The sequence below is a fragment of the Oncorhynchus mykiss genome, chromosome 20 (genome assembly GCF_013265735.2).
Source record: "Oncorhynchus mykiss isolate Arlee chromosome 20, USDA_OmykA_1.1, whole genome shotgun sequence".
Lineage (NCBI taxonomy): Eukaryota > Metazoa > Chordata > Actinopteri > Salmoniformes > Salmonidae > Oncorhynchus > Oncorhynchus mykiss.
The window spans coordinates 13,522,849-13,594,937 of NC_048584.1; the positions used below are offsets into that span (position 1 = coordinate 13,522,849).

Consider the following 72,089-nt stretch of genomic DNA (forward strand, 5'->3'; position numbering starts at 1 on the left):
ATGGAATTAAAGGAAGTTACAATGGTTATGCTCATCTTTTGATGACGAAAAACAATGCTGTGAAGTTAATGTGCCATTCTAGTTCCTGTCCCTCTAAGGTTTCTTGCAGAATCTCCTGACTCTTCAGTACAACATCAAATCACAGCTGTACTGTATTGAAACTAGCCAAAACATTGACACAATTGTGTTCTAATAGTTGGCCTGCACTGTGTGAAGATGGTGATGTGCTTTGAAGTGAAAAAGGATAATTCAAAACAGTTAAAGTTGTCATGATGATATCCAGAGATGTTTTATGATGAGCACATTTTGAAGTATGAGATCCAGTAATATATATACTGAACAAAAATGTAAATGCAACAGGCAACAATTTCAAAGAGTTTACTGAGTGGAACTTCATATAAGGAATGTGGAATATGGGGGGGGGGGGGTCTGGAGAAAGAATGTCCATAGGGGGAGCGGCAAGTCAGGTAAGTGAGAGTTATGGGTGGGTTAGTAATTATTTAGAAGATGCCATATGGCTGCTTTAATGATTCAAGCAGCATGTTGTAAATTAATGGATATTTAATTTGTACAAAACAAAAGGCTCTCAGGACAGCTGAACCAGTCCTGCATTTATCAATGGGATCTACGAGGAGGAGAGAGCATACCTGCATGGACGATGCTGGGTAATCAAGGGACGCTGCATCTGTAGTGATATTAATATAGAAGACAAATCTCGTCTGAGCCATGTTTTGAATAGATAGTATTAAGCTCAACCAAATCTTCTAATACAACACATTTGACTTGTGTCTGGTGACTTGTGGGGAGTCTTTTCTTAAACAGGTAACTTTTAGGGAGTCTTTTTCTAAACTGGTAATTGTAGGGAGTTTTTTCCTAAACTATTAACTTGTGAGGAGGCTTTCTAAACTGGTGACTTTTGGGAAGTTTTTTTTCCTAAACTAGTAACTTGTAGGGAGTCTTTTTCTAAAATGGTGTGTTGTGAGGAGTCTTTTTCCAAAGTAGTGTGTTGCGGGGAGTCTTTCTCTCAGTTGTTGACTTGTACGCTACAAGAAAGGAATATTTGTCTCTCCCCTCTGAGGCCTGCACAGAAACAAGATAAATTGGAGGAAAGTCACATTTGTAGATGTATCTATCTCTTTGTGTCCCCCAAAAATATAATAACTGTAACTGATAGTGACTTCTCTCCTTTCTATTGAAAGCTTGTGAAGTGAGAAGCTGTATCTAACTCACATTGTGTCTGTGGAAAAGAGATTAGGACGGCCTCATTTGTCAACTTTATCTCATATCTTTAGTCCCCAGGGGAGTTAGAGCACCGGGAGTTCTTTGAACAAAAAAAACATTAGCCATACATTTCAAAAATGTGGATTTCACTGACATCAAGCACAGATCAAAAGTATAATACACAATGTTAAGGCATTTGTGCTATTGGATAGACCATATTGGTAAAAGTTCCAGTTTAAATATACTCTGATATCTTTGCTAATCACACAATGAGATATGGTGCAGGCCAGGCAGCAGGCTGTTAGCCAGCCTGCCAGCTTAGGGGAGTCTACCACTTGCACAGTCAACTCATCTTTCCCCATTGAGACCGTGTCTGTGCCTCAATTTAGATCGGGGAAAACTAAACATGGCGGTGTTCACCTTAGCAATCTCACTGGAATAAAGATCTCCTCCATTCCTGTCATTATTGAAAGAGATTGTGATAATATCTCACATCTCAAAATAGGACTACTTAATGTTAGATCCCTCAGTTCATAGTCATAGTCAATGAAATAATCACTGATGACAACCTTGATGTGATTGGCCTGAGTGAAACATGGCTCAAGCCTGATTAATTTACTGTGTTAAATGAGGCCTCTCCACCTGGTTACACTAGTGAACATATCCCCTGCGCATCCCGCAAAGGCAGAGGTGTTGCTAACATTTACAACAGCAAAAAAAAAGAAAAAGACTGTGTTTTTGTCTTTTGAGCTTCTAGTCATGAAATCTATGTAGCCTACACAATCAATTTTTATAGTTACTGTTTACAGGCCTCCTCGGCTGTATACAGCATTCCTCAATGCTTTCCCTGAACTGATCTTGTAGTCATGGCAGATATTATAATTTTTGGTGACTTCAATATTCACATGGAAAAGTCCACAGACCCACTCCAAAAGGCTTCCGGAGCCATCATCGACTCAGTGGGTTTTGCCCAGCATGTCTCCAGACCTACGCATAGGGACAGTCATTCACTGGCTATAATTTTATATTTTTTTAATTAAATATTTTGGATCTACATGTTTTTTCCTCTTAATCCTGGACTATCAGACCACCATTTTATTACGTTTACAATCGCAACAAATAATCTGCTCAGAACCCAACCAAGGATTATCATAAGCCGCTATAAATTCTCGGACAACCCAAAGATTCCTAGATGCCCTTCCAGACTCCCTCCACCTACAGAAGGACGTTGGAGTACAAAAATCTGTTAACCACCTCATCTAGGATTACATTTAACCTTGTGTAATACCCTAGATGCAGTCTTAAAAAAACACCTTTAAAAACAAAAAACATTTATCACAAAAAATTTGCTCCCTGGTATACGGATAATACAGAGCCCGTGATTAAGAAAATTGGAAAGGAAATGGCGCTCCACCAAACTGGAAGTCTTCCGACTAGCTTGGAAAGACAGTACCGTGCAGTATCGAAGAGCCCTCACTGCTGCTCGATCATCCTATTTTTCCAACTTAATTGAGGAAAATAAGAACAATCCAAAATGTATTTTTGATACTGTCGCAAAGCTAACTTAAAAGCAGCATTCCCTAAGAGAGGGTGACTTTCACTTCAGCAGTAATAAATTCATAAACTTCTTTGAGGAAAAGATCATGATCATTAGAAAGCAAATTACGGACTTAAATCTGCGTATTCCTCCAAAGCTCAGTTGTCCTGAATCTGCACAACTTTGCCAGGACCTAGGATCAAGCGAGACACTCAAGTGTTTTAGTACTATATCTCTTGACACAATGATGAAAATAATCATGGCCTCTCAACCTTCAAGCTGCATACTGGACTCTATTCCAACTAAACTACTGAAAGAGCTGCTTCCTGTGCTTGGCCCTCCTATGTTGAACATAATAAATGGCTCTCTATCCACCGGATGTGTACCAAACTCACTAAAAGTGGCAGTAATAAAGCCTCTCTTGAAAAAGCCAAACCTTGACCCAGAAAATATAAAACACTATCGGCCTATATCGATTCTCCCATTCCTCTCAAAAATAATTTCTACACAAACAGCTGGAGGCAGGGCTTTCACCTGTAGTGCTCCATTTTTATGGAATGGTCTGCCTTTAGGCAAGAGAAACCCTGACCCTATTACGGAGTCACAGGCGTACTATTGCTCTTCCATGCCATCACGTCGTGCCAGGCTTTTTTCGCTATTCTCAACTTGAGTGGGTTGAGTCACAGACGTGATCTTCCTGTCCGGTCTTGCGCCTCCTCGGGCTCGTGCGGTGGAGGAGATCTTCGTGGGCTATACTCAGCCTTGTCTCAGGGTAGTAAGTTGGTGGTCTGTTGATATTCCTCTAGTGGTGTGTGGGCTGTTCTTTGACAAAGTTGGTGGGGTTATATCCTGCCTGGTATCGTCAGACAGGCCCACACTGGTTCCTCTCTAGGTTTCTTCCTAGGTTCCTGCCTTTCCAGGGAGTTTGTCCTCGCAACCGTGGTTCGACATCTGCATTGCTTGCTGTTTGGGGTTTTAGGTTGTGTTTCTACTGATGTAAAAAGGGCTTGAAATGCATTTGATTTGATTTGATTTATTCCACCTTACTGCCTGGATTAAATCTATTGATTTAAATATAGAGTGAGCAAAATAAACTCTATCTTATTGATGTCCCCTAGATAGAATAACATATTGGGGTCGTTCCATTTGACTTCAGCCACTTTTGGACTGCATCCCTTTTGATTTGAACAAAACTTTCCATTCATATTTGGTCAGTGGTCACATATTTCATAAGTAGTCAGAAATGTACTTTTTGGTCCTGAATGCCAAAACATTCTAATGAAATAAAATCAATTTTCATTGTTCACATACACAAACTGTATATGAAAATGTAAAAACAACAACAGTTTAAGCGTTTTTAGATAATTGCAGTTAAAGGTTAAAAAATGAACCTTTTTTATTTAAACAATGTTTTCAAGGAATTATTACATTTTTTGACTACATTGTTTGTAAGCTTTTAAATTAAATCAAACTCAACCGTTAATCTTTTCAAGTGATGAAGACATGGATGTCTCATGGCATGGTGTGGTAGGCAAAATAGGTCAACTTTGATAATCTCTCTCTCCGACGGGGCTTCAGTGGAGAAGGTGAAAAGCTTCAAGTTCCTCTGCGTACACATCAGTGACAATCTGAAAAGGTTTACCCAAACAGACAGTGTGGTGAAGAAGGCGCAACAGGAGGCTGAAGAAATTCGGGAGGCTGAAGAAATTCAGCTTGGCCCCTAAGACCCTCACAAACTATTATAGATGCACCAGTGAGAGCATCCTGTTGGGCTGTATCATCGCTTGGTACAGCAACTGCACCATCCGTAACCGCAGGGCTCTCCAGAGGGTGGTGAGGTATGCCCAGTGCATCACCGGTGGCACACTTGCCTGCTCTCCAGAAGATCTACTGCACCTGGTGTCATAGAAAGGCTAAGACGATCATCAAGGACCTCAGCCACCCGAGCCACGGCCTTTTCACCTTGCTACCATCCAGAAGGGAAGGTCAGTATAAGGGCATCAAAGCTGGGACAGAGAGACTGAAAACCAACTTCTATCTCAAGGCAATTAGACTGTTAAATAGTCACCACAAGTCACCAATCTGCCCAGTACCCTGCCTTGAACTTCAGTTGCTGTCACTAGCCGGCTACCACCTGGTTACTCTACCATGCACCTTAGAGCCTGCTGCCCCATCTCCCTTGGTGTTTTTCCTATTTTGTTGCATTACAACCTGTAATTTAACGGGATTTTTATTTGGATTTCATGTAATTGACATACACAAAATAGTTCAAATTAGTGAAGTGGAAGTAATAACTTGCTTACATTTTTTTTTAAAGTAAAACTGAAAAGTGGTGCATGCATATGTATTCACCTCCTTTGCTATGAAACCCCGAAATAAGATCTGGTACAATCAATTACCTTCAGAAGTCACATAATTAGCTAAATAAATCAACCTGTGCGCAATCTACAGTCACAGGATCTGTCACATGATCTCAGTATATATACACCTGTTCTGAAAGGCTCCAGAGTCTGCAACACCACTAAGCAAGGGGCGCCACCAAGCAAGTAGCACCATGAAGACCAAGGAGCTCTTCAAACAGGTTAGGGACAAAGTTGTGGAGAAGTACAGATCAGGGCTGAGTGATAAAAAAATATCTGAAACTTTGAACATCCCACTGAGCACCATTAAATCCATTATTAAAAAAATGGATAGAATATGGCACCACAACAAACCTGCCAAGAGAGGGCCGCCCACCAAAACTCATTAATCAGAGAGGCAACAAAGAGACCAAAGATAACCCTGAAGGAGCTGCAAAGCTCCACAGCGGAGATTGGAGTATCTGTCCATAGAACCACTTTAAGCCGTACACTCCACAGAGCTGGCTGGGCTTTATGGAAGAGTGGACAGAAAAAAAGCAATTTCTTAAAGAAAAGACCCCCCAAACATATGGAAGAAGGTCCTCTGGTCAGATGAGACTAAATTGAGCTTTTTTGCCATCAAGGAAAACTCTATGTCTGGCGCAAACACAACACCTCCCATCAGCCCGAGAACAACATCCCCATCCAACATACTCTATTAGAAATAACAGATACCAAGGTTTCTAATGAACCTAGTGTTGCTAAACAACTCTACAAATTGCAAGGATAGTCTTTGTTTTTCGAAACATATTTGAGTTTGTGTATAAAATAATACTAGAAAGGCAGAGAGCATCATAATGAATCAAAATTCATTTAAATGTTTAATTACTCTGCAATTTGTAAAGTCATGTCCCCCTCATCCTTGATTTTCCCTAAATAAGTCTACACAACACACTGTCGTTAGAATTGTAATATCAAACAGAACTAGAGTTATAACCAGTTTTAGGAGTGCATGTCATTTTTTGATGGTTTTCTCATGTTGCCCCTGACTTCTCCCGAGAGTTGGGCCTGCTCCGCTCCTTCTGCTGATAGTTGATAATCACTCTGATAATTACCTCGAAACTGAACCTAAACTATACCGATTTCACACATATAACAACAGATGAATATATGATGTATGATGGGGAGAAAGGGGGAGAATGGGTGAGTTGATGAGTAAGGGGAAGCGAACGATGCATAATTATGAAAGAACAGGGCGGCCATTCTATTGTATTCATCTATTTTAATTATCACCTCAAAACAGTGCACCCTACATCAATCCACTGAATCAAAGCAGTTGTATTCGTCTACTGTAGGCCTAGTTGGAGTAGGGTTCACAGTGAGAGCGTGCCTAATTTACAATGGCACGACCAGAATGGATGCACCTGCTGCGTTAGCGTTCCTAAAAGATCTGAATGAAAATGACTCAGACGGCGGGGAAGAAATGGATCATGACATCTCTGATCATTACTCTGATGCCGAACGGCTTTCCATTTCTTGGAAAGGATCTATATCGGGCAGCAGGTGAGCCAGTGTCCGATAATGTTTCAGATCCGATGGCATGGATGTGCTCCCTGAAAGGATGAACTTGCAGCTGGCCTGTTGCCACAACATGCTTGAGTTGGCTGCTATCAATGCACACGCAGGAGAGACTTCATCATGAGTCTGGCACACGGGCTACGTGAGAGCCATAAGGGCCAAGGGAGCAGCAAAGATTCCATGTGAACCAAATTGCGCCTCGCTTCCGGGTAGGAGAGATGCAAATGGTACAGAACCCACAACACCTGTTTCAGCTGCAAGCAAATTGTTTGCGGGAAGTGTTGCAATCAAGTGAAAATGACAAAGATTTGTGGCGACTGTTAGGACAAGGGATAACAGCTAAATGAGATCCATCTGATGTGTGAAGAGCCACACCACACTTGAAGCATTAGCGAGGCCATGAATAAGGTGTCCAATAACTGACAATAGTATACCATTTTTGATCCTGGTCATATTGACACATATTCATTATAATGCCATTATTGCTTGTGTGCGTGCTGGTTCTCACTATTCACTAGCATCCTTGCTTTGACATATAGCATACAGTAACATAAACTAACTTATTTTGTTCTTTCAAATATTTACTTTCATGTTCTAATGTTACCTGAGACTTTCATAAACACAACCAAATGACATTGGCACGAAGTGGGGTCCAACAAGGCCAGGCTTTTCTAGTTAAATATATTTATTAGACTGGCAGTATTGGTGCCCCTCGAGGCACGGCTATTCTACTGTTGAGTATGCATACATCATTTTGACCGTCATGGCACTATCAGGATGAAATGCTCAGAAAGTTTTTGTCTTTTATGATATTTATCTCAAAGTAGTGAGATAGTGTAAAATACACATATTTAGGAAAACTCAGGGACAAGTGAAATCAAAGTTTTTATTGAAATTAATTTATTGAAATTACAACATTTTAAAACGGTCCAATTGTCCATCTTGGAGGTTATTGAGTTAAAACAACTGATATTCCCATTCAAGTCAACATTCTCTGATCTGTGGACCACCAACCATCTTTATTTCAATTTCAGTACATTTATCAGCCAAAACATGACACCCACCCTGTGTTCATGAGCATGCTGTGTCTCAGCTGATGGCGAGCACAACACAAACACGTCAGATGATGTAAAATAGGGTCTTGACTACAACATATGCAAAAACATAGTTGGAGTTGAAGAGTTTTTAAATAATTGAAGTTAAAAATGACAATTTTTATTAAATAACTATTTTTTTTAAAGAAATTATAAAACAGTTTGACAACGCTTTTTCTACACTTTTAAATTATTTCAAACTCAACCATTTACCTTTTCCAATGATGAAGATATGGATGTCTCGTGGTAGGGTGGGGTATGCAAAACAGATCGACTTTGGGCACCTCTATCTCCTGAACGTTTTGGCATTTAGGTCTAAAACGTCACTTTATGACAACTTCTAACATGGGCAAATATGTATGGAAAGTTTATTTCAAATCAACAGGGGGAGGTAAAAAAAAATTGAATCAAATGGAGCGACCCCTTGAAGACTGTGACTGACTGAGAGAAGGTGGATGGCAGCTAAGCTTTACTGCCCCCTAGGGGGCCTGCTGTGGTCCAGAGCTCTTCTGTCATGAATTGTCATGTTGTGTCTTGTTTCTGTCCTTTCCCTTCACCCTGTCTCCCTCTGCTGGTCGTTATTAGGTTACCTTTTCTCCCCCTCTTTCCCCCAGCTGTTCCTTGTCTCCTCCTAACTACCTCGTCACCCCTTTTCCCACCTGTTCCCTTTTTCCCTCTGATTAGTCCTCTATATCTCTCTCTGTTTTTGTTCCTGTCTTTGTCGGATTCTTGTTTGTGTTTTTCATGCCTGAACCAGACTATCGTCATGTTTGCTGCAACCTTGTCCTGTCCTGTCGGAATCTGCCGGTCCATCTGAGCCTACCTATGTTTTGTTATTAAAGAAGTTCTGTTTACGTTAATTCGCTTTTGGGTCCTCATTCACGCACCGTAACAGAAGAATCCGACCAAGAATGGACCCAGCGACTTCGGATCCTCTCCACTCAGCCGTCGAGATCCAGGGAGCGATGCTAGGCAGACACGAGCAGGAATTGTCTGCTGCTCGACATGCCGTTGAGACCCTGGCCACCCAAGTCTCCAACCTCACAGAACAGGTTCACCATCTCCGCCTCGATCCACCGGCCACTTCCAGGGCTTTCGAATCTCCGGAGCCCAGAATCAATAACCCGCCGTGTTACTCTGGGGAGCCCACTGAATGCCGCTCGTTCCTCACCCAGTGTGATATTGTGTTTTCTCTCCAGCCCAACACTTACTCCAGGAGCACTGCTCGTGTCGCCTACGTCATATCTCTCCTTACTGGACGGGCTCGTGAGTGGGGCATGGCAATCTGGGAGGCAAGGGCTGAGTGTACTAACCAGTATCAGGACTTTAAGGAGGAGATGATACGGGTTTTTGATCGATCTGTTTTTGGGGAGGAGGCTTCCAGGGCCCTGTCTTCCCTATGTCAAGGTAATCGATCCATAACAGACTACTCTATTGAGTTTCGCACTCTTGCTGCCTCCAGTGGCTGGAACGAGCCGGCTTTGCTCGCTCGTTTTCTGGAGGGTCTCCGCGCAGAGGTAAAGGATGAGATTCTCTCCCGGGAGGTTCCTTCCAGCGTGGATTCCTTGATTGAACTCGCTATTCGCATTGAGCGACGGGTTGATCTTCGTCACCGAGCTCGTGGAAAGGAGCTCGCGTTCTCCGTTGCCCCCCTCTCCGCATCACTACCATCTTCCTCTGCCGGCTCGGGTGCTGAGCCTATGCAGCTGGGAGGTATCCGCATCTCGACTAAGGAGAGGGAACGGAGAATCACCAACCGCCTCTGTCTCTATTGCGGTTCTGCTGGTCATTTTGTCACTTCATGTCCAGTAAAAGCCAGAGCTCATCAGTAAGCGGAGGGCTACTGGTGAGCGCTACTACTCCTGTCTCTCCTTCAAGATCCTGCACTACCTTGTCGGTCCATCTACGCTGGACCGGTTCGTCAGCTTCCTGCAGTGCCTTAATAGACTCTGGGGCGGAGGGCTGTTTTATGGACGAGACCTGGGCTCGGGAACATGACATTCCTCTCAGACAGTTAAGGGAGTCCACGGCCTTGTTCGCCCTGGATGGTAGTCCTCTCCCCAGGATTCAGCGTGAGACGCTACCTTTAACCCTCACTGTTTCTGGTAATCATAGCGAAACCATTTCTTTTTTAATTTTTCGTTCACCTTTTACACCTGTTGTTTTGGGCCATCCCTGGCTAGTGTGTCATAATCCTTCCATTAATTGGTCTAGTAATTCTATCCTCTCCTGGAACGTCTCTTGTCATGTGAAATGTTTAATGTCTGCTATCCCTCCTGTTTCCTCTGTCTCTTCTTCACAGGAGGAGCCTGGTGATTTGACAGGGGTGCCGGAGGAATATCACGATCTGCGCACGGTGTTCAGTCGGTCCAGGGCCACCTCTCTTCCCCCACACCGGTCGTATGATTGTAGTATTGATCTCCTTCCGGGAACCACTCCCCCCCGGGGTAGACTATACTCTCTGTCGGCTCCCGAACGTAAGGCTCTCGAAGATTATTTGTCTGTAGCTCTTGCCGCCGGTACCATAGTCCCCTCCTCCTCTCCCGCCGGAGCGGGGTTTTTTTTTGTTAAGAAGAAGGACGGGTCCCTGCGCCCCTGCATAGATTATCGAGGGCTGAATGACATAACAGTGAAGAATCGTTATCCGCTTCCTCTTATGTCTTCAGCCTTCGAGATCCTGCAGGGAGCCAGGTTTTTCACTAAGTTGGACCTTCGTAACGCTTACCATCTCGTGCGCATCAGGGAGGGGGACGAGTGGAAGACGGCGTTTAACACTCCGTTAGGGCACTTTGAATACCGGGTTCTTCCTTTCGGCCTCGCTAACGCTCCAGCTGTCTTTCAGGCATTAGTCAATGATGTCCTGAGAGACATGCTGAACATCTTTGTTTTCGTTTACCTTGACGATATCCTGATTTTTTCACCGTCACTCCAGATTCATGTTCAGCACGTTCGACGTGTCCTCCAGCGCCTTTTAGAGAATTGTCTTTTTGTGAAGGCTGAGAAGTGCTCTTTTCATGCCTCCTCCGTCACATTTCTCGGTTCTGTTATTTCCGCTGAAGGCATTAAGATGGATCCCGCTAAGGTCCAAGCTGTCATTGATTGGCCCGTCCCTAAGTCACGCGTCGAGCTGCAGCGCTTTCTCGGCTTCGCGAACTTCTATCGTCGTTTCATCCGTAATTTCGGTCAGGTGGCAGCTCCTCTCACAGCCCTTACTTCTGTCAAGACGTGCTTTAAGTGGTCCGTTTCCGCCCAGGGAGCTTTTGATCTCCTCAAGAATCGTTTTACATCCGCACCTATCCTTGTTACACCTGACGTCACTAGACAGTTCGTTGTCGAGGTTGACGCGTCAGAGGTGGGCGTGGGAGCCATTCTTTCTCAGCGCTCCCTCTCTGACGACAAGGTCCACCCTTGCGCGTATTTTTCTCATCGCCTGTCGCCGTCGGAACGTAACTATGATGTGGGAAACCGCGAACTGCTCGCCATCCGCTTAGCCCTAGGTGAATGGCGACAGTGGTTGGAGGGGGCGACCGTTCCTTTTGTCGTTTGGACTGACCATAGGAACCTTGAGTACATCCGTTCTGCCAAACGACTTAATGCGCGTCAGGCGCGCTGGGCGCTGTTTTTCGCTCGTTTCGAGTTCGTGATTTCTTATCGTCCGGGCTCTAAGAACACCAAGCCTGATGCTTTATCTCGTCTCTTCAGTTCTTCAGTAGCCTCCACTGACCCCGAGGGGATTCTCCCTGAGGGGCGTGTTGTCGGGTTGACTGTCTGGGGAATTGAGAGGCAGGTAAAGCAAGCACTCACTCAAACTCCGTCGCCGCGCGCTTGTCCTAGGAACCTTCTTTTCGTTCCCGTTCCTACTCGTCTGGCCGTTCTTCAGTGGGCTCACTCTGCCAAGTTAGCCGGCCATCCTGGCGTTCGGGGTACGCTTGCTTCCATTCGCCAGCGTTTTTGGTGGCCCACCCGGGAGCATGACACGCGTCGCTTCGTGGCTGCTTGTTCGGTCTGCGCGCAGACTAAGTCCGGTAACTCCCCTCCTGCCGGCCGTCTCAGGCCGCTTCCCATTCCCTCTCGACCGTGGTCTCACATCGCCTTAGATTTTGTCACCGGACTGCCTTCGTCAGCGGGGAAGACTGTTATTCTTACGGTTGTCGACAGGTTCTCTAAGGCGGCTCATTTTATTCCCCTTGCTAAGCTTCCTTCTGCTAAAGAGACGGCACAAATCATCATCGAGAATGTTTTCAGAATTCATGGCCTTCCGTCAGACGTCGTTTCGGACAGAGGTCCGCAATTCACGTCTCAATTTTGGAGGGAGTTTTGCCGTTTGATTGGGGCTTCCGTCAGTCTCTCTTCCGGCTTTCACCCCCAGTCTAACGGTCAAGCAGAACGGGCCAATCAGACTATTGGTCGCATCTTACGCAGTCTTTCTTTTCGCAACCCTGCGTCTTGGTCAGAACAGCTCCCCTGGGCAGAATACGCCCACAACTCGCTTCCTTCGTCTGCGACCGGGCTATCTCCTTTTCAGAGTAGCCTCGGGTACCAGCCTCCGCTGTTCTCATCTCAGTTCGCCGAGTCCAGCGTCCCCTCCGCTCAGGCTTTTGTCCAACGTTGCGAGCGCACCTGGAAGAGGGTCAGGTCTGCACTTTGCCGTTATAGGGCGCAGACTGTGAGAGCTGCTAATAAGCGTAGAACTAAGAGTCCTAGATATTGTCGCGGTCAGAGAGTTTGGCTCTCCACTCAGAACCTTCCCCTTAAGACCGCTTCTCGCAAGTTGACCCCGCGGTTCATTGGTCCGTTCCGTATTTCTCGGATCATTAATCCTGTCGCAGTGCGACTTCTTCTTCCGCGATATCTTCGTCGCGTCCACCCGGTCTTCCATGTCTCCTGTGTCAAGCCCGTTCTTCGCGCCCCCGCTCGTCTTCCCCCCCCCCCCCATCCTTGTCGAGGGCGCACCCATCTACAGGGTCCGTAGGATTTTGGACATGCGTCCTCGGGGCCGTGGTCATCAGTACCTAGTAGATTGGGAGGGGTACGGTCCTGAGGAGAGGAGTTGGGTTCCCTCTCGGGACGTGCTGGACCGTGCGCTGATCGATGATTTCCTCCGTTGCCGCCAGGTTTCCTCCTCGAGTGCGCCAGGAGGCGCTCGGTGAGTGGGGGGGTACTGTCATGAATTGTCATGTTGTGTCTTGTTTCTGTCCTTTCCCTTCACCCTGTCTCCCTCTGCTGGTCGTTATTAGGTTACCTTTTCTCCCCCTCTTTCCCCCAGCTGTTCCTTGTCTCCTCCTAACTACCTCGTCACCCCTTTTCCCACCTGTTCCCTTTTTCCCTCTGATTAGTCCTCTATATCTCTCTCTGTTTTTGTTCCTGTCTTTGTCGGATTCTTGTTTGTGTTTTTCATGCCTGAACCAGACTATCGTCATGTTTGCTGCAACCTTGTCCTGTCCTGTCGGAATCTGCCGGTCCATCTGAGCCTACCTATGTTTTGTTATTAAAGAAGTTCTGTTTACGTTAATTCGCTTTTGGGTCCTCATTCACGCACCGTAACATCTTCATACAATCAGCAAGAAGAAAGTCCTATACAACAATATCATATGTAGAAGGATAGTGTTAATACACAGGTGTAAGAGTATCTGTAGTGTTACTGAAGATTCATTAGACATAGATTTTCACCATAATAACAGGTGACTAACCCTTGTGTGGAAATGTGAATCCATCCATCCTCTCACCAATGTTTAAATCTGACGACACAGATGGTTATTACTCTTTTATGTTCTAAAAAAGAAAACATGAAAAAAATCACGTGAAAAGAACACATTAAAAAAACAGAAATTATTCAGACCCCTTCCCCTTTTCCACAATTAAGGAAAAAAAGTTAGTCTTATTCTAAAATGGATTAAATATATTTTAACTGTTCTTTAGAATTTTTAGCAAATTTATTACAAATAAAAAAAAACAGAAATAACTTATTTTCATAACTATTCAGACCCTTTGCTATGAGACTCAAAATTGAGTTCAGGTGCATCCTGTTTCCATTGATCATCCTTAAGATATTTCCACAACTTCATTGGAGTCCACGTGTGGTAAATTCAATTGATTGGACAATATTTGGAAAGACACAAACCTGTCTGTATAAGGTCTCACAGTTGATAGTGCATGTCAGAGCAAAAACCAAGTCATGAGGTCAGAGGAATTGTCCGTTTAGCTCTGAGACAGGATTGTGTCGAGGCACAGATCTGGGGAAGGGTACAGAAAAATGTATTCAGCATTGATGGTCCCCAAGAACACACTGGCCTCCATCATTCTTAAATGGAAAAAGTTTGTAACCACCGATACTTTTTCTAGAGCTGGCCGCCCAGGCAAACTGAGCAAAGTTACTTTTTGGAGCCTTGGTCAGGGTGGTGACCAAGAACCCGATGGCCATCCGCAGCTCTCCACCAATCAGGCTTTTTTTTGTCAGAGAGACCAGACGGAAGCCACTCCTCAGTAAAAGGCACATTACATACTTTCCGAATGCACTGTATATATTGAACAAAAATTTCAACGCAACATTTAAATTGTTGGCCCCATTTTTCATGAGCTGAAATTAAAGATCCCAAAAATTGTCCATCAGAACAGAAAACGTATTTCTCTCAAATGTTGTGCACAAATTTGTTTACATCCCTGTTAATTAGCATTTTTCCTTTGCCAAGATAATTAATCCACCTGACAGGTGTGGCATATCAAGAAGCTGATTCAACAGAATGATCATTACACAGGTGCAACTTGTGCTCGTAACAATAAAAGGCCACTCTAAAATGTGCAGTTTTGTCACACAACACAATGCCAGAGATGTCTTAGGTTCCGAGGGAGCGTGCAATTGGCATGCTGACTGCAGGAATATCCACCAAAGTTGTTGCCAGATAATTTATTATTAATTTCTCTACTATAAGCCACCTCCAACATCGTTTTAGAGAATTTGGCAGTAAGTCCAGCTGGCCTCACAACCACAGACTACGTGTATGGTGTCATGTGGGCGAGCAGTTTGCTGATGTGAGTGCAGAGTGCCCCATGGTGGTGGTGGGTTATGGTATGGGCAGGCATAACTACAGACAACGAACACAATGGCATTTTATCGATGGCAATTTTAATAAACAGAGATACCGTGACGAGATCCTGAGGCCCATTGTCGTGCCATTCATCCGCCGCCATAACCTCGTGTTTCAGCATTATAATGCACGTCCCCATATCACAAGGATCTGTACACAATTCCTTGAAGCTGAACGTGTCCCAGTTCTTCCATGGCCTCCATACTCACCAGACATGTCACCCATTGAGCATGTTTGGAATGCTCTGAATCATCGTGTACGACAGCATGTTCCAGTTCCCACCATTTCGTACAGCCATTGAAGAAGATTGGGATAACGTTCCACAGGCTACAATCAGAAGCCTGATAAACTCTATGCAAAGGAGATGTGTTGTGCTGCATGAGGCAAATGCAACAGTCAATTGGGTTGAGGTCGGGTGATTGTGGAGGCCAGGTCATCTGATGCAACACTCTATCACTGGTCTAATGTCCATTGCTCATGTTTATTGACCCAAGCAAGTCTTCGTATTAGTGTCCTTTAGTAGGGGTTTCTTTGTAGCAATCATCCATGAAGCCCTGATTCATACAGTCTCCTCAGAACAGCTGATGTTGAGATGTGTCTGTTACTTGAACTCTGTGAAGCACTTATTTGGGCTGCAATTTCTGAGGCTGGCAACTCTAATAAACTTATCCTCTGGGTCTTCCTTTCCTGTGGCGGTTCTCATGAGAGCAAGTTTCATCATAGCACTTGATGGTTTTTGCAACTGCACTTGAAGAAACGTTCACATTTCTTGAAATGTTCCTTACTGACTGACCTTCATGTCTTAAAGTAATGATGGACTGTCATTTCTCTTTGCTTTTTTGAGCTGTTCTTGCCATAACATGGACCTGGTCTTTTACCAAATAAGGCTATCTTCTGTATACAACCCCAACCTTGTCACAACACGACTGGTTGGCGCAAATGCATTAAGGAAAGAAATTCCACAAATGAACTTTTAACAAGGCACACCTGTTAACTGAAATGCATTCCAGGTGACTAACTCATGAAGCTGGTTGAGAGAATGCCAAGAGTGTGCAAAGAAGTCATCAGGCAAAGGGTGGCTACTTAGAAGAATCTAAAATATTCAATATATTTTGATTTGTTTAACACTTTTTGATTACTACATGATTCCATATGTGTTATTTCAAAGTGTTGATGTCTTCACTATTATTCTACAATGTAGGAAATAGTCAAAATAAAGAAAGACCCTGGAATGAGTAGGTGTGTCCAAACGTTTGACTGGTACTGTATATATACACACATACTGTGTGTATGTGAAATACATATACTGCACATACAGTACCAGTCAAAAGTTTGGACACCCCTACACATGAAATGCTTTTATTTTTATTTTTATAAATCTACATTTTAGAATAATAATGAAGACATCAAAACTATGAAATCACACATATGGAATGAATTTTCATGAGTCAGACTCTTGGTTTTCGGACGTGATGTTTCTCGTGAATTTTGTATATGCTAAAAATGTTTTTTGTTTTTTTACATGTTACCTTTTCACATGTTAGTTTTTCACATGTTACTTTTCACATGTACATTTTTCATGTACCTCGTCACCTTACCACTATACCTATCTACCCCTACCACTCCAGTATCTTTGCATATTGTAAATATGGCCTGGGCACTGACCTTGGAACTGACACTACACATAGCTTACTTACTATCTTGCGTTCTTATTTCTATTTCGCATGTGTTTTTTTTCTACTTTATTTAACAGTACTACTGATATTGATTACTGCATTGTTGGGAAAGAAAGCACTTGCAAAAAGGGCATTTCACTGTACTTGTGCACATGACAATGGAACTACTGTTTAATTTGCTGCTGCGATACTATAGCAAGAGCTATGGTTCAGAACATAAAACAGTTCAACTGAAGGTTTGGTGCCTGAATCCAGGGAGAAGAGTGAAAAAGGGTAGTGGAATGGTCCAAGTCTATCCAAATGAAGAGGGAATCGGAGAGCGTCATCACAATGATATCGTCATGTATCAGTATGCTGAGGTGAGTACGGAGTCAGGCGCAGGACACAGAACTGAGTCAAATAACGTACTTGACTCGGAAAATAATCAACCATAAATTCCACGCAGGGAAAACACACCATAACACAGAAGACTGATAACACTAGACAAGGAACAATCACGCACAAAACATCATGGGAACCAGAGGGTTAAATAGGGAAATAATTATAACGGGATGGGAACCAGGTGTGTACAATCAAGACAAAAGAAATGGAAAAAGAAATGTAGATCGGTGGCAGCTAGAAAGCCGGTGATGAAGACCGCCGAACGCCTCCCGAACAAGGAGAGGCACCAACTTCGGCGGAAGTCGTGACAGATATGATTGCCCAAGCAAAGAGGGCAAGTGCTGGTGTCAGCGACGTCCCACCTGGGCAAGCCTGACGGGCCGAACGAGGAATGGGCGCTGGACAAACCGGCTGAGGCGTGAGATCCCGGCGAGCCGGCTGAGGCATGACAGCCTGACGATCCCGCTGAGGCATGATGTGGGATGGGAGCATGCCGAGCCAACCTAGGCAAGGAACCCTAGAGCGCCAGAGAGAGAGCAGGCTTGACACTTTTTCCATTGATCGTCCTTGAGATGTTTCTTCCAATTGATTGGACATGATTTGGAAAGGCACACAGACCTGTCTATATAAGGTCCCACAGTTGACAGTGCATGTCAGAGCAAAAGCCAAGCCATGAGGTCAAAGAGCTCCGATACATGATTGTGTCGAGGCACAGATCTGGGGATGGGTACCAAAAAATCTCCAGCATTGAAGGTCCCCAAGAACTGTTAGTAACTGTCAACAGTTTTCCTCTTGTTATGTCTCTCATTGACAATCACTCAACATTTTATAGACTGCTAGGTAAGTTAGTCTAGCCAGCTATCTAAACCTCCAGGGATCTCCCATTGATTTAGTTAGTCCCTGTAACACAGATGTCATATGAACATGGCATAAGTCATGGATTGTGTGTAGAATTGCAGGAAATTAGCTTTAAAGGTGACACAAGGTTGATGCTTATGTCAAATCAAATTTTACTTGCCATATGCGCCGAATGCAACCTTGAAATGCTTACTTACGAGCCCTTAACCAAAAATGCAGTTTTAAGAAAAATAAGAGCTAAGAAAATATTGACTAAATAAACTAAAGTAAAACAATAAAAGAGTAACAATAAAATAAGAATAACGAGGCTATGTACAGGGGGTACCGGTACTGAGTCGATGTGCAGGGGGTACATCGCAGTCAATGGGAAAAGATGAGTGTCAACCAAATTATGCTTACACTACCAGTCAAAAAAATGTGAACACCTACTCATTCAAGGGTTTTTCTTTACTTGAACTATTTTATACATTGTAGAATAATAGTGAAGACATCAAAAGTATGAAATAACACATAGTAACTAAAAAAAGTGTTAAATCAAAATATATTTTGTATTTGAGATTCTTCAAATAGACCACCTTGACAGCTTTGCACACTCTTGGCATTCAGCTTAACCTGGAATGCTTTTCTAATAATCTTGAAGGAGTTCCCACATATGCTGAGCACTTGTTGGCTGCTTTTCCTTCACTCTGCGGTCCAACTCATCGCAAACCATCTCAATTTGGTTGAGGTCGGGGGATTGTGGAGGCCAGGTCATCTGATGCAGAGCTCCATCCCTCTCCTTCTTGGTAGAATAGCCCTCACACAGTCTGGAGGTGTGTTGGGTCATTGCCCTGTTGAAAAATAAATGATAGTCCCACAAAGCTCAAACCAGATGGGATGGCGTCAGAGTAGCTGTTCTAAAACGTACAGTAGTGACGGTAGTGTATGCCAATATACTGCATTCAATGGGAAAAGAAGTGTCACAGGTTGATGCTTATGACAATACAGTACATTTCCAGTGAATGTGAAAAGATTAAAAGATGAGACTCACTGACAGATAAACAGACGGTCAGTCATGTCTCTCTCCCTCTCTTCTCTAATTCCCTTCTCCCGCCTTCTCTTTGCCTCCCTTTGTCACTTTCTCTCTATCTCCCCTTTATTTCACCCCTCCACCCTCTCCCTTCCTACCTTTTCGTTCTCGCTCTCTTTTCTCCCTCCATCTCTCTCTCTCCATTCGCTCTCCTTCCTTCCCCTCCCTCCCCTCTCTTCACTCTCTCTCCCTCCTCTTTCCCACCTCTGTTTGTTGACTCTCACTTTCTAAAATAATGTTACTACAGTTGCTGGCTAACTGGCTAGCTTGCTTATGGAAGGAGAATTGCATTTAGTGTTGCACTAGCTGATTGGTTAGCTTCTCTTTCGTTTCCTGTAAGTCAGTGACTGGCTCAAATATCAAGTTTTTTTGTACATGATCAAACTTCATAAATACTATAAGCTCCTTAGCTAGATGTAAAATCATGTGACTAAGACCTCCTCGAAATGTAACTTCAAAATAATTAATGACAGATTCCTTGATTTACAGTCAAAAGTTTGTACACATCTACTCATTCAAGGGGTTTTCTTTATTTTTTATTATTTTCTACATTGTAGAACATTAATGAAGACATCAAAAATATATAATAACACATATGGAATCATGTTGTAACCAAAAAAGAACAAGGTCATAATATATTTTAGATGAGATTCTTCAAAGTAGCCACTCTTTGCGTTGATGACAGCTTTGCACACTCTTACTGACTTGTTAAATCCCCTTCAATCAGTGCAGATTAAGGGGAGGAGACAGGTTAAAGAAAGATTTTAAAGCCTTGAGACAATTGAGACATGGATTGTGTATATGTCCCATTCAGTTGGGGAATGGGCAAGACACAAGATTTAAGTGCCTTTGAATGGGGTATGGTAGTAGGTGCCAGGAGCACCAGTTTGTGTCAAGAACTGCAACACTGCTGGGGTTTTCATGCTCAACAGTTTCCCATGTGGGGCGGCAGGGTAGCCTAGTGGTTAGAGCGTTGGACTAGTAACCGGAAGGTTGCAAGTTCAAACCCCCGAGCTGACAAGGTACAAATCTGTCGTTCTGCCGCTGAACAGGCAGTTAACCCACTGTCCCTAGGCCATCATTGAAAATAAGAATTTGTTCTTAACTGACTTGCCTGGTTAAATAAAGGTAAAATAAAAAAAAGTATCAAGAATAGTCCACCAGCCATCTCTCTCCATTGAGCCAGCATCCCTGTAGAACTCTTTCAACACCGTTCATGCCCCAATGAATTGAAGCTATTCTATTAACAATAAACGTTATATTCAGCGGTTGGTGAAGCAACACTTCAGGTAGAAAAATGTATAGACGTATAACAAAATAATTCAACAATATAAACCACTACTATACAAACTAAAAACACAAAAGTAACACTTAGACCAGCCTTAATGGCTAAACATAGCAACTTTGTATCAAGGCCGGGCACCTGTTTAGAGAGCCACATTGAGTAGAACAAAATAAAAGCTTTTTCTATGCTTTGCTGGAAAATACTTGTGGTAAGTGACAACTTTGTGAGGGCAAAGTATCATGCAGAATGAAAGAACAGAGGAGGAACACTTCTAACCTACTAATTGGATTGATACAAATAGCCTATGGCCCCTGACAACGGAAACCACCCAAATCCGTTAATATACCAAGTGAGGAATTATATCAACTTCTAGTTGAAGTGACATCAATGCTACCAACATGTATGCCAAAAATGTCCCGAGGCTTCACTTCAAGTGCCTGATAGAAGGACCGTGCAGCAGTAGGCAAATTGCTCCTCATCGTCATGAGGTCCTGGTTCTTTCTGGATTGGCGAAGGATTCTCGTTGTCTCTGGGGAAGGCCTTGGAGAACGATGGCGCTGGGGGTCTTGCTCCATTCTTTGGTTTAGTGACCAACCATGACCTCCATCAATCGTATTGACTGTGGCTCTGTCTGGTGTAGAGGTTCCATTGTTAAGCAGCTGAAATCACAAAGCATAACAGATATCCCTCTAGTGGTGTGGGGGCTGTGCTTTGGCAAAGTGGGTGGGGTTATATCCTGCCCGTTTGGCCCTGTCCGGGGGTATCATCAGATGGGGTCACAGTGTCTCCTGACCCCTCCTGTCTCAGCCTCCAGTATTTATGCTGCAGTAGTTTGTGTGTCGGGGGGCTAAGGTCAGTCTGTTATATCTGCAGTATTTCTCCTGTCTTATCCGGTGTCCTGTGTGAATTTCTTTCTCTCTCTCGGAAGACCTGAGCCCTTGGACCATGCCTCAGGACTACCTGGCATGATGACTCATTGCTGTCCCTAGTCCACCTGGCCGTGCTGCTGCTCCAGTTTCAACTGTTCTGCCTGCGGCTATGGAACCCTGACCTGTTCACCGGACGAGCTACCTGTCCCAGACCTGCTGTTTCAACTCTCTAGAGACAGCAGGAGCGGTAGAGATACTCCTAATGATCGGCTATGAAAAGCTAACTGACATTTACTCCTGAGGTGCTGACTTGTTGCACCCTCGAGAACTACTGTGATTATTATTATTTGACCATGCTGGCCATTTATGAACATTTGAACATCTTGGCCATGTTCTGTTATAATCGCCACCCGGCACAGCCAGAAGAGGACTGGCCACCCCTCATAGCCTGGTTCCTCTCTAGGTTTCTTCCTAGGTTTTGGCCTTCTAGTGAGTTGTTCCTAGCCACCGTGCTTCTACACCTGCATTGCTTGCTATTTGGGGTTTTAGGCTGGGTTTCTGTACAGCACTTTGTGATATCAGCTGATGTATGAAGGGCTATATAAATGAATTTGATAATAGAAAAGTTCAATCAACATGCACTAATAAGGTGCACAGTCCACAGTGTAAAATATTTTCTCTGTAAATGGCTAATTTATTCATAGATATAGACATGTTTTAACAGCTTGGAAATGATAGGCTTACCTGTGATTTTACACCATTATCATTAATGTAATTAACAGTCCAGCTGGTCTTTTCAGCGCGGAGTCTGGGAGTTGTCTGAAGTCCTTTCACTGCATATTCATGACCCCATTAAAATACTACTTGATTAAAAGTGTAAAAGTATTTGGTTTTAAAAACTTCTTTGTGATAGGGGTCCATTTTTGGAAGTTCGGATGACTGAGATGCTCAAAGTAAACTGCCTGTTACTCAGGCCTAGAAGCTAGGATATGCATATAATTGGTAGTATGGGATAGGAAACACTCTGAAGTTTCTAAAACTGTTAAAATAATGTCTGCGAGTATAACAGAACTGATATCGCAGACAAAAACCCGAGGAGAATCCATCCAGATTTTTTTTGTGTGTTGAGGTCACCACCCATTGAAATGGCTGTCTATGGGAAAGTCAAAGGAATACCTCCCAGATTGCAGTTCCTAGGGCTTCCACTAGATGTCAACAGTCTTTAGAAAGAGTTCCAGTTCCAATTTTTAAATTAGCTAGAATTTGTCGTATTTCTAGGTGGCTCTCATTTTGACTGTGGTATTGTGTTGCGCACATGGATGAGTGCGCGCACTTCGTTATTTATCTCCGGAAATGAACATACTATTCTCCGTCTTAAATTGTAACATTTATTTATATATTAGGGTACCTGAGAATTGATTATAAATGTTGTTTGACTTGTTTGGACAAAGTTTATTAGTAACTTTTGGGATTCCTTTGTATGCATTTGAACGAGAGAAACAGGTAAATTCCTGAATCAAGCGCACCAACTAAACTTACTTTTTTTGGGATATAAAGAATGACTTTATCGAACAAAACAACCATTTGTTATGTAGCTGGGACCCTTGGGATTGCAAACAGAGAAAGATCTTCAAAGGTAAGTGATTTATTTTCTCGCTATTTCTGACTTTCGTGACGCCTCTGCTTGTTTGGAAAATGTTTTTAACCTTTCTAGCGCAGGGGGAACCCCTTGACAACATTCAGTTGAAAAGGCAGTGAGCGAAATTCAAAAATATTTTTTAGAAATATGTAACTTTCACACATTAACAAGTCCAATACAGCAAAGGAAAGATAAACATCTTGTTAATCTACCCATCGTGTCCGTTTCAAAAATGCTTTACAGCTAAAGCACAACATATGATTATGTTAGATCACCGCCAAGTCGAAAACACACACAGCCATATTTCCTGCCAAAGACAGGAATCACTAAAAGCAGAAATATAGATAAAATGAATCACTAACCTTTGATGATCTTCATCAGATGACACTCATAGAACATCATGTTACGATAATGTGCATATTTATATCCAAAAATCTCAGTTTACATTGGCGCCTTACGTGCAGTAATGTTTTCATTCCAAAACATCCGGTGATTTTGCAGAAATACTCATAAAAGATACTAGTATTATTATTACTAGTATTATTTATGGAAAGATAAGACTTCTCCTTAATGCAACCGCTGTGTCAGATTTTTAAAAAACTTTACGGAAAAAGCATAATCTGAGAACGGCGCTCAGAGCCCAAATCAGCCAGAGGAATATCCGACATTTTGGAATCAGCAAAGTTAGAAACAACACCATAAAAATTAACTTACCTTTGATGATCTTCATCAGAAGGCACTCCCAGGAATCCCAGTTCGACAATTAATGACTGATTTGTTCCATAAAGTTCATGTCCAAATAGCCACTTGTTGTTAGCGTGTTCAGCCCAGTAATCCATCTTCATGAGGCGCAGGCACTTCATCCAGACAAAAACTCGAAAAGTTCCGTTACAGTCCTTTAGAAACATGTCAAACGATGTATGGAATCAATCGTTAGGATGTTTTTAACATAAAACATCAATAACGTTCCAACTGAAGAATTCCTTTGTCTTCAGAAAAAGCATTGGAACGCGAGGTAACTCTGTTGGGAGCGCGCGTCATGAGACCAAGGCTCTCTGCCAGACTAAAGAGGTCTCATGAGCCCCTCCTTTATAGTAGAATCCTCATTCAAGTTTCAAAAGACGGTTGACATCTCGTGGAAGCCGTAGGAAGTGCAACCTCATCCATATCTCAATGTGTATTTGGTAGGCCCATCTTTGAAAAACTACAAACCTCAGATGTCAGATGGATTTTTCTCAGGTTTTTTGCCTGTCATATGAGTTCTGTTATACTCACAGACATCATTCAAACAGTTTTAGAAACTTCAAAGTGTTTTCTTTCCAATACTAATAATAATATGCATATATTAGCATCTGAGACAGAGTAGGAGGCAGTTCACTCTGGGTACGCTATTCATCCAAATGTGAAAATGCTGCCCCCTATCCCAAAAAAGTTTGTTTTTGCATGCGGGGCGCTGTCCTCAGATAATCGTATGGCATGCTTTCGCCGTAAAGCCTTTTTGACATCTGACAAAGCGGCTGGATTAAAAAGAAGTTAAGCTTTTAAAGAATGTAAGACACTTGTATTTTCATGAATGTATAATATTATCTACTTAAGTATCAAAAGTAAAGTATGAATCATTTAAAATTCGTTACATAAAGCAAACCAGACTAGACCATTTTCTTAATTTTTTTAGCTAGCACACTCCAACACACATTTACAAACTAAGCATGTGTGTTTAGTGAGTCCGCCAGATCAGAGGCAGAAGGGATGACCGAAGATGTTCTCTTGATAAGTGCGTGAATTGGACCACTTTCCTGTCCTGCTAAGCATTCAAATTGTAACGAGTACTTTCGTGGTCAGGGAAAATGTATGGAGTAAAAAGTACATGATTTTCTATAGGAATGTAAATCGTAATGTACAGATACCCCCCAAAAACGACAAGTATTACTTTAAAGTATTTTTACTTAAGTACTTTACCCCACTGCATGACCTTGAATGGATTCTGTTGCCTAGACTCCAGGGTCATCTGTCTCACATCAGCGGTATGCAGAGTTGACACCTTGTATCTCTTCTCAATAGCGGAAAAAGACAGATCATATGGAAGGAAGGACACCATGAACCTCTGTTCAACCTGAGTGAAGTAGCCCATGGATACCAGCATAGACATCAAATTCAACATGCACCAGTTGTTATTCTGACCACAACACCGGTCACTGAATATGATGAGCTTGACTTCTTTTGGCTTTGTTAGAGTGGAAAAATGTGTTTGGACCCACTTCAATACACAACTTGCCACGTCAATGGACCCTCTGTGTGCAATGCCCTCACGCCACACACACATTGTAGCAGAATCTTCAGATTCAGATCTGCAGATTTAGGTCTGGGCTGAGGTATTCCTGATCCACGCCCCCCTTCATCCAGGAATACCGGTTTGCTTGCCGTGGAAAGGACAAGATTTGTTGTTCAATGTCTTTTCTCACAGTGGGATGTGTGCGAAGTGTCCTGGAAAACACAAAAACATAATTTTAAACAAGATGTGAAATGATACTATGACCCATACATCTGTTCTCCCCAATATTTATTTGACTAGGTGGGCTGTGGCCCTCTCCGTCATCCATTTTAGAGTTTTTTCATCACCTGTAACTGCCATTTCCTGCAATCCAGAGTCTTCAATAATAACTGATTTGATCATTTTCATATTACTTCATATTAGTATTTTTTAAATATTATATTCATATTATTCAATAAGTACACATTACAAAAACACTACGCCTGCAATGTATTAACATACTGTTAAAGTGTCAACCATGTGACACTTGTCTTTCCCATTTAAAGCAATGTATTGACATAAGCGTCAATTGGTTGACACATCTTTTCCCATCAACTGTGATGTATTGGCAAACAAACTGAAAGAGTGCATACTGCCAACTAGTGTGTTGTTTGAACAGGTATACAGCCAATGTTGCAGATTTACTTACACCTACAGTTATGGCATTTAGCTCACGTGTTTAATTCATTGGCTGTTCCCTCCTGATGATCTGTATGGAATCCTTCACCCATAGGAAGGGCCCACCCAGTTGACTACTTTAAAATGTCCATGCCAAAATGGGTTTTATCCAAATTAGAGTCCTCTAATTCTATAGTGGTAAATTCCGACTTTCCACTTGGTTAATGCTGAAGTTAATGTGTTGAACCATCCTATTTATATTGAAAAAAATCCACCTTGCCTCGATTAAGGTTCAAAGTGTTATGGCCCACCTAAGCTGGGTCTGTGCTCCACCTTGGACACTTCATTCAAAATGTTCTGGACTCGCCACTGACCAACAAACAAGTAATTAATTACCCTCACTTCATCAAGTTTTAGTGCTAACTTTTGATCTGAGTATACAGTGGGCACCACAATGAATCAGCCATGCCCACAGTTAGAGGTGGTGTATACTACTCTATAGTGATGATTGGACCATTCACAGAAAGGGTTATTGGAGTCTCCCAGGGTTATTGTTCAATTTCTCCCTCGACTCCCCTTGATAGAGCTTCGATCAGGCCAAGTGCACAGTTGAGGTGAACAGTTCATACAGTTTCTAGCATTACTGCTAGTGTAAGGTAAACATTTCAATACAAGGGCGGCAGCACTAGCGGTTCTGGGGACGGGGGGGACGGACGGACAACAATTTTGGGCCCCCTTGGGGCCCTCCTAAATGTGGAGCATGACAGTTTTTACATAACTCATTTTTGCTATCATTCTTTTTTTACATCCGTTATTAGACAGAAAATGCTAATAAATTGAATGATTATGAACATTGTCTTTTGCCTTTTGAAAACGATAACGTCTAATGTAACTGGCCCCTCTAACAGTACAACTGGCCCCAGCTTGGGCCCCCAGTTGAAATGGTCTAGAACCGCCACTGGGTGGCAGGTAGCCTAGTGGTTGGGCCAGTAAACAAAAAGGTTGCTGGATCAAATCCCCGAGCTGACAAGGTAAAAAAAATCTGTCGTTCAGCCCCTCAACAAGCCATTGTTTCCCGGTAGGCTGTCATTGTAACCGACTTGCCGAGTTAAATAAAGGTAAGAAAAAAAAGGGTAAATTATCCAATTACATAAATCAACCTAATTTTTATTTTATTCCTGCTTTTGGTGTCACACCCTCAGTTTTTATCAAAGCGCCCAGAACTCTATCATCATATTTGACATGGATTTTAATACGCATAGATACATTGAAACACATTCAATTGATTTTCAACTTTTTATGGTTCCTCAGTGAGCCAGCCAGTGTGCTGAATCCATTTTCCACACAGGTGGAAAAACATCTGTTCTAGCTTTAGTATGGATGCTGTGTTGGTTCTGTTACTATGGACACGGCCAACTTTTCCACAGCTTCCTCAATTATGCTCCCAAAGAATAGAGTTTTCAGGTGGGCGGAAATAACATTTCCATGGCCAGCCTATACACTCCCGGGCCGTAAATAATTTGTCCCCCTCACCTTGTACATCAAATGTCCTTTGGATCTGTGCCAAAGAAATGCCTCTGTCTGATCATTGTATACACCAGCTGCTTTGTAAACAGAGAGTGAAGAGACTTGTTTCGGTTTGCTGAATCTTGTGTGACATGAAAACTAATTGATAACAGAAGGAAAAGGGTGTCTGTTTTATTCAGGATCACATCAGTGAAGACCTGTGGCTTTTTGATTCCACTCTCCTCGCTACGGCTGCTAACAACGAGACGTGTTCAAGGAAACCGTTCAGGGATTTCACCATGAGGCCAATGGTGACTTTAAAACAGAGTTTAATGGCTGTGATAGGAAAAAACTGAGGCTGGATCAACAACATTGTAGTTACTCCACAATACTAACTGTGTCCGAGACATTATTACAAGCGGGAGGCATAAAATGAACAGACCAGAGGCAGTGGTTGTGATTCCTTTTCTTGTGATTATTTACTAAACGGGTCTTCTTTCGCACGACAAAACAACTCCAGTACAGGGTAACATCCAATTCTCAAATACCAACCAAACAATTGAACTGAGCTGTTGAACAAAAGGCCGTAGCCAAAATGGGAAAGCAAAACAAACGGCTACTCCTGTCTTTAGATTATCGGTGACACACAATAGTTACAAGAGGAACGCTTCTCTCTACCTATAGCCTACCTTGGTTAACAGAGAGCCAAGGTGCCCCAGTAAAATAAGCTTTCTATGAGGTAGGAAAATCAGACGGCCTGACATGTCCCCGTCTCTACTCCCAATTCTCCACCAGCTGCTCTCCTGGCACACCTATATAGAGGAAGTCACAAAGCAATTAGTGGGCCCAGGTGTGTACTAATTGACTTTATACAGAGTACCTATCCCCTGAGGAGGATGCTGTCGTGTCGTCTTCCTCTGGCTGGTCACTGAACTCTCGCATAACCTAATTGACAGAGTGAAAAGAAGGAAGTGTGTACAGAATAAAAATATAAAAAAATAGTTTGCAACAAGACACTAAATTAATACTGCAAAAAAACTGCGTCCTGAATACAACGTGTAATGTTTGGAGCAAATCCGATACAACACATTACTGAGTACAACTCTCCATATTTGCATGCATAGTGTTGGCTGCATCATGTCATGGGTATGCTTGTAATCGTTAAGGACTGGGGAGTTTCTCAGGATAAAAAGAAACAGACTGGAGCCAAGAACAGGCAAAATCCTAGGGGAAAACCTGGTTGTCAGATTTCCACCAGACACTGGGAGGTGATTTTTTCTTTCAGCAAAACAACCAAAAACATAAGGCCAAATATGCACTGGAGTTACCAAGAAGACACTGGCTGTTCCTGAGTGGCCGAGTTATAGTTTTGACTTAATTCTGCTTGAAAATCTAGGGCAAGACCTGAAAATAGTTGTCTAGCAAGGATCAACAACCAATTTGACAGATCTTGAAGAATTTTGAAAAGAATTACAGGAAAATGTTGCACAATCCAGGTGTGGAAAGACTAACAGCTGTAATTGCTGCAAAGGTGATACGAACAATTTATTTTTTTATTTTTTTTTATTTTACCTTTATTTAACCAGGTAGGCAAGTTGAGAACAAGTTCTCATTTACAATTGCGACCTGGCCAAGATAAAGCAAAGCAGTTCGACAGATACAACAACACAGAGTTACACATGGAGTAAAACAAACATACAGTCAATAATAAAGTATAAACAAGTCTATATACAATGTGAGCAAATGAGGTGAGAAGGGAGGTAAAGGCAAAAAAGGCCTTGGTGGCAAGGTAAATACAATATAGCAAGTAAAACACTGGAATGGTAGTTTTGCAATGGAAGAATGTGCAAAGTAGAAATAAAAATAATGGGGTGCAAAGGAGCAAAATAAATAAATAAATTAAATACAGTTGGGAAAGAGGTAGTTGATAGGGCTAAATTATAGGTGGGCTATGTACAGGTGCAGTAATCTGTGAGCTGCTCTGACAGTTGGTGCTTAAAGCTAGTGAGGGAGATAAGTGTTTCCAGTTTCAGAGATGTTTGTAGTTCGTTCCAGTCATTGGCAGCAGAGAACTGGAAAGAGAGGCGGCCAAAGAAAGAATTGGTTTTGGGGGTGACTAGAGAGATATACCTGCTGGAGCGTGTGCTACAGGTGGGAGATGCTATGGTGACCAGCGAGCTGAGATAAGGGGGGACTTTACCTAGCAGGGTCTTGTAGATGACATGGAGCCAGTGGGTTTGGCGACGAGTATGAAGCGAGGGCCAGCCAACGAGAGCGTACAGGTCGCAATGGTGGGTAGTATATGGGGCTTTGGTGACAAAACGGATTGCACTGTGATAGACTGCATCCAATTTGTTGAGTAGGGTATTGGAGGCTATTTTGTAAATTACATCGCCAAAGTCGAGGATTGGTAGGATGGTCAGTTTTACAAGGGTATGTTTGGCAGCATGAGTGAAGGATGCTTTGTTGCGAAATAGGAAGCCAATTCTAGATTTAACTTTGGATTGGAGATGTTTGATATGGGTCTGGAAGGAGAGTTTACAGTCTAACCAGACACCTAAGTATTTGTAGTTGTCCACGTATTCTAAGTCAGAGCCGTCCAGAGTAGTGATGTTGGACAGGCGGGTAGGTGCAGGTAGCGATCGGTTGAAGAGCATGCATTTAGTTTTACTTGTATTTAAGAGCAATTGGAGGCCACGGAAGGAGAGTTGTATGGCATTGAAGCTTGCCTGGAGGGTTGTTAACACAGTGTCCAGAGAAGGGCCGGAAGTATACAGAATGGTGTCGTCTGCGTAGAGGTGGATCAGAGACTCACCAGCAGCAAGAGCGACCTCATTAATGTATACAGAGAAGAGAGTCGGTCCAAGAATTGAACCCTGTGGCACCCCCATAGAGACTGCCAGAGGTCCGGACAACAGACCCTCCGATTTGACACACTGAACTCTATCAGAGAAGTAGTTGGTGAACCAGGCGAGGCAATCATTTGAGAAACCAAGGCTGTTGAGTCTGCCGATGAGGATGTGGTGATTGACAGAGTCGAAAGCCTTGGCCAGATCAATGAATACGGCTGCACAGTAATGTTTCTTATCGATGGCGGTTAAGATATCGTTTAGGACCTTGAGCGTGGCTGAGGTGCACCCATGACCAGCTCTGAAACCAGATTGCATAGCAGAGAAGGTATGGTGAGATTCAAAATGGTCGGTAATCTGTTTGTTGACTTTGCTTTCGAAGACCTTAGAAAGGCATGGTAGGATAGATATAGGTCTGTAGCAGTTTGGGTCAAGAGTGTCCCCCCCTTTGAAGAGGGGGATGACCGCAGCTGCTTTCCAATCTTTGGGAATCTCAGACGACACGAAAGAGAGGTTGAACAGGCTAGTAATAGGGGTGGCAACAATTTCGGCAGATAATTTTAGAAAGAAAGGGTCCAGATTGTCTAGCCCGGCTGATTTGTAGGGGTCCAGATTTTGCAGCTCTTTCAGAACATCAGCTGAATGGATTTGGGAGAAGGAGAAATGGGGAAGGCTTGGGCGAGTTGCTGTTGGGGGTGCAGTGCTGTTGACAGGGGTAGGAGTAGCCAGGTGGAAAGCATGGCCAGCAGTAGAAAAATGCTTATTGAAATTTTCAATTATGGTGGATTTATCAGTGGTGACAGTGTTTCCTATCTTCAGTGCAGTGGGCAGCTGGGAGGAGGTGTTCTTATTCTCCATGGACTTTACAGTGTCCCAGAACTTTTTTGAGTTAGTGTTGCAAGAAGCAAATTTCTGCTTGAAAAAGCTAGCCTTGGCTTTTCTAACTGCCTGTGTATAATGGTTTCTAGCTTCCCTGAACAGCTGCATATCACGGGGGCTGTTCGATGCTAATGCAGAACGCCATAGGATGTTTTTGTGTTGGTTAAGGGCAGTCAGGTCTGGGGAGAACCAAGGGCTGTATCTGTTCCTGGTTCTAAATTTATTGAATGGGGCATGTTTATTTAAGATGGTTAGGAAGGCATTTTTAAAAAATATCCAGGCATCCTCTACTGACGGGATGAGGTCAATATCCTTCCAGGATACCCCGGCCAGGTCGATTAGAAAGGCCTGCTCGCTGAAGTGTTTCAGGGAGCGTTTTACAGTGATGAGAGGAGGTCGTTTGACCGCTGACCCATTACGGATGCAGGCAATGAGGCAGTGATCGCTGAGATCTTGGTTGAAGACAGCAGAGGTGTATTTAGAGGGGAAGTTGGTTAGGATGATATCTATGAGGGTGCCCATGTTTAAGGCTTTGGGGAGGTACCTGGTAGGTTCATTGATAATTTGTGTGAGATTGAGGGCATCAAGTTTAGATTGTAGGATGGCTGGGGTGTTAAGCATGTTCCAGTTTAGGTCGCCTAGCAGCACGAGCTCTGAAGATAGATGGGGGGCAATCAGTTCACATATGGTGTCCAGAGCACAGCTGGGGGCAGAGGGTGGTCTATAGCAGGCGGCAACGGTGAGAGACTTGTTTTTAGAGAGGTGGATTTTTAAAAGTAGAAGTTCAAATTGTTTGGGTACAGACCTGGATAGTAGGACAGAACTCTGCAGGCTATCTTTGCAGTAGATTGCAACACCGCCCCCTTTGGCAGTTCTATCTTGTCTGAAAATATTGTAGTTTGGAATTAAAATGTCTGAATTTTTGGTGGTCTTCCTGAGCCAGGATTCAGACACAGTTAGAACATCCGGGTTGGCAGAGTGTGCTAAAGCAGTGAATAGAACAAACTTAGGGAGGAGGCTTCTAATGTTAACATGCATGAAACCAAGGCTATTACGGTTACAGAAGTCGTCAAAAGAGAGCGCCTGGGGAATAGGAGTGGAGCTAGGCACTGCAGGGCCTGGATTCACCTCTACATCGCCAGAGGAACATAGGAGGAGTAGAATAAGGGTGCGACTAAAAGCAATAAGAATTGGTCGTCTAGAACGTCTGGAACAGAGAGTAAAAGGAGGTTTCTGGGGGCGATAAAATAGCAGCAAGGTATAATGTACAGACAAAGGTAAGGTAGGATGTGAATACAGTGGAGGTAAACCTAGGTATTGAGTGATGAAGAGAGAGATATTGTCTCTAGAAACATCATTGAAACCAGGAGATGTCATTGCATGTGTGGGTGGTGGAACTAGTAGGTTGGATAAGGTATAGTGAGCAGGACTAGAGGCTCTACAGTGAAATAAGCCAATAAACACTAACCAGAACAGCAATGGACAAGACATATTGACATTAAGGAGAGGCATGCTTAGTCGAGTGATCAAAAGGGTCCAGTGAGTGGAGAGGTTGGTTGAGGGTCACGGCGATTTAGACAGCTAGCCAAGCCAACCGGTAGCAAGCTAGCATAGGATGGAGTCTGTTGTTAGCCACCTCTTGCGTTCGGTCAGTAGATTAGTGGGGTTCCGTGAGGTAGAGGGGATTAATCCAAATCACACAACAACAACAAAAATAAGAACAATAGATATAGTTATAGAGGCCCGAGAAGAAAACATAATAATAATAAAAATAAATAAATTGTCCGATTGTCTATTCAGATAGCAGCCGGTAAGACAGCTAACGGTTAGCGGGCCGCAGATGGGCGTTCAGGTAACGTCGCGACAGAGGAGCCAGCCGGATCTCCTTCAGGTAGATAACGTCGGCAGTCCAGTTGTGAAGGCCCGGTGGGGCTCCGCGTAGGCAGTGAAACGGGTCCGGATAGGTGACTGCAGCCCAGGAGTGAATGATGGAACTCAGGAGTGATTGACGGAGCTGGCTAGCACCGGAACAATCGATGTTTGCTCCGGAATCGACGAAAGCCGACTGTCACACGGATAGCAGCTAGCTAGCTGTGAGATCCGGGTATGAATGTCCAGAGAGCAGTTGAAATCCAGGGACATGGAGAGAAAAATTGGTCCGGTATGTTCCGTTCCGAGCCGCGCTGCGCCGTACAAAACTGGCGATAGATTTTCGAGCTAAAGGATAGCTGATGACCACAAACCGTGGTTAGCTGAATACTAACGATTTGCCAGTAAAGAAGCTAACTAGCTTCTGATTAGCTTCTGGATTAGCTTCTGGGCTAGCTCCTGGCTAGCTTCTGGCTAGTTTCTGGCTAGCTTCTTGGAGTTTCTGGCTAGCTTCTTGGAGGATTACAGATCTGAGGTAAATAATAATTTTTTATAAATATAAATTGGTGAGGCTGGTTGCAGGAGAGTGTTTAGAAGATGAGTTGATGGAAAATAAAAATAAAATGTATGTGAAAAAAGTTGTAAATATATATATATGTATATATACAGGACACGACAAGACGAGGACAAAAGACGTCTGGACTGCTATGCGATCTTGGAGAGAAACTCTGTCCGCTACATCTCTTTCCTCTCAACAAGCACACAATACTTGTCTAATCAAGATAGTGATTTATTTTTCATTCATATTTGACAAATGTTTAGAATGTTGTGTAGATCGTTGACAAAAATGAGAATTAAAACAAGATCAATCCCACTTTGTAACAACAAAATGTGGAGAAAGTCAAGCGGTGTACTTTTTGAAGGCACTATATACACACAATTACACAATACATGAAAAGCAAAACAATCATATGAAACAAACACATTCTTCATTAAAAAAGGCCCTCAAACATCCACCTGAATTTCTCTAGAGCAGGGCTCTCCAACCTTGTTCCTAAGAGAGCAACCGTCCTGTTGGTTTTCAAGCCAACCCCAGTTGTATAACTGAGCGGATTCAGCTTATCAACCAGTTAAGCATTACAATTAGGTGTGCTAGATTAGGGTTGGAGCGAAAACCTACAAGATGGTAGCTCTCCAGGAACAGGGGTGGAACCAACTCCACAAACTTGGTTAATTCCATGTGAGTGGCACAAATAATAATGAATAAAAAAACGATTTACCTAACTCGAAGAAGATTGAAGGGATCTCCAGGGTTAGCCGTCCCCGATTCCAGGTCTGGTGACTTAACCGTCTGAAGGTTAACAATGAGGGACAGCCTAATTTCTGATACAAAGTGCAATGATGTGTGCTGAAGCTGTCAACCGTAATAAAGCACTATGATAAACTCTGGCCAATGGCTTCAATACAGTGGCAGCTGCATTCATTTAGAAAATATTGCCATGGTCAATGACAGGAATGAATGTTGACTGAATTATTTGTTCTGCTATTTAATATAAGACAGGACATGTTCCTAATTCCTTAACTCAGCATGCTTTTTGAAAGATTGCTTTTCGCCAAGGCAGATGCCCATTTTTAAGTGATTTGGAAAATAACACACTTGGTTTTTTCCTGCTTTAAGTACCAATTTCAGTACAACTAGTGCTTTCTGCAATAAAAGCAGGTTGAAGCTCTGATGGTAGAGTGTTGGACTAGTAACTGAAAAGGTTGCAAGATCAAATCCCTGAGCTGTCAAGGTAAAAATCTGTCATTCTGCCCCTGAACAAAGCAGTAAACCCACTGTTCCTAGGCGGTCATTGAAAATAAGAATTTGTTCTTAACCGACTTGCCTAGTTAAATAAATGTAAAATAAGTTTGAGTATTTACCAAGGATCCTAGACCTTTGGCTAGGCAAGAGTTTGGTTGTTCGGTGATAATTACTTAGGTCTCACGGGTCACCACCTTTGAAGTATATGGGCCGCCTTCCAGACCCTGGGGATGGTACCAGAAATAGTTAGGTAAAAAAAAAAAATCTTAACGACTCTGCAATCAGAGGAGCAGAAAGCTGCAGCAAGAAAGGATCAAGCAAATCAGCTCCAGTGGATTTGTTTTACATCAATCTTGCACAAGTCATCGATCACAAGTAGAACGTTGCCGAAATGAAAGCAAAGATTCACTAGAAGCCAACCAGAGGCTGGGAGAGGGGCAGGCAGTCGACTGACTGACAAGGGTCAATTAAAGCACCATTTATTTTTTTTAAAAGCCTGCTGAGATAAAATGCTGATTATTAACAATCACCCATACATTTTTTTCTCAGTAATGATGCCAGATAAGACTACTCCTGGAAAATGTGGGGTAGGTGCAACATAAGAAAAAAATGACAAGGGTTTGAGTGAGAGGACTAACTGGCATATTAAAGTGGCCACGCACCTCTTCAAAGTGTGCACAGTTCCTAAGCATTTTAAATGCACTTATGACTCAAAGAGTCAACTATAAAAAGGTACTTTTTTGAGCTCTCCTGGCTTGAGGAACTAGTGCAAGCATACTTGTAGTTTCATTTGGGAACACAACCCTCCATCCCCACCATCACACAATTACTGTTTACGCAATTCAAAAACTGACCATTATAAAATTGCGATCTGGGTCAGGTGGGCATGCTCTATTGCCAACAATACAATCTTACAAGTTAGGCACTGGGACCTAAAAGACACCCACCATGAGCGCCCATTAAATGTGCCCAGGAAGAGGCAAACAAACGAAAAACCCACACCAAACTTAAAGACAGGAAGCAAACCAAAAGTGAAACAAAACAGGGAAGATCAGATAAAGTAATTGTTTGTCTAGAACTCAAATAGGGAGCGCTAACTAAAGGTGTTAAATCCTCCATGTCCCTCAAGACCACTGGCGCACTGGGCCAGAGACTCTCAAATATCACCTGGGCCAGTACAGGTGAAACATCTTTATACTAACAAGACCACCTTTATACTAACCAGCGCAGGTGTAACACATACTGACTAACGAGGTGACACCAATCTGTGCGCCCCACGTGCTAATGTCCAACCTCGAAATATGAATGGAAAAACCAAAGCCTGTAACACTTTCCACCTTATGACAACAAATATACCCTATATTTTTGTTGGGCAAGTTTGATCACAAGCAACAGCGAATGACTTCCATTTCAAAACATGATCAATTGAAATGTGTCGCTACTTAAATGCTTTGCCTTATCCCATATAAACATTATGTCTACTGGCTGTCAACAATTAAAGGCCAGACAGAACGGACACCTTCATCACCTTTATTTTATCTTACAATATTTTTTATAATTTCCTTATTTTTCCCCTTTTCTATAGTTGCCTAAAACGCACACGTTTTGAGAAAAGGTTCAAATCATGTTCGTTCCTCTAACTCTCATCCACTTGGAATGAGCGCAACCAGCGCAACCAGCTCCAAAACAGCAACAGTCAAAATAAATTGAAAGCCAGGACTACACACGACTTCAGCGAAAGAGTCTGCGGTTCATGGAGCTCGTCTTTTGCAGGAAAACAAGAGGGTTTCGATCGGTATAGACCACCAGAGATATAGAGACTGATACATAAACCTCAACGTGCTGAAGAGCCAGTACCAAAGTGAGCGTCTCCTCGATAATCGAGTAGTGTTTTTGATATGAGGCCAATTTCTTTAGAAAGTACAACACAGGGTGCTCAACATTGTTATCGTCATTCTGTAGGAGCACAGACTCTGATCCTACATCGCTAGCATTGGTGTACAAAGCAAACGGACAAAGCAGCTAGCACCGGTGCAGAGACCATAAGGGTCTTAACATTTTATAACCTAAACGGAAGACGAAGGTAGGAAAACAAACCATCAGGAGTGACAAAAGCTCTTTGGCTCGCTCAGTTAGAGGGACTGGCCAAAATCCCTTCACCAGATCGAACTTGCTAACATATTTAGAACCGCCAACACAGTCGTCCACTCTAGGCAAAGGGTACAAGTTCGATTTAGTGACGGCATTGAGCTTCCGAAAATCTGATCAAAACAGAAACCCATCCACCTCAGGTAGTAATATACAAGGTGAACTCCACGGACTGTTGCCACGTTGCGCAATGCCGTGCTCGAGCATGAATTTCACCTCACTGTGCAATTTATATCATGAAGAAAAGAATGTGGGGAAAAATGTGAAAATGGTCTCTTCATAATTATGTGAGGATCAGTGTTAATCTTTTTGGTATCTCAAATACATGCAATAGGACAGTGTGATCATTAGCAAAGACACCACTTGACAAGTGCTTGGGGGCTATTTGTCAGAATAAGGTCAATCAGCGAGAAGTTTGCTGGATTTTTTACATGAATCCGTGTGGGTTTTGCAATCAGTTGAGTCAGGTTAAAGTCAAGACAAATATTCTTAAAATGGTCTGAGGCAGGGGTAAGCCAATCTGAGTTATAATCCCCTAAAACGACATATTCAGATGAGAGAAAAGGTTTTAAATACTCTGAAATAGTACCAACAACGTCTGCCAGTGCAGTGAGCGGGCTGTAAATCCCTGCAACAGATAAATGTGTATTTTGGCTAATGGCCACATCTATAACCAAAAGCTAACATTTTTCGGGGATAGTGATATTTAGAGAACATGATGCCCCTAGTTGATTTCACTTGTACTGTACAGCCACTCCTCCCCCCTTTTAAATCTGTCACACAAGAAGATGTGTATGGCTAGTCTCGCAACATTAATCTCCCTCACAGCTTCTCAACCACAACTTCACTTCTAACATACTTCACAACTACGTGACTTGAAAGTGGACATACCAGCAAAAAGGCTTGTAAAAAGTGAACAAACCGGTCACAGTGGCCATATATTAAAATAGAGTCTAATTAGTTCTGGGAATTATAATTATGTAACTTTGTTCAGAGTGATTTGCGCAACATTCCCCATGCCTTATTATGTCTCACTGTGAGGTTCAGCAAATTGGATTTCCAACGCTTCACTTCTCCTTCCAGAATGTGGTGGAGTTCGTATATCAAATGGCACCACTTTAGGGTAAGGTGCTAATGTCCACAGCCAACCCCCGGAGGGCAGACACTTGAGACAATGAGGGATTCCACCCCTGCATTGCATTCAATCTAGCTGCTCACAGGCAGGGCCATTTCTAGCATTTTAGGGGCCCTAAGCAAGATTTGCCCCCCCCCCCCCCCCCCCCCTCCCCCAGATCTGATTTGATATCTGAGTGAGAGTGACTAACAAAATCAATGAAAAGGCACTGTTCACAGAGAGCTCCCATAGGACTTGACCGCTTCAGAACCAGACTGATTGTAGGTTTGAGTGACGGTATCAAGTCTTACTACTTGTGATTGAGGGAGAGAATAATGATATCTTAGTAGCAAATCATCAGATGTAACTTAATTAACTCAGAACCCTCTGATACTTTGTTAAGGAATCATTTGACATTATTGGTTATACACAATTTATACACCCAATCTGATTCTGTACCTCTTTACACTGAATGGTTAACACTCTTACACTGAAGATGGAAGACTGAAACGATGGTATATTGCTAAACATGCTGTATTTAGTGATACAGCATATTTAGCAGGGGCTGCTATTGTTTCAGGCTGCCATATCATTTATTACCCTGATGACTACAGTACATCCCCACTGGGCACAGGCGTCAACATCTAGTTTTGATTTACATTTGGTTGAGTTGTCAATTAATGTGAATTTAACGTGAAATCAACCAAAAAAATGCAATTGTGTTTCCTCAATGGCGTTAACACATTCACTGCACCCCAGATGACATCACAATACATTTTAACATGACACAATCCCCTTAATGTTCTTACCTAATGAGCCGGAAGACCAAAGCTAAATTCTCACTTAGTTATTTTCCATACAAGAGGACCCAGTGAATATACAAGCAGGCCCCACGAAACATGTGGTAAATGAAAATCAGGAGAGTGGAAAAACAAGCTGCCCTATGGGTGTGAGTGTTTGTTTGTTTGTTTGTTTGTTTGTTTGTTTGTGTGTGTGTGTGTGTGTGTGTGTGTGTGTGTGTGTGTGTGTGTGTGTGTGTGTGTGTGTGTGTGTGTGTGTGTGTGACCCCTTGCATCGGGAGACATGGTTCACAACTCTGTCACGAAAAGGTGACCTTCTGTACACATACCCGGTGAACAAACGTTGATGCTGGAAGGAGCATCACTCACTGTCTGCCTCTGTCACACACACTATTGCAGGGATGAATTGTGTCAGTCAGAAACAATGTTTCCAACTGCCTCAGGATACTTCCACCGAACAACAACAATAACAACTAAAACGACAATGGCATCATCGCTGGGTACCTGTCTTTGGCATAATACTAATTACAGGCTTAAAGCAGCCCAGAGGGAGAGAAACGTATCAAGACATGAACAGAAAAAGAACACCATGTTGTTACCGCCGGCCTACACCATCTCAACAGGATAAAACGGAAACTCTGACTCATGCATAGGATAGGGGGCCAACGAGGCTCTGTGATGTGTGTTTGTATAGTGTATTGACAAATAAGCACGACAACCCATTTGTGCACACGAGCACCTTCTGGTAGGATAAGAGAGACGAATATCTAAATGTTGAAGTGACCTTCGGTGACCTCTTTATATGGGAGGTCATTGTTATAGTATCATAGTATGATACCCAGGGCAGAGGAAGCCACATTGCTCAAGCATACTCATTAGAAACATGCACACACATGCTCATTGAACGTATTTACATGAAATGTGCACACACAAACACACACACACAAAGACAGAGAGTTGGAATCAATAGTTTTTTTAACCTGTATCAAAGGGCTCACGTGTGGAACCGTGTATATTGTGCTTGGAGAGGTAGAGACTAATCAAAAGGAGAGCCACTGTGGCTTCTCTCAGCATTAGGTCTGTCTTTAATGTGATTTAACACAAGCCGACGGCTGTTATCACAACCGCATGGGATCGGATGACGTCAGGACCGTCTCCCTGTCTCGTGTAGTAATCCTCGCACATGGACATTGGTCTTTTCACATCAGCAAGCGCTCTCTTTCTCTCTCACTCTATTTCTCAATGAAATTCAATAAATGCTTTATTGGCATGAATGGGTGGTTGCCACTGTTGCCAAAGAAATGTACTGTATATGAGGAATTACAGTGCCTTGCGAAAGTATTCGGCCCCCTTGAACTTTGCGACCTTTTACCACATTTCAGGCTTCAAACATAAAGATATAAAACTGTATTTTTTTGTGAAGAATCAACAACAAGTGGGACACAATCATGAAGTGGAACGACATTTATTGGCTATTTCAAACTTTTTTAACAAATCAAAAACTGAAAAATTGGGCGTGCAAAATTATTCAGCCCCCTTAAGTTAATACTTTGCAGCGCCACCTTTTGCTGCGATTACAGCTGTAAGTCGCTTGGGGTATGTCTCTATCAGTTTTGCACATCGAGAGACAGACATTTTTTCCCATTCCTCCTTGCAAAACCGCTCGAGCTCAGTGAGGTTTGATGGAGAGCATTTGTGAACAGCAGTTTTCAGTTCTTTCCACAGATTCTCGATTGGATTCAGGTCTGACTTGGCCATTCTAACACCTGGATATGTTTATTTTTGAACCATTCCATTGTAGATTTTGCTTTATGTTTTGGATCATTGTCTTGTTGGAAGACAAATCTCCGTCCCAGTCTCAGGTCTTTTGCAGACTCCATCAGGTTTTCTTCCAGAATGGTCCTGTATTTGGCTCCATCCATCTTCCCATCAATTTTAACCATCTTCCCTGTCCCTGCTGAAGAAAAGCAGGCCCAAACCATGATGCTGCCACCACCATGTGTGACAGTGGGGATGGTGTGTTCAGCTGTGTTGCTTTTACGCCAAACATAACGTTTTGCATTGTTGCCAAAAAGTTCAATTTTGGTTTCATCTGACCAGAGCACCTTCTTCCACATGTTTGGTGTGTCTCCCAGGTGGCTTGTGGCAAACTTTAAACGACACTTTTTATGGATATCTTTAAGAAATGGCTTTCTTCTTGCCACTCTTCCATAAAGGCCAGATTTGTGCAATATACGACTGATTGTTGTCCTATGGGCAGAGTCTCCCACCTCAGCTGTAGATCTCTGCAGTTCATCCAGAGTGATCATGGGCCTCTTGGCTGCATCTCTGATCAGTCTTCTCCTTGTATGAGCTGAAAGTTTAGAGGGACGGCCAGGTCTTGGTAGATTTGCAGTGGTCTGATACTCCTTCCATTTCAATATTATCGCTTGCACAGTGCTCCTTGGGATGTTTAAAGCTTGGGAAATCTTTTTGTATCCAAATCCAGCTTTAAACTTCTTAACAACAGTATCTCGGACCTGCCTGGTGTGTTCCTTGTTCTTCATGATGCTCTCTGCGCTTTTAACGGACATCTGAGACTATCACAGTGCAGGTGCATTTATACGGAGACTTGATTACACACAGGTGGATTGTATTTATCATCATTAGTCATTTAGGTCAACATTGGATCATTCAGAGATCCTCACTGAACTTCTGGAGAGAGTTTGCTGCACTGAAAGTAAAGGGGCTGAATAATTTTGCACGCCCAATTTTTCAGTTTTTGATTTGTTAAAAAAGTTTGAAATATCCAATAAATGTCGTTCCACTTCATGATTGTGTCCCACTTGTTGTTGATTCTTCACAAAAAAATACAGTTTTATATCTTTATGTTTGAAGCCTGAAATGTGGCAAAAGGTCGCAAAGTTCAAGGGGGCCGAATACTTTCGCAAGGCACTGTATATAAATTAACAATATGTTTGAGTAACCATATTAATATACACTGAGTGTACAAAATATTAGGAACCCCTTCATAATATTGAGTTGCACCCCCCTTTGCCCTAGGAAAAGCCTAAATTCATCGGGGCATGGACTCTATAAGGTTAAAAAAAACATTCCACAGGGATGCTAGCCCTTGTTGACTCCAATGCTTCCCACAGTTGTGTCAAGTTGGCTGGATGTCTTTTGGGTGGTGGACCATTCTTGATACAGACAGGAAACTGTAGAGTGTGAAAAACCCAGCAGTGTTGCAGTTCTTGACGCACTCAAATCAGTGCGCCTGGCACCTACTACCATACCCTCTGAATGGCACACATACACAATCCATGTTTAGCCCCGGTCTGCTAACTGCTAGCTTGTTTAACCCCGGCCTACTAACTGTTAGCTTGTTAGCACAGGCCTGCTAACTGTCTGAATCTCCGCGTCCCCAGCCAGCCCATCCACTCACTGGACCCATATTTACTTTCAATCTCTTTTCGATTTTTAATTCGATTATACCTTCCGGTAACCTGCCTCACCCAATGTGACACGGAATCACTATTATTTTTAATTTTTAGAACACATTCAAGAACCTCCAGAAGCCAACCAGCTAACTAGCTACAAGCTATTTAGTCATTGTTAGCCACTGCTAGCGGCTTTTACCTTCTGCACAGCCAGCCAGTTTTTTTAGCCTGGATAATACTCGCCAGTCTAGCTTCCCTGTCCCATCCACCGCTGCCTCCTGGACACTGTGATCACTTGGCTACATAGCTGATGCCTGCTGGACTGTCCATTAATCACGGTACTCCATTCTGTTTGTTTATGTTTTATCTGTCCGCCCCAGCCACACTCAGGCTCTGTGTGTAGTTAATCCGACTCTCTCTGCCTAGTCAACGCCATTTTACCTGCTGCTGTTGTGCTAGCTGATTAGCTGTTGTTGTCTCACCTACTGGTTTAGCTAGCTCTCCCAATCAACACCTGTGATTACTGTATGCCTCGCTGTATGTCTCTCTCAAATGTCAATATGCCTTGTATACTGTTGTTCAGGTTAGTTATCATTGTTTTAGTTTACAATGGAGCCCCTAGTTCCACTCTTCATACCCCTGATACCTCCTTTGTCCCACCTCCCACACATGCGGTGACCTCACCCATTACAACCAGCATGTCCAGAGATACAACCTCTCTTATCATCACCCAGTGCCTGGGCTTACCTCCGCTGTACCCGCACCCCACCATACCCCTGTCTGCGCATTATGCCCTGAATAAATTCTACCATGCCCAGAAATCTGCTCCTTTTATTCTTTGTCCCCAACGCTCTAGGCGACCAGTTTTGATAGCCTTTAGCCGCACCCTCATACTACTCCTCTGTTCCGCGGGTGATGTGGAGGTAAACCCAGGCCCTGCATGTCCCCAGGCACCCTCATTTGTTGACTTCTGTGATCGAAAAAGCCTTGGTTTCATGCATGTCAACATCAGAAGCCTCCTCCCTAAGTTTGTTTTACTCACTGCTTTAGCACACTCTGCTAACCCTGATGTCCTTGCCGTGTCTGAATCTTGGCTCAGGAAGGCCACCAAAAATTCGGAGATTTCCATACCCAACTATAACATTTTCCGTCAAGATAGAACTGCCAAAGGGGGAGGAGTTGCAGTCTACTGCAGAGATAGCCTGCAAAGTAATGTCATACTTTCCAGGTCCATACCCAAACAGTTCGAACTACTAATTTGAAAAATTACTCTCTCCAAAAATAAGTCTCTCACTGTTGCCGCCTGCTACCGACCACCCTCAGCTCCCAGCTGTGCCCTGGACACCATTTGTGAATTGATTGCCCCCCATCTAGCTTCAGAGTTTGTTCTGTTAGGTGACCTAAACTGGGATATGCTTAACACCCCGGCAGTCCTACAATCTAAGCTAGATGCCCTCAATCTCACACAAATCATCAAGGAACCCACCAGGTACAACCCTAAATCTGTAAACAAAGGCACCCTCATAGACGTCATCCTGACCAACTGGCCCTCCAAATACACCTCCGCTGTCTTCAACCAGGATCTCAGCGATCACTGCCTCATTGCCTGTATCCGCTACGGATCCGCAGTCAAACGACCACCCCTCATCACTTTCAAACGCTCCCTAAAACACTTCTGTGAGCAGGCCTTTCTAATCGACCTGGCCCGGGCATCCTGGAAGGACATTGACCTCATCCCGTCAGTTGAGGATGCCTGGTCATTCTTTAAAAGTAACTTCCTCACCATTTTAGATAAGCATGCTCTGTTAAAAAAATGCAGAAGTAAGAACAGATATAGCCCTTGGTTCACTCCAGACCTGACTACCCTTGACCAGCACAAAATCATCCTGTGGCGGACTGCAATAGCATCGAATAGTCCCCGCGATATGCAACTGTTCAGGGAAGTCAGGATCCAATACACGCAGTCAGTCAGGAAAGCAAAGGCCAGCTTCTTCAGGCAGAAATTTGCATCCTGTAGCTCTAACTCCAAAAAGTTCTGGGACACTGTGAAGTCCATGGAGAACAAGATCACCTCCTCCCAGCTGCCCACTGCACTGAGGCTAGGTAACACGGTCACCACCGATAAATCCATGATTATCAAAAACTTCAACAAGCATTTCTCAACGGCTGGCCATGCCTTCCTCCTGGCTACTCCAACATCGGCCAACAGCTCCGCCACCCCCGCAGCTACTCGCCCAAGCCTCTCCAGGTTCTCCTTTACCCAAATCCAGATAGCAGATGTTCTGAAAGAGCTTAAAAACCTGGACCCGTACAAATCAGCTGGGCTTGACAATCTGGACCCTCTATTTCTGAAACTATCTGCCGCAATTGTCGCAACCCCTATTATCAGCCTGTTCAACCTCTCTTTCATATCGTCTGAGATCCCCAAGACACCCTGGACCCAAACTGTTACAGACCTATATCCATCTTGCCCTGCCTATCTAAGGTCTTCGAAAGCCAAGTCAACAAATAGGTCACTGACCATCTCGAATCCCACCGTACCTTCTCTGCTGTGCAATCTGGTTTCCGAGCCGGTCACGGGTACACCTCAGCCACGCTTAAGGTACTAAACGATATCATAACCGCCATCGATAAAAGACAGTACTGTGCAGCCGTCTTCATCGACCTTGCCAAGGCTTTCGACTCTGTCAATCACCATATTCTTATCGGCAGACTCAGTAGCCTCGGTTTTTCTGATGACTGCCTTGCCTGGTTCACCAACTACTTTGCAGACAGAGTTCAGCGTGTCAAATCGGAGGGCATGCTGTCCGGTCCTCTGGCAGTCTCTATGGGGGTGCCACAGGGTTCAATTCTCGGGCCGACTCTTTTCTCGGTATATATCAATGATGTTGCTCTTGCTGCGGGCGATTCCCTGATCCGCCTCTACGCAGACGACACCATTCTGTATACTTCCGGCCCGTCCTTGGACACTGTGCTATCTAACCTCCAAACGAGCTTCAATGCCATACAACACTACTTCCGTGGCCTCCAACTGCTCTTAAACGCTAGTAAAACCAAATGCATGCTTTTCAACCGTTCGCTGCCTGCACCCGCACGCCCGACTAGCATCACCACCCTGGATGGTTCCGACTTGAATATGTGGACATCTATAAGTACCTAGGTGTCTGGCTAGACTGTAAACTCTCCTTCCAGACTCATATCAAACATCTCCAATCTAAAATCAAATCTAGAGTCTGCTTTCTATTCCGCAACAAAGCCTCCTTCACTCAAGCCGCCAAACTTACCCTAGTAAAACTGACTATCCTACCGATCCTTGACTTCGGCGATGTCATCTACAAAATAGCTTCCAACACTCTACTCAGCAAACTGGATGCAGTTTATCACAGTGCCATCCGTTTTGTTACTAAAGCACCTTATACCACCCACCACTGCGACCTGTATGCTCTAGTCGGCTGGCCCTCGCTACATATTCGTAGCCAGACCCACTGACTCCAGGTCATCTACAAGTCCATGCTAGGTAAAGCTCCGCCTTATCTCAGTTCACTGGTCACGATGGCAACACCCACCCGTAGCACACGCTCCAGCAGGTGTATCTCACTGATCATCCCTAAAGCCAACACCTCATTTGGCCGCCTTTCGTTCCAGTTCTCTGCTGCCTGTGACTGGAACGAATTGCAAAAATCACTGAAGTTGGAGACTTTTATCTCCCTCACCAACTTCAAACATCTGCTATCTGAGCAGCTAACCGATCGCTACAGCTGTACATAGTCTATCGGTAAATAGCCCACCCAATTTTACCTACCTCATCCCCATACTGTTTTTATTTATTTACTTTTCTGCTCTTTTGCACACCAATATCTCTACCTGTACATGACCATCTGATCATTTATCACTCCAGTGTTAATCTGCAAAATTGTAACTATTCGCCTACCTCCTCATACCTTTTGCACACAATGTATATAGACTCTCTTTTTCTACTGTGTTATTGACATGTTAATTGTTTACTCCATGTGTAACTCTGTCTTGTCTGTTCACACTGCTATGCTTTATCTTGGCCAGGTCGCAGTTGCAAATGAGAACTTGTTCTCAACTAGCCTACCTGGTTAAATAAAGGTGAAATAAAAAAACAAAACTGTCTCAAGGCTTAAAAATCTTTCTTTAACCTGTCTCCTCCCCTTTACACTGATTGATGTGGATTTAATAAGTGACATCAGTAAGGCACCATAGCTTTCACCTGGTCAGTCTGTCATGGAAAGAGCAGGTGTTCCTAATGTTCCTAGGCTCATGTGTATGACATGGTGGGGGATATCGTCTCTCTTATATGACAGGCCAGGACATAATCTGCAGCAAGATAAACTGTCTCTAGGTTTTCGCTTAACAAAATAAATCCTGCAATTCTTTCTTTTAAATTTCAGGAGATAAATACCTCTGGTAAATAAATAGATGATTACCCACCGTGCTTAAATAGTCTTCTCTGTCCTTCCGTGTATTTCCATGGCGTCCTGTCTCTATTGCCGGGATATGGTCTGTACATTGTTCATGTTTTCCTTTGTTTGAATTCTTTGAATCTGACAAGATGTTGTGCTAATTTGATATTTCTTTTTAGAATTTGGTAACATTGAACTTTGTCATTAAACTGAATTTTGTTTTGCCAATAATTAGTGTACTGTCTATTTGTTTGCATTTTGTTATTTGTGGTCAAATGGAAGAATTTAGTCAGTGCTCTTGGGCCAGTTGCTCTAAAGGGTCACTCTGGATTGCGATGTTCGCATAAGAAAGCCTTGTGATGATAATATTCAGTGTAACGTTCGTCTGAAGAAGTAGACCAAGGTGTAGCGTGGTAAGTGTTCATGATCTTCAATACTCAGAACACCAAACAAAAGAAATAACAAACGTCATGTTCTTCCAGCTTCACAGCGCTAACCAAAAAAAAAAACAAGATCCCACAAAATAGGTGGGAAAACAGGCTACCTAAGAATCAGAGACAACGATAGACAGCTGCCTGTGATTGGGAACCACACGCGGCCAAAACCAAAGAAACACAAAACATAGAATGCCCACCCCACATCACACCCTGACCTCACCAAATAGAGAAATAAACCAGGCGTGACACACAGTGTGTTAGGTGAGCCCAGAATTTGGTGGCTCTTTTCTCAATTTGGAGTGCTAGGGGGAATCTCCCAAATTATGCCCTATAAGCAAGGTTTGGGGCATTTCTGTGCACACCTAGAATATTATTTCAATATTCCAGGTGTAAAATTCCAGTGGGGCTTTTATCCCATGATGTGTATTTTAAATTGTAAAGGAGGCACCACATTCTAATTGGTGGGTTCAATTTATACAGGGTCTTTCTAATTGCAAAATATGCTGTGTGTGCTTCATTTGTTCAAGATTTTATAGCCATGCCAAACTGCCCAGATTAATTTATAGTGAGACCAAGGTAAGTATAGTTGGTGGTGTGTTTCAGGGTTGTTTCTCATAGGTTGATATGGTATCTACTTTCCTGAGATCTGTACTTTTTCTGAAAGATCGTTACTTTGTTTTTTTCCATGTTCTAGCAAGGCCAGGATTTGTTGTAGCAGCCCCTGTTCTGTTGGTGACAAAATTACAAAGTCATCAGCATATAAAATAAACTTTATTTGTCTTCCAGAGATGTAGATTTTTGTAATATGGTAGCCTGTAGATTTATATAAATGTTGATTAAGATTGGACTAATATTGAAACCTATTGAATTGTGTTCATTTGTTGTCAATTTTTTACACAACATTTGTTTTCCTTATAGATCACATTAATAAGATCCTAGACCTTGCCTCCTATACCACTTTGAAGGAGTTTTAAGAACCATGCCATATGGAATCAAAGCCCTTTTAAAGTCTATACAACAGGCACATATTTTTCCTTTGTGAGTTTGTTGCACCTGCTCTCGGACCAAAGTGTGGAGGGCATAAAAGTGATCTGTTGTTCAGTGTTTTGGGACGAATCCAATTGTACTTTTACTTCAGATGTTGTGTTCACTTAGGAAGGCCTGAATTCTGGCGTTCTTTAAGCTCCAGAAAACCTTCCCTAATTTACTACTAAAAGAGATGCCTTTATAGTTGTTAGGGTCAAACTTGTCAATTTTTTTTTAATATAGCTGTGATAAAGCCTTGGCTCCAGATCTCAGGAAAGTAGCCTACCCTCATCACTAAACAGCTTGAGAATTGCCTCTCTCAGCTTAGGGCTGCTGTGCTTCATTATTTCTGTTCGAATGCTGTCTGGCCCACAGGCTTTACCCCTCTTGTGGGCATTTATTTTCTCATTTAGTTGAGACAATGTAATGGGATTGTCCAGCTGGTTTTGATGGTATTTTACTGTTAATTCTTATTCTGATGTTTGGGTGGAATGCACAGGAAGTACTTCAGGCCTATATAATATGTGAACATTATACCAGAATAATACCAGAATATCTGTCTTTGAAATTATTCCTTTTTATCCTTTTTTCACTGTATCTCTGCTTTAGCAATCTCTCATGAAACCTTCCATCAATAGTGCTGAATTGGGCTCATCAAATAATAATGCGTGAGCGCCTGTTTTCAGACTAGCCTCCAAGTAAAGTATATAGGAGTTTGAATTGCCTTTCTCTTCTCTGCAGACAATGTAGCCTTGAATGTTTATGTGGCAAAAGGCATCTGAAAAGTGTGCTTACTGATGGTTGGCTGGGTTCGTGAAAAACAACAACGAAGCAATGATTATTCCTTCGAGATAGCTTCAAAGCGAGATCCAATCACCACTTCATAGGTTTTTGCTTTGTATTCAACACTTTACAAATAACCCTCGCTGGAGGAGTCTCAGCTCAGCTTGACATCAGCCTAGCTTGATGGCTATGTTTACAGATAAGTGCATTTCACTGGAAACCACGTTTACACATTAATGTCGCTATTGGCTAGGGCTGTGGCGGTCATGACATTTTGTTAGTCGGTGATTGTCAAGCAAATAACTTCCGGTCGGACGGTAATTGACCGTTAAACAACATAAACCCATTTACAGTGGTTCCTCCTTTAAAAGCTGCGAGCTTACACAGCGGGACTTAGAGGTACCCAGCATCACAGCGTCATTGCTCCAGACCACCACAAGGGGGAGTTAGAGCACTCCCAATATTTTTATGTGACCAATCATATCGAGTGGTTCCAATGACGAATTTCACACGAGCCACCCGTCGCAGGTGACTTTCTTCAGCAAAGATGGCTGACAAAAGATTACGGTGGAAGCAAATGTAAGTAATTATAACATCATAACGAGTCAAGCAAAACCATGTACAATTAAGGGGAATATGTTAGTTCATGTAGTGACAGACGATTGTGCATATTTTTGTGTCATTCAGTTAATTTACGAAAATTTCTATTTTGCAAGTTAGCTGACTAGCTAACATTAGCCAGCTACCTAGCTAGTGTCATGACATGAGTATGAATTTGAAATGCGTGTTGTTTAATGTTTTAGGGACTCCTGAGAAAACCAGCAAACCAGGATGTCATTTTGTGAAACAGTGGATGTAAAGAATCTAGCTAGCTAAAGCATTTACTGCAAATTGAATGTACAATTGAGTAAGCTTGCCTGGCATACACAATTGCACAATTGCAGCTAGCTAACTATTGATTTGATTATTGTGTAGTGGAGGATAAAAAATAACTGTACGCCTACAGTATGTAGCCGATCTGTGTATGGACCCTAAAACGTTTGGTATGAATATTAGTTCAGAACATATCTATGAACCTCAGCTATCATAGTTGTTGTATCAACTTCAGGTTGAATGGCATTATTGAAGCCTGTGGATTGAGTAGAATATAATAACTTTATTGTGCCAAGGATGTAAGTCCTACAGTATATACCACGCATGAGATCCCCACATTGTAGCATGTACATTGAATATGTTCACTGATCATGTACTCTTCCTTGGCAAATAAAGGTGCAGTTCAGGTATGAATGTCTGTGAGACATTATTTTTCAGTCATATCAAACTCCATTATTTGAATTATTCTGTGTCTGCATGTATGTATTACAATTATACTTAGTTTGAACCAGTGGAGAATGTGAAAAGCTTTATTGAAAGTTCATTATCCAGGTGTTATAAATAGATCATACTTGCATTATAAATATTATAATTGTAGTATTGTATTATAAATACAAGTTAAATCTGTACTTCAATGCACATATGGTGTGCATTATAAAAACAGAGGAGGAAAGAGGAGGTGTGGACAGAGGTGTTGAAGAAAGAGGTAAAACAGAGGAACAGGGAAAACAGCTTATGATTAATGAATTACAGTGCTACCCTAATATTCTCTCAGTTCATCACAATTACATAGTGTCTCTAGCAGTGTCTCCTAACCAGCCTTGGGCTCCCAGTCAGCCCGAAGGTTATCTTAAGAGCGGGTGAGGTGGCGATGATGGGACTGACTTCCTCTCTCACATCAAAACATACCTGCAGACAAGAGACAGATGGATAGAGAGAGAGCATGATTAAGCTTTGTTTAAAAAAAATATATAACATGGTCAGTCATCATAATCATCTGGAGGTGAAATGCAAAACTGATCTTGGATCATTAACTCTGTGACTACTACATCTCTATCTGTATTTCAATGTAAAACATCTCCATAATAATACTTCCTGTATAATATACACATTATATCCCTTATTACAAATCATGATAACATTGGATAGGTAGATACAATACATGTGCATGTGTAGCATGTGACAATAGCAGGATCATATCAATGATAGTGTCACAAATGAATACATAAATACCACTTGAAGCTTGATGATGACTTGATCAATTGAATCAGCTGTGTAGTGCTAAGGAAAAACAAAAATGTGCACCCATTTGAGTCCCCGGGACCAGGACTGAGATCCACTGCTCTTCATTGGGACCTCTTAATCTGCAGACAGGCTTTCACAGCTCTCTGTATCTCAGGGCAGAACACCTCACAATAAATAGACTACACAAAAGTACCTGCTCGATCCAGAATAGCCTACTCTTTCACTTTGACAGCTGGGCCTGCTATCCTTTCACCCTCTTCCAAAAAATACAACATTTTGCTATTATCAAGAGTGACACTGGGGCTAAAACAATATCCTACATTGTGTTGGATGACTGCACCTAAAAAGGCTGGAGACTCATAACTAATCGAAGAGCTTGCTTGTAAATATGTCTTGACCAAAAGATGAGGAGTCAGTGGTAGAGTCCACTTGACGTTGCAGCACAGCAAGATTCTCAGTAGACAGGGGGCATGGGATGTCAGGAACAATGACCCCATTGTCGGTGTTTCTAGATTATCCTCCTGATAAAGCAGGTCCTCTACCTGCTGAATCGTGAGCGCTCAAAAGAAACAAATCTGTATTAGTGACGATAAATTTAAAGGAAGATCTGTCAAGCCATTCACATATCACACAGACACATACAGTACCTCTGCATAGTCTGGCTCAGCCAGGTGGTTTGGAGCATTCCGATATGCCACAGCTGGTGAGATGTCAGGTTCGCCTCTGTACTTAAAGGGTGGTTATTCCAACTCTTTGTGAAATGCTGCAGATCTTCCCACAGACGAGGTAGGAACACATATCCCACACAGAAGAGGTGGATAGAATTTGACAGGTCAAGGTAGCCTTCTTCCTCCAAACTGTGCAGCAAGTTGTAGTACCGACATGTCACAGCACTCCAAACATCTCTCCATAAGCATTCCACTCTAACAGAGAGAAAGAAAAGTTTTAGTTGGGGGGAGGAACCTAATCTCTGTGGTCCTGTGGTCTTCCTCCATGAATAGTGAACACTGAGGTGGGTCCGAGGTTATAGAAATGCAAGTTGTGTGTGCCTCTGTGAGAGGTTACTGACTGTATGTGACACAGACAACTATCTGAGTGTACCTTAAACATTTAAATATAGAGGGCTATGTGTCTCACCACTTGGTTATTGCAAGGCTGACCCCCAGGGAAATCATGACTTGGCAGCAATAGGGGCTTGATAGTCCAGTGAAAATGGCTGAGTGTTTATGTGGTGTGAATCTGAAAATCTTAAGGGTTTTTAATTAATGCATGTGATACAGGTTCCATGTACAACAAGACAGGCAAGAGAGGAAGAGAGAAAAAGAACACAGAACAGTTTAATTACCTCTGGTTATGGACACTTTTACCAGCAATAAAGCTTCTGTAACAGTATAACTTTAGACCGTCCCCTCGCCCATACCCGGGCGCGAACCAGGGACCCTCTGCACACATCAACAACAGTCACCCACGAAGCATCGTTACCCATCGCTCCACAAAAGCCGCGTCCCTTGCAGAGCAAGGGAAACCACTACTTCAAGGTCTCAGAGCAAGTGACGTAACCGATTGAAACGCTAACTAGCCGTTTCACATCCGTTACACTCACCCCCCTTTTGACCTCCTCCTTTTCCGCAGCAACCAGTGATCCAGGTCAACAGCATCAATGTAACAGTATAACTTTAGACTGTCCCCTCGCCCATACCCGGGCGCGAACCAGGGACCCTCTGCACACATCAACAACAGTCACCCACGAAGCATCGTTACCCACCGCTCCACGGCTCTTGCAGAGCAAGGGGAACTACTACTTCAAGGTCTCAGACGTAACCGGATTGAAACGCTAACTAGCCGTTTCACATCCGTTACATTTCCACGGCCTGTTCCTCGGACAGTGAACATCTGGCAATATCTACATTTTCGACCCCTTGATCAGCGCGCACTCTAAAAGTAAAGAAAATAGCTTATTTTTTGTATGAAAACAATAACTGAGATATCACCGTTCAATCTAAAGCAGCAGATGTCATTTTCAGGATACGTCAGTACAGTACAGAAAGCAATCTTACGAGGTTTGATGAGGAAGATGTCAAGGGTTTTTACACAGAAAGTAACTCCTCACAAGATGTTACAATATGCATAATACAAGTAATTTTTTATTCATTCTACTATATTTACCTTGAAAGCCATCCATTTCTGCCGACTCCTTCCATAAAGTATCCAAAAGTAGGTGCTGCTTTGTTATTGGCCGCAGTGTCCAGATAGAAGATCTATACAAGAGGGAACCTACGCTTAACATCAGACTGGTATTGTGGTTGTTTATTAGGTGATGGGAAATATGCCATATGCATACAAAATAATATACTTACCTTCATTGAAAATCCATCTATACCGCCAGTGATGACAATGTTTCATCTTGAAAAAAAGCATTGGAATTAAAAGTGAAATGTTTAACCTATTAACCTGCTTCAAATGTATGTATTACCAGTTGATGAAGAACAACTCCAATACATCATTGAACATTTGTCTACAAATAAGTAAGAATAGAAAAGTTAAATTGACTTCTTAGATTTGATGGAGACATTATATATCTTAGTGCCTTATCAATTTATGATGTGTGTCAATGTGGATGAGAGACAGGGGAGCAGGAACAGAGTATCTTGGCAGAGCAATGCAACGAAGCTGGATCATTCTGGCAATGATACCTACACCATCTACACACTGCAGAGACTCCCTAACTCTTTTGTACACGATGGCCAATTGCTCTGAGACTTCCTTTGACCATTCCTCATCATGCGGATGGGGCATCCTTGCCTTAATGGCCCTGACCTTCTGGTCTAACTCTTCATCTGACATATCAGAATAGCATTCCCTGACAGACATATTGTGTTCTTTCATCCTCCTGTAAAAAAAAAAGCTAACCATTACACTGTCATGAAATAGATTGACTATGAAAAATAGGACATGGCCTGCTTATGAGTTGCCATGAAAGAAAGTTAGATAAATTCAACTGAAAATGGCGAGAACAGGCATTCGTAGCTACATGTTTTAAGTTAGCTTGAGAATAATAATTGCATGATTTATCATTCTATGGTATGTATGTATGTACTGTACAGTATGTAATATAGTAGAACGTTATGAACCGACAGTGAATCGTAGGAGCTAACTACTAGCTATGTAGAAGTTGGACGGAAGAATGCTTATCTGAGATGCCATCATCACACAGTCCTTCATAGGAGTAAGCTATGACTTCTTTTGTGTCGGAAAGAAAGACTGAACAGTATTGGTTGTAGCCAAACTGACACTCAAGAAATTGCCAAAATGGAGGGTGGTTGATAGCGAAATTAAATTGGAGTTTTGTTTTCAAAAACATTTTTTTGTTTTCAAAAAAATCTATTTTTCCATCCTAACAGGACACACCTACTCATTCCAGAATGTATTTTTCTATGTTCTACATTGTAGAATAATAGTGACGACATAACAACTATGAAATAACACATATGGAATCAGTTAAATTCTTATTTGTAAGGACAGCCTACTCCTTCCTCCCGTAAGGGAATTGAACCCCGGTCTCTCGCATGCCTGCATAGCCTTATGTAAGGAATTAGGCACTTTCCCATGTTTACTACAGTATGTATTGTAGGCTATGTTTACTTGTCAGACTGCACAGTAGCCTAATAAACAAATGCAGGTGGCTTATATCTTCAAAATGCTCTTCAAAATGCTTTAAGTGCTTTATTAACCAAATGTAAAAGCATATACTGTACAGAACAGTATTTCTTAATCAGCATTTTTATGCTTTCGTTAATAAAATAGTGATAAAAATACTCTTTCAAAATGCAGATGTTGATTTAGTTATGGATTGATAACGAATTACTACGGGAATAAATATCACTGATTGATAGAAATATTGGAAGAAAGTTGTCTAATGAAGGCATGCAATTTAGAATCCTCCAATCTTCTCATGCTGTAGCCTACTCCCGACCGTCACGTTGTACAGCGCCAAATATTTCATTCCATCCTAACGGAAACCCAGAGGGTTTCATTTTTTGTTTTCTCAGTATAGAAACACCATAATTTTACTCAAATTAAGCCACATTTCTTAAAATCAATCCCATATACTGTGTTATTACAAAAAAAGTTTAAAATTATTTGGTAATGCCAATATGAAAGACTATCAAATGCTTCTCAAAGATGCCCTCTGGTGGTCAAACTAGCACTAACTTGCATTAACAGAAAAAATGGCTGACAATTAGATAACGTGCCACAGAATGCTGCAGCAGCCCGCAAGGTGTGCTGCAGTATGAGGCCACTTTTAAAGGAGAAACCACTGTAGCAGCTCCTGGATTTCATGCATTGTCACACATTAATCTGTTTCACTTGCCTTTGTGCTTGTCTCCACCCCCCTCCAGGTGTCGCCCATCTGCCCCATTATCCAATGTGTATTTATACCTGTGTTTAATGCCTGCTATTCTGTGTTGAGCGGTTAACAAAGAAACAGGTCTTCCTGTATTCTTAATGTAGGGTTATTTATGCAACTTTAGTTGTGATCAAAACAAATTGCCCAACGTTTTTATTTTTAATACATTCTAAGGCTGCATGATGCGACTGTAATGATTTGAAAAAAGTTGAATGAAAGGCATGAGCTCTGCTTTGTTATTTGCATAGACTGCACACATTTTATCAGTCTCTCATTCACAATTTTACAACCACTTGATAATGCCTCAAATTTCCCGGTGGCATCCCCTTTCTGGCCGTAATGCCCCTAAAAAAATCCATGCCTTCTGCGGGCAGTGGCCGTTGTGCCAATGGGCTGAATATAATAATTATACATCCCTTCTCCCAGCTGCGTGCTCTGAAGCACCTCTCACTGACATTGCTCTCCCACTGCTGGCTTGCTTCTGAAGTTAAGCAGGGTTGGTCCTGGATGGGAGACCAGATACTACTGGAAGTGGTGTTGGAGGGCTAGTCGGATGCACCCTTTCCTCTGGTCTAAAAAAAATATCCCAATGCCCAAGGGCAATGATTGGGTACATTGCTCTGTGTAGAGTGCTGTCTTTGAGATGGGATGTTAAACAGGTGTCCTGACTGTCCTCACTAAAAGATCCCATGGCACTTATCATGAGAGTAGGGGTGTTAACCCCGATGTCCTGGCTGAATTCCAATCTGGCTCTCATATCATCATGGTCACCTAACTACAATTGGCTCATTCATCTCCTCTGTAACTATTCCACAGGTTGTAGCTGTAAATGAGAATGTGTTCTCAGTCAACTTACATGGTAAAATAAGGGTTAAATAAAAGATAGCTCAATTCTTATTAGCCAATGCCTGCCACATACTCTGTGACACAACTGTGTGTGTCCTTATCCAATTCTGAGGCGCATATTGAAGATGTTGGAAGAACTGTCTACATTTACTTTTCATCAGCCAACAAGATAAGTAGGCCTAATGAATAGCAAAATCACTAGCCTACGTCAGTCTACTATCTTCCATAGTTCAAAAGTTTACCTATTCTGTGAGAGAAATAAATATTTTGTAACATAGTCTGGGACAGTTGTGGGATGCAATAGATCCCAAATTAATAAAACGACAAGCATAAAAAAAAAACGTTTTTTAAGCAATGAATCTAATGCAACAGATCAGAACATTTAGCTTAAAATGTTGATAAACTATTCGGCTACTTCCTCACATTATAAGTGCAGCAATGCGCACACGACAGTAGGCTAGAAGCCCAAATGTTCCTAAACGCAATCAATTAGTGGGAAAACACCATTCTCAAAAGTGACCGGAAATGCAATAATGCATGTAATGCTTTTATTCTAAATGTGCATTTTTATGGTGAAAATGGTCAAACTTGAATCTCACACGCTGTGTATGTATCAGTTAGGCTCTACACCCGTTCTAAAGCGGATTAACTTCTTATGGGCAGGTGGGACGGTAGTGTCCCACCTGGCCAACATCATGGGAAATTGCAGAGCGCGAAATTCAAAAATACCTAATTCAAATATTTAACATTCTTGAAAATATATTTGTTACATCAAAATAAAACGTAACTTGTTGTCAATCCAGCCGCTGTGTCAGATTTCAAAAAGGCTTTACGGCGAAAGCAAACCATTATTATTATCTGAGGACAGCGCCCCGCCTACAAACACATGAAAATCATATTTCAACCAGGCAGGTGCACCACAAAGGTCAGAAATAGCGATATTATTCATGCCTTACCTTTGAAGATCTTCTTCTGTTGGCATTCCAAAATGTCTCAGAAACATCACAAATGGTCCTTTTGTTGGAAAATGTCCTTCTTTATGTCCCAAAAATGTCAATTTATTTGGCAAGTTTGATTCAGAAATACACTGGTTTCAACTCGCCTAACATGCCTACAAAGTATCTAATAAGTTACCTGTAAACTTGGTCCAAACATTTCAAACAACGTTCCTAATCCAACCTCAAGTACCCTAAAACGTAAATAATAGATAACATTTAAGATGGAATAAACTGTTTCCAGTACCGGATAAAAACAATGTGAAGCTCGCTCCAGTTCACGCACATCAAAACAGTAGAGTCCACCTGGAGTGACACTTATAATGAATAGCACTACTTCTTCATTTCTCAAAAGAAAAACATTGAACGATTTCTAAGGACTGTTGACATCTAGTGGAAGCCATAGGAACTACAATCAGGTTCCTAATAATAAGGGTATCCCATAGAAAATAAATGGAAAAATCTATGACCTAAAAAAAAAAAATCCCTGGATGGTTTGTCCTCTGGGTTTCGCCTGCCATATCAGTTCTGTTATACTCACAGACATGATTTTAACAGTTTTAACAAATAAAAAACTGAAAAATTGGGCGTGCAAAATTATTCAGCCCCCTTAAGTTAATACTTTGTAGCGCCACCTTTTGCTGCGATTACAGCTGTAAGTCGCTTGGGGTATGTCTCTATCAGTTTTGCACATCGAGAGACTGACATTTTTTCCCATTCCTCCTTGCAAAACAGCTTGAGCTCAGTGAGGTTGGATGGAGAGCATTTGTGAACAGCAGTTTTCAGTTCTTTCCACAGATTCTCGATTGGATTCAGGTCTGGACTTTGACTTGGCCATTCTAACACCTGGATATGTTTATTTTTGAACCATTCCATTGTAGATTTTACTTTTTGTTTTGGATCATTGTCTTGTTGGAAGACAAATCTCCGTCCCAGTCTCAGGTCTTTTGCAGACTCCATCAGGTTTTCTTCCAGAATGGTCCTGTATTTGGCTCCATCCATCTTCCCATCAATTTTAACCATCTTCCCTGTCCCTGCTGAAGAAAAGCAGGCCCAAACCATGATGCTGCCACCACCATGTGTGACAGTGGGGATGGTGTGTTCAGCTGTGTTGCTTTTACGCCAAACATAACGTTTTGCATTGATGCCAAAAAGTTCAATTTTGGTTTCATCTGACCAGAGCACCTTCTTCCACATGTTTGGTGTGTCTCCCAGGTGGCTTGTGGCAAACTTTAAACAACACTTTTTATGGATATCTTTAAGAAATGGCTTTCTTCTTGCCACTCTTCCATAAAGGCCAGATTTGTGCAATATACGACTGATTGTTGTCCTATGGACAGAGTCTCCCACCTCAGCTGTAGATCTCTGCAGTTCATCCAGAGTGATCATGGGCCTCTTGGCTGCATCTCTGATCAGTCTTCTCCTTGTATGAGCTGAAAGTTTAGAGGGACTGCCAGTTCTTGGTAGATTTGCAGTGGTCTGATACTCCTTCCATTTCAATATTATCGCTTGCACAGTGCTCCTTGGGATGTTTAAAGCTTGGGAAATCTTTTTGTATCCAAATCCGGCTTTAAACTTCTTCACAACAATATCTCGGACCTGCCTTGTGTGTTCCTTGTTCTTCATGATGCTCTCTGCGCTTTTAACGGACCTCTGAGACTATCACAGTGCAGGTGGATTTATACGGAGACTTGATTACACACAGGTGGATTGTATTTATCATCATTAGTCATTTAGGTCAACATTGGATCATTCAGAGATCCTCACTGAACTTCTGGAGAGAGTTTGCTGCACTGAAAGTAAAGGGGCTGAATAATTTTGCACGCCCAATTTTTCAGTTTTCGATTTGTTAAAAAAGTTTGAAATATCCAATAAATGTCGTTCCACTTCATGATTGTGTCCCACTTGTTGTTGATTCTTCACAAAAAAATACAGTTTTATATCTTTATGTTTGAAGCCTGAAATGTGGCAAAAAGTCGCAAAGTTCAAGGGGGGCGAATACTTTCGCAAGGCACTGTAGCTATAGAAAGCTGATGGGATACTCCTCTTCTTAATAGAGGCCATCCCTCTGTTTTCTCACGCAATTGCATAACCTATAGAAATGTTGCAAACATGACTCATGGGCTCTGATGAAGTGTTTGATTCAATTTTTGATTACATTTGCATTGTGTCAGAGTGATGTCACGATCATCGTATAGAGTAGACCAAAGCGCAGCGTGGTGTGAATGCATGATTTTTAATAAAGGACAAATAAAAACACGAAGTACACTAACAAACAAACAAACTAACAAGACGAACGTGACTGCTATCAAAACAATGTGCTTAACAAGCAGCATCAGAGCTGGGAGAAGCCTAATTACTGTGACTAATTGGTCACATGGAATTTGACTGCCATCAAGGCTTGTGATCGCCGGTGTGGCGGTAATATGGTCAGAGTAATAGCCCTAATATTGGCTCATATTATATGTAACCTTTTTCCCAAAATGTACATACACCTGAAATTTGGTGAAATGGTGCTGCCACAGTAAACAGAATCAAAAGACGATTTCCAAAACACAGACAGTATCTACAGTGCATTCGGAAAGTATTCAGACCCCTTCCCTTTTTCCACATTTTGTTAAGTTACAGCATTATTCTAAAATGAATGAAATCAAATACAAATACCATCAATCTACACACTATACTCCATTATGACAAAGAGAAAACAGGTTTGTGGAAATGTTTGCAAATGTACAAAAAACAATTACAGTTACAAAAAAACGTACCCTTATTTACACAAGTATTCAGACCCTTTGCTATGAGACTCGAAATTGAGATCAGGTGCATCATGTTTCCATTGATCATCCATGAGCTGTTTCTTCAACTTGATTGGAGTCCACCTGTGGTAAATTCCATTGATTGGACATGAAGGCACACAACTGTCTATATAAGGTCCAACAGTTGACCGTCCATGTCAGAGCAAAATCCAAGCCACGAGGTCATAGGAATTGTCCTTAGAGCTCTGAGACAGGATTGTATCGAGGCACAGATTTGGGGAAGGGTAACAATTTTTTGGGCAGCATTGAAGGTCCGCAAGAATACAGTGTCCTCCATCATTCTTAAATGGAAGAAGTTTGGAACCACCAATACTTTTCCTAGAGCTGGTTTCCTGGCCAAACTGAGCAGTCAGGGTAGAAGGGCCTTGGTCAGGGAGCTGACCAAGAACCCGATGGTCACTCTGACAGAGCTCCAGAGTTCCTCTGTGGAGATGGGATAACTTTACAGACGGACACCCATCTCTGCAGCACTCCACCAATCAGGTCTTTATGTAGAGTGACCAGACAGAAGCCACTCCTCAGTAAAAAGGCACATGACAGCCCACTTGGAGTTTGCCAAAAGGCACCTAAAGGAGTCTCAGACCATGAGAAAAAAGATTCTCTTTTCCGATGAAACCAAGATTGAACTCTTTGGCCTGAATGCCAAGCATCACGTCTGGTGGAAACTTGGCACCATCCCTACGGTGAAACATGGTGGAGGCAGCATCATGCTGTGGGGATGGTTTTCAGCGTCGGGGACTGGGAGACTAGTCAGGTTCGAGAGAAAGATGAACGGAGGCAAAGTACAGAGATATCTTTGATTAAAACCTGCTCCAGAGCGCTCAGGAATTCAGACTGGGGTGAAAGTTCACCTTCCAACAGGACAACAACCCTAAGCTCACAGTCAAGACAACGCATGAGTGGCTTTGGGACAAGTCTCTGAATGTCCTTGAGGGGCTCAGCCAGAGCTTGGGCTTGAACCCGATCTAACATCTCTGGAAAGACCAGAAAATAGCTGTGCAGCAACGCTTCCCATCCAACCTGACAGAGCTTGAGAGGATCTGCTGAGAAGAATGGGAGAAACTCCACAAATACAGTTGTGCCAAGCTCGTAGCGCCATACCCAAGAAGACTTGAGGCTGTAATCGCTGCCAAAGGTGCTTCAACAAAGTACTGAGTAAAGGCTCTAAATACTTATGTAAATGTCATATTTCGTATTTATAAAAACAATTTAATCTAAAAACCTGTTTTTGTTTTATCATTATGGGGTATTGTGTGTAGATTGATGAGGGAAAAAATGACAATTTAATCAATATTAGAATATGGCTGTAACATAACAAAATGTGGAAAAAGTCAAGAGGTCTGAATACTTTCCAAATGCACTGTATCAGCAAAGACTTTTTGAATCCACATTGAATAATTACGCCCTGTACGGATATATAAACAATTTGCAGTTAAGACGCATTGTGACCTGATTGTGATCAGAGCTTCCTGACCACCCCCAGAGGTAATCAGGTACGTATTATGGCTGCGTTTAGACAGGCAGCCAATTCCGATATTTTTTTCACTAATTGATCTTTTGACCAATCAGATCAGCTCAAATGTAGACGGATCATTATTCATAGACCATTGACTTATGCCATCAATTAAAAATATGTATATATTTTACGAATAGCAGTCAAATAATTTGCATACAGAGAGTGACCTGGTGGAGGGACAAGAGACACATTTTAATGCCATGTGTAGACACATTTCTAGGCACAAATGTGGGCACAATAAGAATGTGGACACAATCAAGACACTGGACAACTGTTAGCGGCAGGTATAAAGAAGGCTTCGGAGAGAGGAACAGATGGTGACAGAGATAATCAAAGGATGATCACAGCAAGGGGAGAAGAGAAGTAACCATCGATTTTTGGAGACAAGGGTGGTTTCTCACCCAATACCCAACTCAATAAAGTCGTCTGATAAATTAACAAATCAAAGTTATTTGTGCCCTTATCATGTCATTTCAAGTGCATAATGCATATGATAAGGATCACCAGGATTTCCCCCAAGGGCATAGCATACCATGAGGATTTTTATATTTGTTTTCTCTCCACGTTGGCATAATTACATGTTATGAATTGATGCTCTGGTGACTGAAGCAGCGAAAAACGACATCCTACAGTTAGCACAGCAGGTTGTATTCATTTGAATGGCAGCTTATAATTCATGTTAGATAAATATGAATCCCTGTGTCTTTTCCCTGCACAGCCCTCCCTGCATGGCTTGGCAGGCAGCAGTGGTTGAGCCGTGGAGGGATACGTTGTGTGTTCCAGTGCCTGAGATTCTGTCACTTTCAGCGTCAACCCATGAGGCTGCCTTTATCAGCCGGCCCACACGTCTGTGGACAGCCTGATAACATCTGTGTGGCCACCGTACCCTCCCTCTGGCAGCAGATCCGACATCAGAGCTGCCTCGCTTGGGGAAACACTAGACATCTCAGCTGGAGTGGTGGTCATTCCTTCAGATGGGTCTGTATCTGAATCAGGACAGCCATTTTGGCTAATGACTGGAGTTGTGTCTCAAGTTTTAGTAGATGTTGGAGGATTGATATGTTTTCCCCTGACCACTGTGTTATGTACTTCCCCATATAAACAATTGGTTTGGTTAATGAAGTAAGGAAAATAATTGGTGTGGTTACATTTTTACATTAGACCCATAATGTAAATTTGAGAATGTGTCGGGAGGTAATTGAGGATTGTGTGTCACGTGGCAGTAGTTTTATTTCTTACTTTGTTGATGGAGACATTCACAGTCACAATACATATTGTTTACAATAATGTTTCTTCAAAGTCACTTAAATAACTTTGGGTAAAAAACATTATTTTCCAATAGTTTCATTTTGGACCGAACCAGAATTATTTTCGTTCCATTCTATTGTTCCAACCAGCAAGAAACAGTTCTGAACCAGATTTAACCTGTTAAATCAACAGTTTTTTTAAAAACATTTAGCTTATTAAATGACTTCAGAAATCAGGGTGGATAGAGCAGGCAAGCTAGTTATTTACATGCGTGATGGACAGACAAGTGTAGCCTATGGCGCAAGATGCGACTGAAATTTTGCAGGTGGGGAAAGAGCCAGAGAGGGTTGAAGAGGAGGCTTGAAGTGCTGGGCATCTTGTGACATGCGTTATCAGAACTAGGCCCACATAATTATACCTAGGAGTGGCTTCTATGGAGGAACTTTGAATTACGCTTGTAACGTCAGTAGAGTAGCCTATGCTTTGGAAGGGAGGAGGGGCAGGCCTCCTAAACATCCACACACACTTGCAAAGATTTTCAGCTTGCAGGCAGACACTGGAATGCATTTCTGAGTGACAGAGGGAGGGCTTTGCATAGGCGCTTTGTTGCGTTTTGGGACTAGAAAAAAATGACTGGAATATAAAATAACATTATTAACCGGTTCCAATGTTTTTAAAATAACAGTTCTTGTTGTTCCGGAACAGCATGGATAATTATCGTTCCCGGTTCCATTTCTGTTCCTTGAAAAATTTATTTTCTGGTTTTCGGGTTCTGTCCCCCTAACCGGTTCTGACAACTGGTATAAACCCAACCCACTGGTCACACACTGGTTGAATCAGCATTGTTTCCACGTCATTTCAATTAAATTACGTTGAACCAATGTGGAATAGATGTTGAATTGACATCTGTGCCAGTGGGTAGCCCAATGCATATAAGTGGGAACTTGGGTAAATACCTGGTTAATGTCTTTGTATTGTCTCTGTTCATAGGTAGTCTTTTTATGTTGCTCAGAGGTAGCCTATAGAACAAAGTGTTTCATGTACATGAACAATACTTTAATTTCATCATGCACAACAACATAACAGAAAAACTGTGCATGTCTGCTTTTACAGAACTTTCTGACCTCAATATGTTCTAATCACCTTTACCATTAAATGCTGCTTCTCAAGTGTGTATTGTATAACCTACATCGTAATCGAAGTCAAGGAGTGGGACATGTGTCTCTACAAATCCATTTTTAGATTTTGTGTTATGTAAAATAGCTCCTCTTCACGCAAGGGAAAATGTAGATGGCTAAAGTGAGATTGGCTAAAGTCCAAGGGCTGGAGCTTTGGCCATCCAGCCAGCAAATACAAAGCACCTTGCCTGTCTCCGCCAAAAGCCTCGCCTTGGGACTGAATTATCTTCTCTTGGAGGTTAACAAGAGAACAAACAGGCTCTCCTTGTCTGCACTTCATTACCTTCCTACTCTCCCACTCGTTCTCTTTCTCGCCTTCTATTATTCTCTCCCTCCCACTCTCTCTCCCCCTACACACAGGGAGTTGTCACTGGCACGTGTCCTGACCTAGCAGATTTGAATTAACGACTGTTGCTATTGAGTTTTCAACCACGACCAATCTCAGTCAGCGATATTGAGGAGGGAGACAAACCGATAGCCGTAATGTCTTAGTGCAGCCAACATACGATGCTCAACCATGAAGGTATGATTTGGTGTTCCAGTGATATCTGTTGTCCGAGCAGCATGCTCCCTACATACAGAAATGTGCACACTGAGTCCCGTTGTTTAATGGGGAAACTCCATCATGCCTGCGTAGCTCTCTCTCGGCAGAGCTGAGCAAGTCTAGATATAGTATAGACAGATAAGTGTAGCTAGGTTGACTGAGTCTATATCGGCTAGGTACCTTTCATTCCTCAGACATGAACTTCTGAAAGTGCAAAAAGTTTTAAAGTTTTACAGCAAAAAAATGGGCAGAACATCAATTTTCTCCCTCTGACGTTTTTTTGGGGCAAGGCACTGTTGCATGGCACAGAGGGTACAGCAGGAACATTCATTTTCATGGCATTTAATTGCAGGCCGTCTCCGGCAGATGCACTCATTACATCATAATCTGTGAGAGGTCACCCAGGTCCATCTCTCAGGCGAGGGAGAGGAGAGAGAGGAGTGAATCTGCCTGTCAGGCTGATGAGCACTCATCAATCAGCCAGACACCGGTTTGGGCTGGGGAAGAGGAGGAAGAGGGACACTGGTCCACTTACTTAGCTGCCTGATGACTCAGGCTAATGGAAACTCCACCTTCAAATAGAGACAAGTTGCAGTAGGGGGCCCCACCGTACAATGTCGAGTTGGCCCATTAAAGTTAATATCAGGGAAAACACTCGATGTGCTACGGTAATCAATTATCTATTCTGTTCCGTTGACTTAAGATACAGTACAGGTAGGATTTGTCTGGTGTGTTTCTATTCTTTTCTTTTCATTTTTTGCGTTAGAACTTTTCATTCAGCATGCCAATACTGCAGTGATTGCAAATAGTTACAACTTGTATTTTTTTTTTATGTTCAAAGGCTCCTAAAAGTTACTAGTGGTGCAACAGTGACAATAGTGCGCCTCTAGCCTGCATGAGAACTGCTGTATTCATTGGTTTTAATTTTCCCTGTTGGGTCGGAACCTATGGCCAACACTTGGCTAATGGCTAGCTTACAGACATGATCGCTAGCTTACAGACAAGGCAGACATGAGGGGCAAACGACCTGACAGCAACTACTCCTCCATCTAAGCCACAGAAACAGAGAAATTTGGAGAGCAGACAGGTAAACAGGGAAAACAATATAGCCCCGGCCAAGATGGATTTGCGTTCACACAGTGAAGAGAACTGAGGGAGTTGAAGGGATTCAAAACCGACCAAACCAACCAAAACATAACTAGCTGGATAATATATATTTTTAAATATAAAGTTATATTATGCTATTTAGTTGTAAATATGTATGTGAGTAATATTTTGGGATGACTTGTTTTGATTGTTTTCAAGCCACACATGCAATAGTTCATATTAGCTAGCTAGCTAATGTTCGCTAGTAGCTTGTTAGCAGACTGTGACATTGGTTTGTTTAATTTGAATAAAAAATGTTGCTTCACTAGTTCGTCGTAACTAGCTAACTTGTGTGTATAATGTTATTTGACCTTGTGTTATATGTCTTTTGTCTGGTCTGAAAACCACTCTGTTATTGGCTAGCTAGCTAAATACTTCCGTTCCGCCTCTAGCCCTATTACAGGGGCTGAGTCACTGGCTTACTGGTGCTCTTTCATGCCGTCCCTAGGAGGGGTGCATCACTTGAGTGGGTTGAGTCACTGATGTGATCTTCCTGTCTGGTTTGGAGCCCACCCTTGGGCGGTGCCATGGCGGAGATCTTTGTGGGCTATACTCGGCCTTGTCTCAGGATGGTAAGTTGGTGCTTGAAGATATCCCTCTAGTGGTGTGGGGGCTGTGCTTTGGCAAAGTGGGTGGGGTTATATCCTTCCTGTTGGGCCCTGTCCGGGGGCATCATCGGATGGGGCCACAGTGTCTCCTGACCCCTCCTGTCTCAGCCTCCAGTATTTATGCTGCAGTAGTTTATGTGTCGGGGGGCTAGGGTCAGTTTGTTATATCTGGAGTACTTCTCCTGTCTTATCCGGTGTCCTGTGTGAATTTAAGTATGCTCTCTCTAATTCTCTCTTTCTTTCTTTCTTTCTCTCGAAGGACCTGAGCCATAGGACCATGCCTCAGGACTACCTGGCATGATGACTCCTTGCTGTCCCCAGTCAACCTGGCCGTGCTGCTGCTTCAGTTTCAACTGTTCTGCCTGCGGCTATGGAATCCTGACCTGTTCACCGGATGTGCTACCTGTCCCAGACCTATTATTTGACCATGCTGGTCATTTATGAACATTTGAACATCTTGGCCATGTTCTGTTATAATCTCCACCCGGCACAGCCAGAAGAGGACTGGCCACCCCTAATAGCCTGGTTCCTCTCTAGGTTTTTTCCTAGGTTTTGGCCTTTCTAGGGAGTTTTTCCTAGCCAACGTGCTTCAACACCTGCATTGCTTGCTGTTTGGGGTTTTAGGCTGGGTTTCTGTACAGCAATTTGAGATATCAGCTGATGTACGAAGGGCTATATAAATACATTTTATTTGATTCGATGATATGACCCACTGAAGAGATGAGTCTTCAGTAAAGACTTAAAGGTTGAGACCGAGTCTGCGTCTCTCACGTGGGTAGGCAGACCATTCCATAAAAATGGAGCTCTATAGGAGAAAGCCCTGCCTCCAGCTGTTTGCTTACAAATTCTAGGGACAATTAGGAGACCTGCATCTTGTGACCGTAGCGTACGTGTAGATATGTACAGCAGGACCAAATCAGAAAGATAGGTAGGACCAAGCCCATGTAATGCTTTGTCGGTTAGCAGTAAAACCTTGAAATCAGCCCTTGCCTTAACAGGGAGCCAGTGTAGTGAGGCTAGCACTGGAGTAATATGATACTTTTTTTTGGTTCTAGTCAGGATTCTAGCAGCCGTATTTAGCACTAACTGAAGTTTATTTAGTGCTTTATCTGGGTAACCGGAAAGTAAATCATTGCAGTAGTCTAACGAAGAGGTATCAAAAGCATGGATTAATGTTTCTGCATAATTTTTGGACAGAAAGTTTGTGATTTTTGCAATGTTACGTAGATGGAAAAAAGCTGTCCTTGAAACAGTCTTGATATGTTCGTCAAAAGAGAGGGTCCAGAGTAACGCCGAGGTCCTTCAGAGTTTTATTTGAGACGACTGTACAACCATCAAGATTAATTGTCAGATTCAACAGATCTCTTTTGTTTCTTGGGACCTAAAACAAGCATCTCTGGTTTGTCTGAGTTTAAAAGTAGAATGTTTGCAGCCATCCACTTCCTTATTTCTGAAACACAGGCTTCTAGCGAGGGCAATTTTGGGGCTTCACCATGTTTCATTGAAATGTACAGCTGTGTGTCATCCGCATAGCAGTGAAAGTTAACATTATGTTTTTGAATGATATCCCAAAGAGGTAAAATATATAGTGAAAACAATAGTGGTCCTAAAACGGAATCTTGAGGAACACCGCAATTTACAGTTGATTTGTCAGAGGACAAACCCTTCACAGAGACAAACTGATATCTTTCCAACAGATAAGATCTAAACCAGGCCAGAACTTGTCCGTGTAGACCAATTGAGTTTCCAATCTCTCCAAAAGAATATGATGATCGATGGTATCAAAGCAGCACTAAGGTCTAGGAGCACGAGGACAGATGCAGAGCCTCGGTCTGACGCCATTAAAAGTTCATTTACCACCTTCACAAGTGCAGTCTCAATGGTATGATGGGGTCTAGACTGACTAGACTGAAGCATTTCATATACATTGTTTGTCTTCAGGAATGCAGTAAGTTGCTGCGCAACAGCTTTTTCAAAGATTTTTGAGAGGAATGGAAGATTCGACATAGGCCGGTAGTTTTTTATATTTTCTGGGTCAAGGTGTGGCTTTTTCAAGAGAGGCTTTATTACTGCCACTTTTAGTGAATTTGGTACACATCCGGTGGATAGAGAGCCATTTATTTAATCATGGGAGGGCCAAGCACAGGAAGCAGCTCTTTCAGTAGTTTAGTTGGAATAGGGTCCAGTATGCAGCTTGAAGGTTTAGAGGCCATGATTATTTTCATCATTGTGTCAAGAGATAAAGTACTAAAACACTTGAGTGTCTCTCTTGATCCTAGGTCCTGGCAGAGTTGTGCAGACTCAGGACAACTGAGCTTTGGAGGAATACGCAGATTTAAGTCCGTAATTTGCTTTCTAATGATCATGATCTTTTCCTCAAAGAAGTTCATGAATTTATTACTGCTGAAGTGAAAGCCATCCTCAGTTGGGGAATGCTACTTTTTAGTTAGCATTGCGACGGTATCAAAAATAAATTTAGGATTGTTCTTATTTTCCTCAATTAAGTTGGAAAAATAGGATGATCGAGCAGCAGTGAGGGCTCTTCGATACTGCACAGTACTGTCTTTCCAAGCTAGTCGGAAGACTTCCAGTTTGGTGTGGCGCCATTTCCGTTCCAATTTTCTGGAAGCTTGCTTCAGAGCTCGGGTATTTTCTGTATACCAGGGAGCTAGTTTCTGATGACAAATGTTTTTAGTTTTTAGGGGTGCAACTGCATCTTGGGTATTGCGCAAGGTTCAATTGAGTTCCTCAGTTAGGTGGTTATTAGCCTTTTAAATGAGCCTTTTAAAATTATAAACTTGGATTAGCTAAAACAACCTGCCATTTGAACACAGGAGTGATGGTTGCTGATAATGGGCCTCTGTATGCCTATGTAGATATTCCATAAAAAATCAGCTATTTCCAGCTACAATAGTCATTTACAACATTAACAATGTCTACACTGTATTTTTTTAAATCAATTTGATTTTCTTTTAATATACAAAAAATTTGATTTTCTTTCAAAAACAAGGATATTTCTAAAGTGCCCTCAAACTTTTCAACGGTAGTATTACAACCATTACCTCGACTAACCGGTGCCTCCGCACATTGACTCTGTACCGGTACCCCCATGTAATTGTTATCGTATCGGCATCCATAGTCTTAAATTTCTTGTTTCTGTTGGGTTGTCACTAGTTACCACAGTTACCAAAGTCTCAGAGCGGATGTTGAGGCTGCGTCATCCCAGCTGTGACTACCAATGAGATCTGGGGTTTCTGGGATATTGTATTCAAATCTAGAAAAAAACGGCATTCTTGCCAGAGGGGGCTCATCGTTACATAGTGCAGGTTTTAGTGGTTTTATTTTCATTAAGATACTTTTAGTATTTTTATTCTACCGTATTGACATTGCACTAATTAGATCCACTGAAATGTGATTTTAATGCAGTTAACCTCATCAACAGCGTGGAACAATGTATTTGATATACTGGGGTTAATTCTGATGCATTTATATTGATGTAATGGATTTGGATAACTTTATAAGTATTTGGTACTAGAATAGATCCCCATTATCATCTGTTCACATAAATGTCCTGTACGTACTGGAAACTGGAAATGCACTGCGTTAATTCATACTTATTCACCAATATCCATGGTAATCTGAACATCACATTTACATTTTATTGTAGGTTGGAAGTATTTATTTTCCACCTGCAGTGAATCCTGATGATGGAAAATAATTGAGGCCCTCCATGTAGAGCTCTATTGCTGAAATATGAGAAGCTAAAACAGGATTGTTCAAACTACTCCAGTGTAATACTAATGGGATACTGTTGGGATTACCTGTGTTTTCCCAGGGTCAATGTTCTCTCCATCTGTTCTTGTTCACCCAATCAACCTTTCTCTACAACCATTTCTACATTCCTACAATTTCTACAGATTAATGTCACAATTAGGTGGTTTGATTGCGGTGAATCTGGCAATCCAAGGAGGTCAGTTGTAGGTTACCATTGATATTATCACCATAGATGCCACCAATTTCATTTCAAAGGGTTACCCAACTCATTTGGCCATGTCAGTTATTGAGCATACATACTCCAGTGTGAAGTTTGGCAAAGGCATGACCATTGCATTTCTAAATGGCATGTCTAAGGGATAGGCAGTATGTGCATAAGACTCTATAGAATAATATATACAGTATATTTTGCAATCATTTCAGCTCAACTGAAAGGTGTTACATAATCTGATTGAGGTGACAAAGTCACTAATAATCTAATACCATGTCTGTTCAGAGAATCCTTTTTCATGAACCCATAAAACCGACAGTTATCCAGGAATAAGAATAGACTTTTCTGTCTGTAAATGCCATCTGAAGTAGCAATATCCTTTCGTGCCAATATATTTTTGTTCTGAATATTCTAATTTCCACTTTGAGAGAGAGGACACCCTTTGGTGTGATAGGGCAAACCGCTGATATTGAAAGTTTATTATGTAAAGCTTTAGTTTTGTTCTTCTGAGACTTGCTTCCCTTTTAAAATGTTCAACTGTACTACCGTATACGTCTAGGGAGCCATAAAACACCATAGGATGATAAAACACATTGGCCGGGGAACAGGTATGGGCTGATCGCTTGTTGCGTGTGATACAAACTCATCCTTCTGATAGATGGATATGGAGATCGATCAATGTGTTAGCACTTCATAGTTCTTTAACAGGCTGACATATTGATGGATTTATTGTACTATATCTCATTTGACCACTCAAGTTATAAATGAGTATGTGTACCTCGAGCTGTGCTCTTCGGCTTTGCATGAATGCATTTGGGTAATTACTATTCTCTCATCATACGCCCATGGATGGTCCCCCAGATATGATCAATGATCAGATACTATACATTTTTAAGCTCCGGCCAGCCCACACTTAAAATACAAACCATGTCAAATATTTAGAAACAACAGAGTGTTCTTATTGAATGGGGGAAAAAATTGTGAAAATGTACTTTTCTGTCCATTAGACAACATTGGAAGTAAATGCCATTGAGTGAACCTGAGTCAATAGAAATAAGTCCTGTCCATGGTTAAGAATGTTAATGGAGAATGATGCACTATCTAGTTAACTGCACCCTTATCAGGTAGGAATTCCATGTGTATACATGTGTCCCCTGGAAGATGAATAGCCTCTGATCACTTTGCCTGGGAAGGAAACCCCGAGCCGCTCAGTAAGTCTGCCCTCGTAGAGATTAGTCAGCATTTTTCACCATGATGGATTTTACCCCTGGATAGTGAAATGGAATCCATTTACCATATGGCATTGACTCCCTGATCCTAGGAAACCAATCTGTTTGAAATGCAGGAGCATGTTTTGCTACTGTATGCTATTTGATGAACAGGTAAAAGAGTATGTGTTTTGACTGTTTGACTGAAAACACCTCATTTTAAACAATTACCTTAAATGTATTCACTGATGCAATGTAAACACAGAATATTTGTTTTATTGCAGAAACAAGAGCAGTGTAAACATAGTCTGAAAACAGCCTCAGGTCTTTTGCTTATGCACATTAGCTTAAGGCCTGGCATACAAACCAGGCCTTAACAGTTGTATTGCAACTATTAATTGGCAAAAAGGTGAACAAGTATTTCAAATGCCCTACCTGTGATACATATTCCGGTAGTGTGGATATGACAATTTACATTTCGCTTTTTGGCATCTAATTATAATAATATGAATATATCATTTTTCTGTTTTCTAAGAATTGTTGCATTAATGAAACTTAATTTTGTTTAATCTGAAATAAAGTTTGATTCTAAAGTAGTGACTCTCTTGTATGTTAGATTCAATTTCCACAAGAGTGGGGTGAACACAGTGAAGTATATTGTGAAGCCATCTGAGTGCTCAGTCAACACTGGAAATGTAACAATGTACCAATTCCGTGAACTGCTCCAATGTATTTCTTCACATGCTGAGCTCTGATCCAATGTGAGTGGGCATGCTGCACCTAGCCAGGGGGTCGCATGTGCACTTTGGATGGCTACCTCACTGTCACTTTGACAATTGGATTGATTAGACA

The 72,089-nt window shown here is 42.3% G+C and overlaps 1 long non-coding RNA gene across 1 annotated transcript; it reads right to left on the reverse strand.

The window, feature by feature from the left end:
- Positions 1–19,972: 19,972 nt before the first annotated feature.
- LOC118942003 lies at positions 19,973–28,000 on the reverse strand. Its single transcript, XR_005037871.1, has 3 exons — positions 27,756–28,000; positions 24,591–25,115; positions 19,973–20,782 (listed from the first exon to the last, which is right to left on the reverse strand). It is a non-coding gene; the product is annotated as an uncharacterized LOC118942003 (long non-coding RNA).
- Positions 28,001–72,089: the final 44,089 nt, after the last annotated feature.